We start from the raw sequence: 72,089 nt of genomic DNA, 5'->3' as shown, positions 1-72,089 counted from the left end.
CATCTAAATTACAATAGATCTACCAACAAATACTTCCTAAAAATAATGCAGGTGAACGCGCAACGTTCACGTTGCGTTGCAGATGAACTAAGAGCTTCATGTTTGCAGGATAAAGTAGACATTTTGGCTATTCAGGAGCCCTACTCGATGTATAGACAAACGGATAAATTATATCACGTTGTTGGATACCCGTTAGTAGCTAGAGTCGTTGCATATGAATCCAAGCAGCCAAAAACTGCCATTGTTGTATTTAATGGAGCTCTAACTGTAACAGTCATATCTCGTTTTTGTACATCCTTTTCTACCTGCATCCATATTTCTACCCAGTTTTTAGACTTCTACATGGTCTCTTTATATTGCGCTCCAAATGATAATATCGAGGTACCAATGCATCTTTTGGAAGAAATTTTAAGCACTTTTCCTAGTGCAAATATATTGGTTTCAACTGACTCCAATGCAAAATCTCAACTTTGGTTTAGCGAACGCAGCGACGCTAGAGGTTCTGTGTTTGAAGAATTTATATTGACTAACCATTGGAATGTGCATAATCTTCCAAACATGCCAACAACCTTTTGGAACGTTCACGGACGGTCTAACATAGATCTCACCCTTTCCTCTCCATGCTTGTCGCAGCATGTAAAAAACTGGATGGTCTGCCCGGATGTATGCAATAGCGATCACCGTGCTATCACTTTTGACTTAGTATTAAATGGCACGGATGGAGGTTCTTCAGGTCACCTTCAGGATTTAAACCGCTTCTCTATGAGAACCACGAACTGGACCAAATTTAAGCAAGTCTTGCAACAAGAATTTTCAGATGATAAAATTGCACAATTGAACAGTTTATCTGCAGTAGAATATGCTTACTTTGTGCAAAACACTCTTTACAGAGCTTTGACTGAATCCACTAAAAGGAAAGTTAGAAGACCTGGCTCCACCCCATGGTGGAATCCCCAGTTATCTGTTTTGAGAAGACGGGTTATAGATGCAAGGAAAAATTTCCAGAGGCACAGATACTTAACAGAAACAGACGTTAGGCGACTAAAAGAAGTCTATTGTCAATTACGTAAGGAATATTTCGAAGCTATTGCGGAAGCCAAAAGATCCTCATGGCAGAAACTAGTGTCCCAGACAGGAAATTCTGACCCATGGGGATTAATATACAAAATTTGTCGTGACAAACTTGCAACTCCTGAGATATATAGTTCTGTTTACTCTAACGGAAGTCTGACTACTGATTGGCTCTCCACGGTTGAAGCTATTATAGAGAGACTTTTCCCTGATGATCACCCAGAGCAAGACACAACCGAACAAGCTCACATAAGGTTCGTTAACGGATCTTACAAGGGATCAAATGACACAGAACTATTTAGTCTAGATGAACTTGCACTTGCAATTTCTAAAATCAAGCAGTCAAAATGTCCTGGAATGGACTTAGTTGAAAATGTGGCAATCAAAAGATTTCACCAATATTTCCCACATATATTGTTGAATGTTTTCAACAAATGTCTATTAGAGGGGACTTTTCCAAATTTTTGGAAGATTGCATTAGTAAAGATGCTCAGAAAGCCCGGAAAATTGGCAACGGATCCCAAGGCATATCGCCCAATATCCCTTCTAGGAAATCTTGGAAAGCTTTATGAGAGATTATTAGCGCCTAGGATGCAGAAGGTTTTGGCTGCAAGTAATATGAGTTCTAATTCACAATTCGGCTTTAAAAAAGGCTCCTCCACTGAAGATGCCATCAGAAATTTGGTGAATCTATGCAAAACTACGGATAAAAAATACATGATGGTTGTTTTTATCGACTTTGAGGGCGCTTTCGATACACTCTGGTGGGAGAGCGCCCTCAGGTCACTTCGAGAGGCAGAATGTGATGATTTACTATATCAGGTTATGAGATCTTATTTTTCAAATAGGCAGATAAAAGTCATATCACAACACTTGGTATTTTCAAAATTCATTTCCAGAGGATGCCCACAAGGCTCGGTCCTCGGGCCTCTCCTCTGGAATTCTGTCTTAGACCAGTGGTTACTAAAAGAAAGTCAAATTTGCAATAAAATAGCATTTGCCGACGATTTAGCGCTGTGCATACCAGGCAGGTCAAGACTTATGCTAGAAACACATGGGAAAGAAATCCTGGATGATTTGCTGGAATGATCTAGAATAAACAAATTAAAAATTTCTCAGACGAAAACTAAAATGATGATCTTCAACAATAAACTGGATTATAACAGACCTCCTAAACTCCATATTAACAATGTCCAAATTCCTTATGTTTCTCAAAATAAATATCTTGGTCTCATAATTGATGATAAATTTTCTTTTATCCCCCACGTAAAGAACTTAGCTGAAAAGATTAACAAGTTTACTGCCAATGTGATTAGGCTCTCAAGAGCAGAATGGGGTATAAAGCACAAAACTTTGCCATTATATTATAAGGCTATATTTCTGCCAATTGTAGTATATGCGGCTGCCATATGGTTTCCTAGGGTTACTCACGTCACAGTGAAGGCCAAACTCTCATCATTGCAGAGAAAGATGATATTGGCAACACACAGATGCTGCAGAACGACATCAGCCAATGCTTTACAAGTGATCTCAGGTTGTATTCCGATCGACCTTTATGTGGCATACCGAGGCATGATTTCTAACTTAAAGAAAGGATTGGCAACTGAAATCCTCGACATTGCAAGTAATCCGGCCACGGACATTCGGCAGGAGAAAATTAATCTTTGGACAAAATTCACTGAGAAGTGGAAATACAGATGGCAATCCAGTGAAACAGGACTCACTACCAGGGAGTTCATTGAAGATGCAACATTTGCTGTAAATAAGAAAGTTATGGGATGGTTTTATCCTTCTATGACAACGTCATATTTAATTACTGGACATGGTTCACTACGGGATAAATTGTGTAAATTTGGACTTGAACCTGACCCTTTGTGTTTTTGTGGGGGCTGTAGAAGATTGGAGGCATGTTCTGCTTTACTGCCCGGCTTATGACGACTTCAGACAAGAACTAGTTAACAGCACTCAACCTATTAGGACTGACAACCTCGATATTTTGATTCAAGATGCCAAGAACTTTGCAGCATTCCAATCCTTTTCTGACAAGGTGTTTAAAAGAAGACGCACCTTGTTTACAAATTCTAGAAGTGGACAATAGAGTGATGTGCTCATGAACTTAATATTTCTACCTTACTAGGTCAAACAGCTGTTAACTTAGAAACTAACTGTTGTGTTCTTAAATTAGTAACAACATTCAATGTATATAATGGTATTAACTATACATATTTATATTTTATTTTAACTTTTTTTTTTTTTTTATTATTACTATTATTTATTTATTTATTTATTTATTTATTTATTATTATTTTTTTTTTATTTATTATTATTTTTTATTGTTTTATTTTTTTTTTCCCTCGGGTTGGGCAGCCTGAGAGCTCCTGTCCTTTGGTATTGCACTCCTTCCACTGGACGACAAATTGGTGCAGCAGCACTAGATAATAGAAGCAGGCACAACTACTCATGCTTAGAAATGGGCAGTGGTTGACAGGGTGTTGATCGCTGTAGAGTGTAGACAGTTTCTCTCTCTCTCAACACAGATTTTGCAAGGTGGAGTTCGACTAAACGTCTAGGTGCCACCCAAAACAAGTACATCCGCATACATACACACATAGTATATCTTTTATTGCTTGCAAGTGAAGCTGTATAATTAAAATTGTTTTGTTTTTTTACACAGAAAGCGACGATTGTAAATAGAAAGTGTTTGTATCTGTGTATATATATGTAATAAAAATGTATGTATGTAAATAAATAAAAAAAAAAAAAAAGTATCAGAGATGTTATAAAGCCAAAACACATCAAATAGTCGCTGACATAGCTGGACGAAGTACTAAAATATCCTAATTTAAATCCTTACAAAACCAGCATGTTCAAAACAGAACAGCTTTAGTTATAACGCTACTGCCCAGTGTAAAATGACTACAGAATAAATTGTTTTCATCCAAGGTTGAGTTACTGTCATAATTTTTTGTATCGTTCCAGGACTCGTGGAAGGAGTGGAATATTTTCTTCCCAAGTCTTTGTAAATTGTAGGGTGTTTTAGTCTGGAAATGAGAGAATAGATTCGAAGAATTTAAAGGGACTTTCTGTCAGTAATTATGTAGATTTACAATAAAAAGTTTTTTTAAGAATCTAAATGTACCGAGTCTAAATGGCAAAAAAGAGTAAAAAATACACATGTACACGCATGGAAAAACTTAACGACAATTTTATCTTTAATGATTAAGAAAAAGACTTGTTCTCTTGTCTTAGACAGTTCAAAGGCACGATAATTACTCGTAGGGAGGATATGACAACCACATAAAACGTACAATAATCACTGAAAGAACAATTATTCTGTTCTGCACACATGTAGGAATTTTAACACACATTTTGACCATTAATTTAGTCAATTTATTTAGTTTTATTTTAGTTTTTAATTTAGTTTTTTTTAAAACTAAACATTAATTTAGTTTTATAATTGCAGTGTGTCCGTTCATTTAAAAAAAAATCACACCAACGCAGAATTGTATTTCCTTAGCTTTTTGTAAAATAACTCCAATCTGTGGGAACTTGATTAATTCCATTAAACACGATTACATCACAATATTTTTTACATTTTTTTTATTCTTTAACAGCACGGTATTTCTCACTTATCGCTAGATCATTGATTGCATTCACTTACGCAGTGCATATTAATATCAGAACGTATAGAACCAAATCGACAATAACTCAACAAAGCATTAAGGTGGGTTGTTGTCATTGTCTGGGGACACTTCTGTCCCTCCATTCTGTTAACAGTGACGGCTTTCCAGATGAACTGGAAGAATACTCATCGCCAACATGATCAAACTTGGGTGGAACCCAACCAAGAAAATTTAGAAAAAAACTCAAAATCGGAAAGCACAGACATACCTGTAGCAGTACCTCTGCCTAAGAAAACATAAACTAAAAAACAAAAGCGTCATCAAGCGGAGGGAAAACCTAGCAGCACACAGAAGTAGAAATGGGAACTACCCTAAAAATTAGCACAACCGAGGAGCCTAAAAACACAAGTAAAATAAAAAATAAAGTAAACATAAGAGGATGTTCATGGATAAATTGTATGAAATCAATAACTTCAAAGTAATCTTAAATCCTTCATACACTGATAGGCGCTAGAGTAGGAGTCGCCGTTAACCAAGGCAACAAAATCACGTGCAAACACTGTGCTGAATGTTATACATCATCCTCTTCCATTGGCCCGTACTACAAAGTCTGTTTAGCTCAATTCTCTAAGATAGTCACCTCTTATCTGGCAATCGTCGCTGATGACTTTAATATCGAACAAATTTCCTCACCATCTAACATAAATTGAAGCATAATCAGTATTGTAACGCCAAACAGATCTCAATCTTTTTGAGATCTGTTTGGCGTTACAATACTGATCAATTAAGATAGTAATAAGACATAATATCGCTCTTTCAACCAGACCGCATTTGCATTGCATTAGACGTGCCAAACAGGTCCACAGTCTCTGTAAAGTGAAAATTCAGGGAAGTAAACCAGCCTCATCAATCTTACGCTCAGTGCTCCTGACCCAAGTTCCTTGACAGATGCCGATGGCATAGAACTCTTTACTGACAACCTAATCCAAATAATATAAAGATTACACGTGCTACATTGACTCTATCCCAGTCTTTACTGACAACTCATAACAGGGAATTGCAATCTTTCTAGAACGTAAAAATATCCAAACTCTGAACACTTACAACAGCTGAAAGCTAAAGATAAGTTGATCATAATACATACATCTTAAAGCAAAGCACGAGTCAGTCATCCATCTCAGAACCTGAAGCACTTGATAGCACTTTTCGAAGGCATAGTACATCAACCCAATTTCATGTGGCCTCGTCAAGTGAGACTACATGAATTTTGGTCGGGATACATGAATTTAAATCTATCAAAGATGGAATTCTCAACCAGCTCCGACTTATGGAAATAACATTTAATTTGCGTTTTATTTGAACAGGCTGAACGATGATCATTTACTCAGGCCCAGATCTAATTTCGGTAATATTTTGAAATAAGATCAAAAATAATTTAGCCCACTACCTAATAAAATTCTTTCATCTATTACTTCGTCCCGAATCGCTTGAAATAAATTAATTAAATGTCCATCTTCAAAAAATAAGAAACAAATTAATTATTAAAAAAAAACCGAAGACCCATCGACACCTATTAGTATACATGAGATCTTCCATCAGCCCACAGTAGCCTGGCTTCCTAGAGGATATGTTAGTAAGCACTGACCTAGTTCAATATTGGCAAATTGTTTTGTAAATCCTGAACAACTGGTTAGCATACTGAAATAAATCATGTGACTACCCACAAAACGTAAGAAATTAAACTTTATTAGAGTAGACCAAAAATTTATTCTATAAGTTTTTATACATTATAAGCTATCATATAGATAAGAAGAAAAGCAATAAGTATATATACACACACACATTGGTCAAAAAATGCGAACCTTTATTCAATATCGAATCGGGCTGCCTTTGCTTCGAATAACATTGAATGTGCGGCGAGAGGCATGGATTCTATAAGTTTTTTGTGCGTTTTTGTCTAATTGTAACCATTCTTCCAGCCAAATATCGCGTAGCTATGACAAAGTTGAAGGAGGCAAAGCCTTCGTTGCCGAAAGCAAAGTGAATGAGGGGGACAGGGAAGATAGTGTAAATCTGTGTCATGTTCTCCGAACCATTCTTGTACGATTCTGGCACGATGCGCTGTTGCATTGTCATCCATAAAGTGGCCATTACCTTCCGGATAAAAGTGTAACATTGCAGGGTACAATAGATCTAATACAAAATTCAGGTACTCCCTGGACAGTGGAACAATTCTTCCATTGTTCCACTGTCCAATCACAACGTTCTCAGCACGACTGCAAGCAGCGTTTTGTGTTTTTCTTTGAAACAAGTGGCTTCCGAATAAGCAGGCGACTACCAATACTGAATTTCTTCAATTCCTTGCACATAGTACGGGGTTGAAATAGGGTAGTTCTGGGCTTGGTTGAATTCAGATGTTATTTGTTGCTCACTGCATGTCCTATTTTTCTACAATCCTCCTGAGAGTAGGATGGCTTCCTCTTGAAGTGTTGTTTTTTCTGACACATTTACGCCTTTGAAATGTAAAAGAACCGTATGCTTTCCAATCATTAAAAACCTTCGCGATGCTTCTGAGAAACCAGTCGTCCTTCATTTCTTGAATTGTTGCTCCTGCTAAACGTGCACCCACGATAAGCCCTTTTTCAAAGTCAGATACATCACGTGTTTTGCCAATTCTGGCTTTAGATTATTGCAGTCGAACAGACTCTGCACTATTTATACTCAAGAAGCAACACGCCATCATCAACTCACAGTTTTCAATGCATCTATTTGCATTCATTCACATTTATTTCCATTTCTTCTGTCTGTCTGTGATCGTCTGGTTCGTATTTTTTTTGCCGATGTTCTACAAGTGAATAATAAAAGTACTAAAAGTGATAAAAACAAATATAGACAAAAAAACTTTCGGAGCGATGCGCTCCTTTATCAACTGTAAAGAAAAGTAAAATGTTACATTGGGGCCACCCCAAAAACTAATTCATTTGCCCTTGTGTTTTGTATACGTAAACTGCGTGTGTTCTCTGGTCAATTTACCTGTTATTGTGGACAAAAAATTCGAGTTTCCTTGGGAAGTGGGGGGAACCTTGCTTTTCAAGCTGCAGACCAACTAATTCAACCATAGAGTAAAATGAAGCCCGTAAAAGTTCTTGGTGTCATTGACGAGATTCAAACGGGCCTGTTCCAACCGGTGTAGATAGGACGCTGATTATTAACCACTGTTCTACCGCACGGACATCAACTTGAGAAAAATGTGTCATCATTATATCATAGAAGACCGGAAAAGTAATAGGGTGTATGCGTGTCCCTCATTTAACCACATCTATATGGAGCGCCTCTAACCAGGAGCGATGACAAGAATAATGTGCGCTATCTAAAATTTTGACATTGGAACATAGGTTGCAGTTAGTATACAGTTGACACCAATAATGCTCAGCGACAGCGAATCTTGCGCAATTGGCTTGGCAAATAGCCATCAACGTTCCGAGATCGTATCCTATTATGAAGGCGGTCGTTTAACAACACCACGAGTGATGGCGAATTTATAACGTGGCTAATGTACATCGTTGTACTTCCGCAGAGTTTGACGATTGATGTTTTCTTTTTCTTCCCATTGCTATCTTTCTTAGTCACCGTACACGATCCGCCTTGGTCTATTAATAACGAACATGTCGCATGTTTTCCACTCTTCTGCGATATAATGATAGTATGCCATACCACATTTCTCTGAAGTTGATAAAACAGCACATCCCTCCGAAAGCTTCTTTGTGTATATGTTGTTTTTATCGCTTTTGTTATTCATCTGTACATTCTTATCACTTTTATTTCTATCCATATTATAGCTTTTATTCGATAAAAATTTTCGTTATACTTTTATTCTTCAGTGTTCTTTCATAAAGTTTGCAAGATTTATTTCAGTATATTTATTCCCGACACATAAGTCCTTTTTACTAATAATCAGATGTTTCGGCAATATAAACAGATATTTAAAGCACCTTTGACAAATTGTCCCCATGATCTTTTTACTGGAAAGCTAAATATTTATGCAATTCATGACTCCTCCTAACCTTGCTGGAAAATTACCTCAGGAACCAAGAGTACTCCAAACGTTTTTCCCCTTCGAATGATATTCCACAAGGATCCTCAATGCAGCCATTACTTTTTTTGACATCTTTATGAATTACCGTCCACGTTTCACAGCAACGACGCCTTTAGTCCACGTGGTACTAGATTTCGCCGATCAGCACAGGTTCATTCTCTAAGCATCACTGGGCAATTTCAAATGGCTTACCTATTAACTAACCCAAAAACCAATTCATTTTTTACTCTTCTTCCAAATCAAATACAAAGTTAAACCATCAGTGATGTGTCAATTCGCTCAGAATTCAAAAAATGTGACCACCTTAAGGGCCTCATTTTGTAAAGTAACACCTTGGTAATAACAAAGTAAAAAACTGCTTATTCTTTCATAAACTGCAGAATACTTTCTGCAACTCAGATAATGCCTGTCCAAAATCTGTATGGAGCAGAGAACACATAACAATTAAAATGGCGAATTTAAGAGAAAGTTATCTCGATATCATCGACCTATGTCTGTGAATTTGTCCTGCAACACAAATATTTTTCTCCTGAATAGATTCCGGTAGAAGAATCAACTACTTGTTGTGTCAAACTTAGCTTACTTAATACGATTGCCAAGAATCACATGTATTACTACCTACTGGAGAACGAAGAACGAAAATTACAAAGGTAGATTAATAAGTTGAATTTTCAGCTATTTCGAAATGTTTATTCTAGCAACATGGAGATACTGTTTAACAATGTATGTAATTACCCCTTGTGTCTACACATTTCTGCATCATCCCTGAACTCTCAAAATGCATGACTAAGCGGTCAAACATGCGAAAATTAGAATTTAGATCAGAACTGTATGGCCGAAGTGGTTGGATTTCAAATTTAAATTCCCGGGTGTACTGTACTGTTGGGTCTAGCAGGAGGAAAAGCCCTGGTGATGATGTTGTCAGGAGATAATGCATTTCCGATTGAACTAGGCTAACGTTCAATTTTTCACACACTTCATTCAACCTGATGCATCGGTCCTAAATAAGTTCATCAGCTTGTTGAACAGCATTAGGTATTACTGTTCCGACCGGTCAGTACCGATATTCATCTGCTACACTTGAGAAACTATTTCTGAAGCTTCACTCCACTTGTATTCATTTTTTTATTACTTCAACACCCAACAAGCTTCCTCCGCATCTAGCATAACCAGAAACTTTATAATCTAGACTTAAGTTTAATAATAGACCTTCATATTATACACTCCTGGGCAGTAAATTTTACTTCGTCTACCCTCAGATTAAAAATAGAATGATTTTCAAAGTCTGACGGAATTAAACAGAGATACAATTTGATTTTGCCAACTTTGAACTACACGTTAAAAATGAAAATAAGGCGTGGCATTAAGTATATAAAGGATACCTGTGTTCATAAAAAACTCAAAAAATGTACCTTGTTCACCGGCTTGCCAGTGCAATATATTTCAACAAAAACACGACACTGAACTCTAGTATGTCGTCATACAAGATGTGATGTGTGGTTGGGAGGAAGGACAGAAACGTATCTATTTAGCGCACTCAAATAAGCTTCAAATACATGATTTACTCATTTGCAAAACGGAAATTATTCAATCTAAACAAGAAATCCAGTGGGCACGTGATTTTCTATAATCAGTTGTATATTAATATCGAAACACATTGCTGTAATCCGAGCGTGGATGTCATTGTATCATGTTCTGTACGCAGTCAAATCATTTGAACATCATTCATGCGTCCCAACCATCTGTGACGTCAATAGACTTATGATCTAACCTTTTCATTAGCAAACTATACCAATACTCGTATACACAAGGTGTGCAATTATCAGAACAAGAAGTCACCAAAGCAGTATCGTTCATGGAATCCACAGTAATTACCGATCATTTACCGCTCTTACTGTAATAATTACACAACTATTCAACTGAGTACAGTATAGAGTACAACAACTGTTTCATTTTGAATGATCTTTGATTGGATCCATTTAAAGTTTTATACTTTTCTTTTAGTTTCATTTGACTGTTGCTGAGATACACGAAATAATTTAAGCATAATGTGCAGCAATCTATGGAGTTTTTTTAATTACACAAATTATTAAATTGCTTGTGGTTATTTTGTTTATTTGTTTCGAAACTCATTCTCAAGTACTGTATGCAGTCAAAATGTATGAGAAAAAATAAAAAGTTTCGTAAACTGTCTATAATTGCCTTCCTAACATGATTTAGAAATTGCCTTCTTGACACGATGTCAAGAGCTTTCCAAAAAAACTCCTCAAACTTTGGTACCAAATGAATTATACAATACCATGAAGGAATATTTCTCTCTTTAACTTGTCTCGCTAATCTCTTCACATCTTGAATTTCTCACTTTGTATGACGTCATTTTGACAAAATACGATACTAACGTAAAGTCCCAACATATTAAAAACGATCCTACCAATCAATATACTGGTTATGCTTTTTCTCCATTCCGTCCTATATGGAGAACACCCTATATCTCATTACTCGTCTGTCTGTAGAATTGATAGCCTCTTTCTCTCTCTCTCCTGTTTATTAATTCCCAGAACACTTGACCTATTCATATCACTAATGGTACCTTTTCAGATCTCTCTTCCATCATCATATATATTGTTGTGATCGGAAAGCACTTACCAAGAAATCCATATTCCATTTAGTCCACATTGTGAATGCCATTATTTTTTTTATTTACAAATGGATAGTCTTTGCTTATAAATATTAAAGCGTTATTTTCCCGTCCCCGTTCATGAATATCTAAAATTTAAAATATTGCAGCCATATTCAAAGAAAACTTAAACGATTAAATTCCTTTAGACTTATATTCACAAGCAATATAATCTCATTAGTAAGATGGATAGAGCCAAATGAATGTTGTAGAAGACAGAGAGATATTGAAGCTAGCAGGTTATATTGCAAAATCGACTCTAGGGAGGAACTAGTGCTCTGACAATTACTGCTCCATTAGGTCAATAACTACGATCATTTCGGTGTCCCATTACACTAATTGCAATGGATATATTTTGGAAGTAGCGGCAGTGAATGGATATAAAGGAAGGCAAAGATGAGAGAGCGTATTCTAAGGAGATCACTTCCTTATTGAAGCGCCGTTAATTGTGAAATGCGCTTTGCTTAAGATAAATCTGAAGAAAGTCTCCATTGTGCAAAAAACAAATGAGGAAAATCTCCATTGTTCAAAAAAAACCAATGAAGAAAATCTCCATTGTGCGGAATTTGAATATTCGGCTTTAATAAACACAGATTAAAAATCCATATTTAAAGAATAAACCTTGACATTTGTACAGGACATATGCTAGTTTCCAAAAATAAAGAAATAAATATATTTTTCGGCTATATCCTATATGCATTCTACTTTGCAACTTAAAAATAATATTAATGGTAACGAATTTCTTTCCATAAATACAAATTTAACAAAGGTAACAAAAGTCTATTTAATAAAATAGACTTTTTTTAACTATCAAGGATTTTATAATTCACTAAATGATGAAAAGTTGATATCAGATGTGCAGCAATAAAGTTCTCGGACTGGTGCAATAAAAAGAACACAAAGGGATGAAAAATTATTTTATTTTTATTCAAAGTAATCACCACCTGAGCGAATGTACTTATTACACATTTCTAAAAGTTTCTGAAAAGAGTCAGCGAATGTGTCCAAAAAGATGATTTCCAGTTCGGCGGTTACATTTTTCTTTATGTCCTCAACTCCTGAAATCTCTATCCTTCGAGGGCAGTTTTCACCTTGAGAAAGAGGAAGAGGAAGAAGTCTCCTGGTGCTAAATCGAGAGAGAGAGAGAGAGAGAGTCGAGTGGATGGTTGATCTGTAGAGCGCCTCGTTTTCTCAAAAATGCCTTCACAACAAGTGCGTAATGAGCCGGGGCATTCCTGGGTGAGGCCGCAAAGCCTCACCCAGGAAATGTGCTTCAGTAGTATTTAAAGCACCTAAATAAAACTTCAGTAATATTTAAAGCACCTAAATGCACGTAAAACGCAGCATTAACTCCATTCCTTATTCATATCCAACACATCAACCATTATTCAAACGATGATCTCTTGCCACAATTTCCAACTTTTGCAACTCTGTCCTCATTTCGAGAGGTTGACAGACGCAGACTTCTTGGGTCATCACTAACATCCTCGTGTCCGTCTTTGAACCGCTAATACCATTCAAACACACTGGTATGACTTAAAGTTTCATCACCATAAATAGTTTCTAACATTTCTTACGCTTCTGTTGCCGACTTTTCCACTTTAAATAAAAATTTGTTATTTGTTGGTTGCTCCACTGAAGAATCGTAACAGGCAACGCTACCAACGAAACTGATTACTACTTGAAACCTGTCAGCCTACTGGACAATTTCTGTACCACCATATGTTGAAAGAAGTTTGAACTACAACACATCACTTTCATTTATTTTCACACTCATCGAACATGACTAGAACAGCAACTAGAAGCTTTATTGCCATGCCTCGTAAAAGTTGACAAAAGACGAGCAGGGGAAAACGGAAAACTCATCAGCAACTTTCGCATAACTTCCGTACGATAGATCAATATCTTGACAATCTCAGTATCGACATTCGTTTCACCGGTTTCTGCTGATGGTGACTGAGAGCTTTTACCATTCAAGTCCATTACTGATGACTACCACAAATCAAGCTTTACGTTACACATTTCCAAGATTTTTGTTAAATCCATGTTGGGTAACCTAACCTAAAGTTATAAGTTTAGGTATTTAATAGATTGTAATTATTGAAATTATTTATCTTTTTTTAAAGTTTAATAATACTATAATTTTAATTAATTAATTTTAATATAACTTAATAGAAAATGGAAAGACGGAAGCAAGGTTAAAATAAAGTTGTATAAATTTAATTTAAAATACTCGTAGGTTTTTAAATATACACATTATATGAGAGAAAAATAACAGGAATAAGAAAGTGTAGATATGGAATACAAAACAGGTGTTAACTTTAGAGCACATGTTTTATGGGGAAGCAGCAAAATACCATGAGCACCTGGAATGTCTTGGCATCAAGATAGTTGCTAATGGAGGCATGTTGAATGAAATGTGATTGGTATTGCATGAAGAAATTTTTCAAGATCATTGCTGTAAGATATCATGAGAAATTAATATGCTAATAAGAGAATTTTTTTCTTTATATGAAGATGCAACAGATATATCATAATGTAACAGTGGGAGTAATGGATGGGTAGCAGATATGGCCAATAACTTTGGCAAGAAACCAGAAGATTCGATTACCTTTTGAATAAAAGAAAAATTTTCTTCTTATAGTTTTGATTTATGACTAGGAGTCAAATTAAGGCAGGATTTCCATTGACTAATTTAAATTACGCACCGCAATGGTTGCAAATTTTAAAGATTAGCAATAATGCCCAACACATTGTTCCGTATCCATAAGCTTGCTCTTCCAGATCTCTAAAAATATAGTCTTGATTCTCTGTTTAAATAATTTATCACCCATTTTTTGACAAAAAACAAAACACTGGAAGTTATACCATAGTCCTGCATCAAGTCAGGCATCCGCGAAAATCCGCTAGTTACCAGCAATGCGGATTGAATTCTCAGTTAAATTTATAGATTCGGGGATGGATGCAGCTTCAGTTTCTGATGTATTCAATAAGACCAAAATTAATATATTAACTCAAAGTAACTGTTTTTTTACCCAAAGATTGAAACAATGTGATATAAAACACCATTAAAAATGGCAATAATTTTCCTCTTTCGTTTTGTCGATATCAGAGTAAATGGTCAAACAAAGCATAAACTCCAGTTTTCCAACGAAATATTTCAATCCAGAGAAAATTAAAGACCTTTTCAATGAAGACTGTAGTTATCCGATAAATAGGTGAAGTGGATGGCGTTTTTGCCTCTTGAGTTATTTCGGGTTCCTTGGCCCTCACAAAATGTAAATCGACCCCTGAACTAATATAATACAGGTACCGAATTTGTACACATATAATAGACAACAAAAGCGCCAGAAGTAGAGTACGGTATGAATTGCTGCACTATAGATTAAGTAATCGAGGTGCCAAAATTCCCAAGAACAGCCCTTTTCGCAATGTGTCCACTGTCGGGGGCAGCGTTTACACAGAAAGGAATGCATCCCAGCTCCAGTCTTCAGAGGCAATAAAGTATATGGTAAAAGGAGTAATCATTTTCTTGTATGTTATGCCTTATTGTAGGGAGACCTGTTTTGTGACCTCTCCAATCTAAAGCCTTAGATTTTTACTTCTGGGAACATCTAAAATAAGTGGCAACTGGAGTGGGATGGTATCGACTTGGCACAAGTTACTGTAACACATCCAGCATAGTAGTAGTAGTAGTAGTGGCATGTGATGCAAGAAAGCAAGTGTAGGAGCCTATGCAGCATCAGCCAACAAAAAAAAAAAAAAAATCACACCATTCCCTCCAAATGCCTGTCCAGTTCCTCCTTAAATTTATTTAACCTATTAACTTCCACAACGACAGATGGAAGTTTGTTCCAGCAATTAACCACCCGCTGGCTAAAGGCAAATTTCCGCACATCTATTCTACATCTGTCTTTTCTTAATTTGAATTTATGCACCCTTAGGTTCGTAATCTGAACAAGTAGAAGGATCCCATCAGAATTCAGCGTGCTCAATCCATTCAAGGCCTTATACACCTCAATCAGATCGCTGCGCAGGTATCTAGTCTCCAGCCACTGCAATTTGCAGAACTTCAGCCTCTCTGGTCAGAGGATCCCTTCATTCCCCTCACCAATCTTGTTGCCCTTCTCTGTACACGCTCAAGCAAATCTAGATCCTTCCTAAAAGGAGGCCTCCAGACCTGTACGCAGTACTCAAGACGTGGCCTGACCATTGCCTTATACAGAGGGACAATCACCTCCCTTTCCCTGCTAGCAAAATTCCTATATATCATTGACAAAACCCCATGACCTGCCCTGGCAGCCTGTCTGCATTGCTCAGAAAACGTCATATCTGACTGCACAATTACTCCCAGGTCTTTTTCATTTTCTACCACCTTAAGTGTAGTACCACACAGTTGGTACGTTTCTCTGGGGTTACTTCTACCCATATGCAGTACTTTGCATTTGTCAAGGTTAAACTTCAGTTGCCACTTCTTAGCCCATCTACCCAAATTATCTAGATCCTATTGCTGTAGCACACTGCCATTACTGTCATTAACAACCCTGCTAACCTTTGTATCATCTGCAAACTTCGACACTAAGCCTGATATACCTTCATCAATATCATTGATAAATATACAAAACAACAGAGGACCCAACACCGAACCCTGTGGGACTCCACTAATAACATTAGTCCAAGAAGAGCAGCACCCATTGATTACCACCCTCTGTCTTCTCCCAATCAACCATCCTTTTATCCATTGTAGCAACTTACCCTTAATACCATTCTGCTCCAATTTGTACAGTAGTCTTCCATGCGCAACAGTGTCAAAAGCTTTCCTGAAATCCAAATATATGATATCAAAATTATTTTTTGCATCTAGTTCCTTTGTAACCACATCATAATATCCTATCAAATTTGTCAGATAAGACTTTCCCTTAACAAGCCCATGTTGTGTCTGAATTATTGCAGCAGTCTTGTCTAGATGATCCTGCAATGCATCTTTAACCAGTGACTCCATTATTTTACCCGGAACAGAAGTTAAACTAACTGGTCTGTAATTACTCGTGTCATCCTTCGATCCCCCTTTGTGAATTGGAGATACATTTGCACATCTCCAGTCAGTGGGGACCTCCCCTGAGTCCAAGGATGCTCTCATAATTATGGCTAAGGGTTTGCTTAGTTGCTTTTCCGCCTCCTTTAATATAACTGGATAGATCCCATCCACCCCAGGTGCCTTTCTTATGTTTAACTTCAACAATTTCTCCTAATCTTGTACCCACCTCAACCTGTTTGCTCATGAGGATTATTTCCTCCCCCTCCCCTCAAATTTCTGTTTCGAACGTGTATTATTATTATTATTACCGCGTGTTCAGTTATGTAGCTGCTTCTAAAGCTGCAGCAGTACGAATTAGACGAATTCTTGTCTTAGACTCCATGTAAGGGAACCGATATTTCATGGCGTTTCCGATAGGAAACGTGTATGAAATCCATGGAAGAGCAAAGTCAGCCACTAAGTAGTCCTATTACAGGCTCTACTACCAGCCAACTATCATACTAGGCTGAATGCAGCTCCTGGGCTGAGTGCTACCACCTCCACAACACAGGGAGATCAAAAGAGGACGCATCAAATTGTCACCCGTCCTAAATAATGTTTTTAAATTACCAATGAGACCAACATTTAAAACTTTCTTCTATAAAGTACACCACGCCTGCCTACCGACAAAAATGTGGGCAGTTGTTAAAGGCATGCCAATGGCAATATCAGCCAAATGCCACTTCTGCAACGAACCGGAGACACTGTACCACCTCATGCTTTACTGCAAGGTGGCATCTGAAATTTGGGAAAGTACAAAACCACTATTCACAGAAAGCCGCACTATTGACGAAAGTATCTTATTCTGGCTCAATAACGGCAATCTGGGAAAAATATAAATGATCATTGTCATTCACGTGATGCACGCCATCTGGACCTACAGATGCGACAGCACATATGGAAGAGAGGATGCCCCAGACATCGTGACAAAACTGAACACATATCTGAAAGAAACAATCACAGATTCGGTATACCTAAACAGATTAAAGCACAGCAATGGGGAGAAGCGGGACTGGGAAAAATAGAAGCCGGCAGACTCCACGTTATACCAATCCTAAAGAAAACTGCTACACCTGTGACGAGCTGAAAGACCCGATATAGAAATGAAGACATAAAGAGTAGTAAAAAAGCAGAGAACCTCCTTATATGAAAACATGAATTCGACAAGAGATCATTACTCAATCAAGAAAGAGTACCAGATGAAGAGAACTGTGTCAGCTTACATCAGAACTATAATTACGAACTTGTGAAGAACTGCAACCAGAAAAGTACACTCTTAAGTGTTAAAAGAAAATGTCATAAATTATATTAAAATTGAAAGTGTTAGAATATATATATATTGTTTAAAAAAAAAATTATGTTAACGCAGACAAGATATCAGGAAAAGTATATTTATTAATCAATGTAAATAGTGTACATATTACTCAATGTATATATAATGCAACAATTCTTTCTGTAATGTATGATATTATGTGTAAATAAAATAGTACTAGGCTGAATACCGGTTCTTGTCCGGTCACCGAAGTTAGGCCCGGTTAGTACTTGCGAGGGTGACCACCTGGGTATAGTTGGCTTTTTGCCCTTTTTTTGACTTAGTTAATCCAGAAACTTAGAAACAAATTTTAGGGACACTGCTCATATTTTGCCTCAAGATCATAGCATCGATTTTCAAAAACATCAATTGATTCGGGCCGGTCTCAGTGTAACTACACTGAGGCCGGACCGAATTTAATTTGCTGGAATTAAGCTTAATTTACAGGGATGCACAGCTCTGTCGCACCATAGGGCGTCCAGAGCTCTCTTCTTTTGCTCTCTTCGTTTACAACGAAGCATATGAAGAGACAAGCTGCATCCAGCTGTACATCAGCAGGAATAACTTGTTCGCTGGTGTGAGGGACACATTCTGTCTGAAAGCGGATATTTCTTCTATTTTACTCGTTTATAAAGATAAATTAACAAAGAAATATATTAAAGTTCAAACACTTCCAATCAGCAAAAATTCTTTTTATCATTAATGTTCCAACACGATCCCTATGTTTGACAAATTACTACTTGAATTAAAATTTAATTATTGGCAAACAACTTCGAAAGAAGTTGAAATAAATAAAGAAAATAAAACTGCCTTTCTCTGTATTACTCACAACCTAAGAATGATGTTATTATAAAGTAAACCATTATGACGTCATATGGTACTTATCGGGAAAAATAATTATTCCCTGTGATAGAACACAAAATTAGATTCTGTAATTAGCCAATTAACTGGTAGAAATCGTGATACTAGACAATGCTTCGTGTGATGTAAATCAACTAAACCAAAAAATGAACTCCAGTTTGATAAATACGCTTTTACCCAGCTCTCTCCCCATTCTAACAGCATTATCTCGTGACAGCTGTACATTAACACTGACTGGTACCTAATTAAGTGTCGACATCCGAGTTCTTTCTGGGATACATTTAGGAAACACGACTACTCGGAGGAAATGAACCATACAAACGTGTTTATGCTATCTAAAATTAATAAATGTGTTTCAAGATTCTTCGCTGAAAGGATAGTAAAATGCCATGCATTTAACCATTGTCTACTTCATTTATTAGAGTTTGAGTTTCCGAGTTTTTCTAATTCTGAAATTTCATTAAACGAAATTGTGCAACTGGAGACAGTGATGGAAATATTCGTGGATGTAGTCATCTTGATGAAATTTTTGAAGCGTAAAAAACATTAAAATTTTCCATTTGTCTCCAGCGCTTTGCTTCGATTGTTTGCAAATAATATAAAAGAATTCAGTCAGCATTTTAAACAACAGCTGGTAGCATAATAAAAATACGTTTCTTTATTTTTCAGCTTTTATTTACAAATCATTGCCTGCAATTCAAATCATTTTACCTCATCATCTATTACATCTGATTTCTCTCTCCCCGTTAGTTCTACACTACACCAACCAAAGTATTACACAATTGACATCCCTATATACGAATGGCTCTGCTCAACGTTAACCCATAGAAATAGAGATGGAGTACAGTAGTCTGTCTAATTAATGGAAATCAGCTTACCAAAGATTTACGTTGCTCAGCCCATAATGGCTAAACTGGCCAGAGCTTTGACAGTATTAGCATTACTAGTATTAGTATTAGCTACATAGTGCAAGGAAGCCATAGACTTTTGCTGAACCGGCCATAAAAAAAGCAAATAACAAAATACGGATTATGCGCTTCTCTCCCCACGTAGGTAACTATCCAGTTGACCTTTGAATTTATTCAAGCTGTCAGCATCGACTACCTGCGAAGCCAACTTGTTTCAGCAAGTTGCCTTCTGGAACTCGCTAGCTATAAGAATACTTCCTACAATCTAGTCTAAATCTCTTCCGCTCTAATTTCAATTAATGGCTCATAGTTCTGAAATTCTTTATAACAGTGAAAATCTGAGTCTGTCTTCATAAGGTCTCCCTTTTGCCGATCTCACCATGCGAGTTGCCCGTCTCTGGACCCTTTCAAGAAGCTCAATGTGTTTTTTTCAGATGAGATTCCCATACTTGGGCAGAGTATTCCAAATGTGGTCTTACAATTGCCTTATAGAGTGAGACTATAACCACCCTATCTTCACAAGGTATTGTTCGATAAATCATTGCTAGGACACCGTGGGCTTTCCTGGCTTCCTATTTACACTGCTCAGAAAACCACATATCTGCCAGTAACATAGCTCCTAGTTCCCTTTCTTCCTCTACTATTTTTAATTCAACCTCACCAAGTATATAAGTTATTTTGGGGTTACTATTCCCTAAGTGTAAGACCTTGCGTTTTTCTGCATTAAAACATAAATGCCTTTTTTCAGAAATTGATTCCAGAAGCCAGTTCAAGTCATCGTGAAGGAACGCTGCTTGGCACTGATCATTAACGACTCTCAATCTTTACGTTCATCTGCAAATTTTGACATCACCCCCTTTATCCCTTCGTCGATGTCGTTTATGAAAATCAGAATCAACAGTGGTCCAAGGACTGATTCTTGGAGGACCTCACTTCTGACTTTGCACCAAACTGAAAAATATCCATTAATCATGACTGAAAAATATTCATTAATCATGACCCTCTGCCGTCTGCCTTGCAGCCACCCTGCAAATCCATTTTAGAATTTTTCCAGCAATCCCAACGTTTCAGGCTATACAGTTACCTCTCATGATGGACTGAGTCAAATACCTTTCTAAAATCCGAATAAACAATGTCAAAATCGTTCCTTTCATCTAACTCAAGAATAAATGCGTTAAAAAAATAAATAAAATTCAAAAAAGCAGAGAAAAACGATAAAAGAATAGCATTTTGAGTAAAAAAAAACAATCCAAAACGATTCTAAGGCTCATTTCGTATAATTAGAAGTGCTGTATGCAATTTTAGAAATCGTAGGAAGAGTCCATGAATCAGTGGAGGTGTCTGTTTCACATAGAGATTGCAGTCAGTGGCTGCATAAAATTCTTCAATAGAAGAACGAGTACGAAATCACTCAGAAGTTCAAAGAACTATTGGACCAGTATCCGGTTATTTTTAGGATTGTCATCAATGAATCATCCATCTAGACACTGCACTGTGCTCAGCATTTGGATTGGAAGGAACCCCATTCTTGTGTAGTAATATCTGGTGGAAGACAATAGATTGGAGGCTTGGTTACAGGGCAAGTCCTTAGATGGGCGCATCACGTACAATGCACCAAAGCACAGGACAAGACTCCAAATCCAACAGCCCACCCCCAATCCAGTCAAGGAGAACTCTTGTTTTTCCCCCAGAAACTGGGTTTTTTTTTCGTCCAAGTAATTCTTCATTCCAGCAAAACAGGCAAATCGACCAGAGAACACACGCAATTTACAGACCTAATATATAGTCGAGAATATGTAAGATATTAAGGGTGGCCCTACTATTATAATTCGAATTTTGTCCTCCCCCCCCAATGTTAATTGTCGCATCCGGGTACATTAAACGCTATGAACCACACTATTGTCTATATACAGTATCTTGATTTTGAAACAACCATGAGCGTGAGCATTGGAAGCGTTTAACTTACTGATGAACTCCAAAGCTGATATTTATTTAAATAAATGAACTTATATATTTTTTCTCCTTTAAATATTATATATCATATGCAAATTGATAGTTTACTTTATTTATTAAAATAAATAAACTGCTATTTTCTTCGAGCTTCTTTTCTGGAGGATGCGTTAAAGCACGTGTTGCTATAGCGCATCCCGAATGCACTCCGCAATATTTTTAAACAGATAAGTGCTGCCATCTCTCTTTCTAATACCGAACGAAGATTTTATTGCTCTTCAAAAATCATGATTTCGATTAATTTAAGTGATCTTAAATTCAAATTTATTCAAATTGGAATTTATATTTTTTAATCCCTAATTATGAAAAGAGAAAGATTTTTAAAGTACTATTTTCTAAAATACATATTTTAAAAAGTAGTGTTTGTTATCACTACAGAAAAGCAAAAATAATTCTCCAATAATAATTATACCTGTAACTCTTTCGCGAATTTATGCCAAAGTGGTTTCTTCTATTATATACTTTTGTTCCCAAAAGTTAACCTATTTTAAACTTTTCATTATAGCAATATTTCTAAAATTTTATTTTCTGGTACGATCACCACTCGTTAATGGTGTCCATTATTTATTTCATCAAAGGAAAAATACCGCTCAGTGCATTTCCCATTTCAATTCAATGTCAATCTAAAAAAAATACTTGAGCAGCACGAAAAATTATTTTCGTGGAACAAAATTACCCACAGTTATTGAAGTGCTTTGGTGCATTACTGAAACCCTCTCTTCTGATATTTTCATACACTAATTTTTTCATCAAAGTAGCAATATTAGAAGTAGTAATAATAATAGTACAATAGTACAATAATAATAGTACAATAGTACAATAATAATAGTACAATAGTACAATAATAATAGTACAATAGTACAATAATAATAGTACAATAGTACAATAATAATAGTACAATAGTACAATAATAATAGTAGTAATAATAATAGTAATAAAATGATGGAGGAAAGACTGGTCCAGTAAATTAGAATTTTTTAAAATGGGGGATTTATGGGTTGGTCACTGGCACACTAGCAAGACTTTTGTAGATTTCTTGGTTGACTGTTTTCTACAGCAGCATGTTAGAATAAGAGGAATCAATACTCTTTATTTGGTTATCAGCAGTGATTCTACCTGCATTAAGAATCTGCACGTAAAGGACCCACGTGTGGCAGCGATCACAGTGTACTAATGTGGAATTTAATTAACGAGATAACTACTGTCAAGGGTAAAGAGAAAGGCTTTTGCCTTCGTAAGGGTGACTGCAATGGTCTCAGACAGTTTTTAAGTTCTGTGCAGTGGTACCAAAGGAGGACGTTACCAACAACAAATTCCAAATGGAAGCATTCAGAGAAGTAATCAAAAAAAGCTACTAGGCTTTTCATACCAAAGAAGAAATATAGTTCACGGCTGAGACCTAATGGATATCAAATGAACTAGTGAGACACGCAACAGAGAAGAAATGTGCAGGATACACAGCCCTTGTGGGCAGCACAGTTAGAAAGAACGCCGTCCTCCCCACATCAGGTGGAAAAGAAAGAAGTTCGAATCCCATAGATGACGGAAGAAATTTTTATGGGTCTTTTTCACAACATCGCTGAGTAAGTTGGTCTAAGCCGAGGGTAGCGCGGTTTTTGCTCCCGGAAACCCGAGTTTTTCTTCCAGTAAACAGAAAATCGACCTTCGAACAAACCCAATTTACAGACAAAATGTAAGGAGTAACATGGCCTTAGCTGCCGATGCTCCTAAAAACCCAACCAACAACAGCAAGGTATGCATATAATTTATCAGGTGACACAGAAGCCTATGGTAGATATAAATTACTCTGTAATCAAGTCACAAAGGAAGTTAGGCAAGCTAAGGCACATTATGAGAAGTCTCTCTGGCATAGAATGCCAAAAAAAGCAGCAAAGACGTCTATGGTTATACTAAGAGTAGAAGGAAGGGGGTTGAATCACATGGGGACACTTGAACTCAATGGATTAACGGTTGATGAACCTGCTGACGTTGCTGAAAAATTGAATAGATATTTTTCATATACATTCCCACAAAATGATTTCTTTACGGGAGGGGATGTCAGAAGTTTAACAAAGGCCAACAGGCAGCTAAAAGGCTTTATGATAACTGAAAGGAAAGTGGAAGAGAAATTGTTGAAGCTCAACATAAAAAAACATGGATGGGGTCTATCCAATCTTATTAAGGGAGTCGGCAAAGAGGTTTAGCAAACCCTTAGCCATAATTGTGAGAGCATTCTAGGATTCAGGGGAGAATTAGAATTAGCATTAGTAGAGGCATACGATGCAAGAAAGCAAGCAAGCAAGAGGTCCCTATAAACTGGAAATATGCGAATGTATCCCCAATTCATACAGGGGGGGGGGGGATCAAAAGGTGAGATGAGCAATTCCAGACCTGTTAGTTTAACTTCTGCTCCAAGAAAAACACATGGAGTCACTGGTGGTAAAAGAAGTAATGCAGGATCATAACGACAAGTGCTCAATTTTATACTTCAGACACAGCTTGGGTTTGTTATGAGGAAATCTTGTTTGATCAATTTGATTGAATATTACGATGTGGGAACAAAGCATTTTCTTTAACATTAGTAGGGGCATACGATGCAAGAAAGCAAGCTTATAAAGCATCAGCAAAAAAAACGAAGGTGAAAAAAATTTCCCATCTCACCCATCAATTCCCTCCAAAAGTTTGTGCAGTTCTTCTTTGAATTTATTTAAGCTATCAACTTGCACAACAACAGGTGGAAATTTCTTCAAGCAATCAACCACTCGCGGTCTAATGGCAAACTACTGCATATTATTTTTTCTGCAACTGTCTTTCCTAAGTGTAAATTTATGCCCTCCTCAAGTGCATAATCTGAGCAAAAGAAAGAATCTCAACAGCATTCAGCTTGCTCAAACCATTAAAAGCCTTATACACCTCAATCAGATAACCTCGCAGGTGGCTCGTCTCCAAACGCTGCAATTTGCAGGAGTTAAGGCTTTCTTGGTTTGAGCAACCTGTTTCATTCCCTCGCCAATCTCGTTGCCTTTCTCTGTTCCCATTCCAGCAGCTCTACATCCTTGTTAAAAAGAGGCCTCCAGACCTGTATGTATTACTCAAGGTGTGCTTGAACATTATATTATATAAGGGGATAATCACATCTTTATCCCTGCTAGCAAAGAAAGTGGATGCAAAAAATAATTTTGAAATCATATACCTGGATTTCAGGAAGGCTTTCGATACAGTTGCACATAACAGACTGCTTTATAAACTGGAGCAATGTAGCATTAAGGGCAAGTTACTGCTATGGACAAATGGACCGTTAAGTGGAAGAAGACAGAGAGCAGTTATCAATGGGCACTGCTCTTTGCAGAAGAATCTTATCAGTGCAGTTCCCCAGGGTTCAGCGATGAGCCCATTGTTGTTTTCAATATTTATTATTGATATTGATGAAGGTATTTCAGGCTTAACGTCAAAGTTTGCAGATGCCACAACGGTTGATAGAGTGATTAACGATAGTAATGACGGGATGCTACAGCAACAAAATTTAGAAAAATTAGGTTAATGGGCTGAAAAAAAAAAACAATTGAAGTTTAACATTCACAAATGCAAGGTTCTGCATATGGGTAGCAGATTACTGCTACCCATATGCAGGGTAGTAGAAAATGAAAAAGATCTGCATGGTAATTGTGCAGTCAGATATGAAATTCTGTGCACCGTTCAGGGGTACTGCCAGGACAGCCCGTTTCGTCAATGATATACAGAAACTTTGCTAGCATGGTTAAGGAGTTGAATTATCCCTTTGTAGACGTCCATGGTTAAGGGGAATCTAAATTATTTCATACTTGTGGAGGCCTCGCTTTAGGAAGGATGTAGAGCTGCTGGAAGGAGCGCAAAGAAGAGCAACCAGATTGCTGAAGGGAGCAAAACTGGTGCTCCTACCTAGAAAGGCTTTAGTTCGGCAAATTGTAGCGTCTAGAGACACTGCAATTGTGGAATGAAGCATCTGTGGGATAATTTGATTGAATTTTTTAAGGCCTTGAGCCTTCAGCCAGCAGGTGATTGATTGTTGGACAGGTTTCCATCTGTTGTTGTGGAAGTTGGATGAAGGATTACGCAAGGTGGATGTTCGTGGTGAGAATACGGTGAGCGCGTTGTATGGGCTCAATGGAAGGTAACTGTGCGACAGTTTACATCGTAATACAATATGAAGAAAGCAAGAACAATATCCTAAATTACGATGTGCCGCATAGTGAGACGAATGGGATTGTTTGTTATTGTTCTTGTAGTAGGGTTTTAGGAACATCAGAGACTTAAACCATAATGCTCCGTGTATATGATCTCTAAATCGCATGTGTTCTGATCGATTTTCTGTTTGGCTGAAGAAAAACCCGAGTTTCCAGGAGTAAACATATGGGGTTCCATAGCAGATGAAGAAAGGGATACCCTCTCCTCACGGCTCATCAACGTCCATGGAGAACGCTGTGGACATCTGTTTGCTGGCGCCTGTTCATTCCATGTTAAATTGTCCCTCTTTACACATTTATTTCTCCTTTTTTTCACTTTCTTCTGTCCTTGTGTGTATGTGATTCTGTGTGAGACTGAGATTACATATCTGCATGTCTACATGTCTGTGTGAGACTGCGAGTGTGCATAAATGTATTGCCACACCTGTGGCAGTATATTTATGCTCAGAGATGCCAGTGTCTGAGGTGGGACCCTAGCATCTCTGGGTTAGATCTTCTTCATTCTTCACAGTGATGTGGAATCTGTTGGCACCCATAACACTTACACTTAATGCCAATGGACACGAGTTGTGTTTTTTTTTCAATGTGGACAGTACGCGTATAGTTGTTGCCCACCTCCTCGTGTCTGAACGGGTAAAAAAAATGATATTAGGGTCCCCTGTAAATGATTACACCTACCCATATTTATTTTGTCTGTAAATTGCGTGTGTTGTCGGGTCAATTTGCCTGTTTGCTGGACGAAAAAAACCCCAGTTTCTAGGGGGGGGGGAACCTTGCTATCTACGCCTAAGACCAACTAACTCAGCCACGGAGTGAAAAAAGCCCATTAAAGTTCCTCGCATTAACCGGTGTGGAGAGGACGGTGACGATACCACTGTATTACACACAGACTCTAAACGGATACTGGGGAGCAGCCTTCCGGGTGATCGCTGCTCCATGATAGCAAACTGGCCAGAAACAACTAAACAGCACAACCACAACAACAAACACAAAAATTTTTGTTGCTGTGATTCGAGGAACCACACAAAAATAGCACTACACTGATTTCTGCCATTTTATAGAGTTCTGTATCATCACAAATACCATGGCATAGTGGAACTAACGTTTAGAAGCCATCCTACATAAGATACACCACATGCCCATAAAGGCGAATACTGCGGTGTGTCAACAACATGGTGGTTGTAAACTGGAGAACTGGAAACGAGTATGCTAGTCGAATGAGTCCAAATACCTGGTGCAGTTGTGGGAAACCACTGGTGGCGTCTTACTCTAACACTATGCAACACGCCGAAGGACGCCTTCTTGTGATGTAAGAAACATGAGTGAGTCCATTGACCCATTGTGCATGGTGCCAACTATCCAAGCAGGCAGCAGCTGTTGCTTAATATGGGGTTCCATAGCATTAAACAATACCCAACTGGGACCCCTGTTGGTATTGTTTATTGTTTCACTGGCGGGGCCTACCGGCAGCTCTTTGGAGACCATGTACACCCTGCCATGTTGCATTTTTTCACGGACAGGAACGGTATCTTCCGAGATGATAATGAGCCTTGTCATCGGGCCCACACTGTGCATGAGTGATTGGAGGAACACAGCGAAGATATAGTCCATCTTAATTGGCCTTCAAATTTTCCTGACTTAAATACAGTTAAACACCTGTGGGATATTTTGAAACAGGTAGTGAGGCATATGGACAAGCACCGGTCATCTATTCCGACACTGTGGAAACCTTGCAGACAAAATGGGTGCAGATCCCTAAAATCTTCAGATATCTAGTGGAGTCAAATCCTCGGTGAATAGCGGCTGTTATCCGTGCGAACGGTGGCCTAACAAGATATAAATATTTGGTCATAATTCAGTGATCACTAAGTTTATAGTGATCAGCTGATCTCGACTTTAAAAATTTAAAGTCACCATAACTCATCCTGTATTTCCCTGTAGTACTGAGCGAAACTTTTATGAGCACTCCGTAAAAATTATATATTATTCAGCAATCATATATTACAACCCATTTACGACAGCCTCAGCTAACTTGAACAAAAGACACTTGCAATTTAGAGAAACAATATATTAACGCCTCATGGCCTTAGTTGCCTACATAAAATTCAAAATAAATTCTTATCTGGAAATACAAAAACTTTCTGCATTTTTTGAATATACACTGACCTATGTACACTAAAACTACAGTATTTAATACATGTATACTATTGGGGACACGTTTTGCCCTGCGTCGGTGCGGACGCAAATTCTATATGCCCCGTGTGTACGTTTAATAGTGAATGATATTCCCTATGGCTATGAGGTGTAGTATCAACATGATCCTAAAGATACCAGGTACATGGTGACATTCATCTTTGACCTGTGCGTTAATCAGGTAATTATTTATTAATATTTTTATTAATAGTAATTGAGCTATGGACGTGGGCCATAATACCGCCTGACCTTGTTTCAAGGTGATTGTTAATCTCCATGAAGAGAGCTATTTGACTGGATAGCCTCAGGAGTCGAAAACGGCCGCGGCCCCACCTCTTGGAACTCTAATCTCTTGATTCAGCAAAAACACAAAGCCGCTTGCTAACGGCAATAATGACTCTGACTAAGAACACAGTACTCGTAGTAACTGCTGGGACATGCGACCTTTGCCACACCTTGGCAGACGAAACTTCAATCTGTAGCAAATCGAAACACAGAATATGCCTGTTATGCTCGGGGTATTCAAGTCTCTCTCGCTTGTCACTGAGCAAAAGGAAAGGGTTCTTGGGGAAATGTTGTCTAAAGAGTAGACAAATAGGTACCAAGGCAACGGCCATTACGAAAGGTGATACCCTCCCCCCACTCTGCGGAAAGAAGAAAATGCATCGGTAGAAGTACTTCATGATTTGGAAGAGGACAATTCCGTAATCCCTCACCGCTGCACATATAGGCAAAACAATGACTTGGACAACAAAGAAAGCAATTTTGATAAAGCAGTTAGACATTATTTGGAATATGAATGAGACCGGACAAATGACCCACTAAACGATGTTAAGGGAAACGCTAAGAGTTCACAAACGCAGCCAGATACAATCACTGAAAACAAATCATGTTGTTGTATCTCTCCTGACAACTGCCAAAATGCCATCCTTTCAGCTCCGTGAGTGAACAGCCATACGCACCACATCTCAGCAACCTCACTAATAGCCTTAACAACGTAATAGCGGAAGCATTTACACAATTTGCTCTACTCAGTATAAACCAAGAACTTTGTGCACAGAATGGGGAAATTAGAAAGGAAAGGAGCTTGTTGAAAAAACAGATGATAGACCTGAAGAGCAATATTATACTATCGGAGAGATCTGCATATCAGTCGCCTCTGCGGGACCTCAGACCTCAAAACCAGCTTGCAGAAATCTGGACACCGTATCTTCTTAATTTGAAAAAGGTTGTGTTGACCGTGCATCCTTCTCGACGACTAGCTCTCGCGTTAAAGTTGATAACCGAACAAAAGATGCAGTCATGAACCGCCGACCATTAATATCTATAAACGTAATAGAGAAACAGAAGATTTCATTGAACTGAGAGAAATAAATCATATCTAAACGCGCTCAAGCTAAACCTGTCCAAGGAAACAAACGGTAGTCATGTGTCACCCGACGAAGTTAGCTACGATCAGTACATAAATAAAAATGCCACATCAAATGCCCTTGAACTGCACCCAAGATGTCACTCGTCAGTTAGCCCTAAACAAGACCGAACTACTGCCAGGCTTGCGACCAACTTGGTGTTCGCTGCCGAACCGGGAAATAATCAGACTACTAAGTGCAAGACGGCCAGTATAAACAGTTTGAACAGGAAAAACACCATTTAAACGGGCACCGCACTAGTCTCGAAGCTTCGGCCTTTCAAACGGGATGGTTCATCACCCAGACTCCCCCCCCACCAGTTTGTTTGTCTCACGTTTTGTCCCAGACATGTCAGCACAACTCATCAGAGATGTACTGGTTGAGGAACTTCAGTTAGACTTAAAGATTCAGAGATCGAACACTCGAAGAACAGCATATGCTTCTTTTCGCATCTATTGTGATAGAAGTCAGTTTGAAATTATTGGAACGTGCACCACATGGCCCCTCGGACCATCATCAGGCCATTCTATGAAGCACGAAGTAGAAAAGAAGTGATCAACATATCGAAGACTAGCGACGCATCACAGACGGATCACACTGCGTACATCCCTCGCCATGGTAAAGAGAACAGCTCCAATTCCAACTCCTATTCCAAAGTGTGCGATCCATGAGGAATAAACTGAATGAAGTTGAAGAGTCTTGCTGTCCAGTTCAATGGACGTGATTTGCTTCGCAGAAACCTGGCTTGACCCCCAATGAAGAAACACTTTCCTCCACTTGGCCTGGAAGGTATCAAATGGTGTGCACGTCTAGAGAAAACCGGAGGAGAGGAAGAGTTGCAATTTTTTTAAATGAGCAGGTATTTTCTATCCTCCACTCAGTATCGAGCCAATCTGACTCTTTCGAGGCAGTTCTAGTTACACTAAAACCTAAAAACAATAACAGCCAGAACAATCCTCTCGACATTTTCGCAGTGTATATCCCACGGGTTTCAGACGCACAAGTAGTTAATGAACTCCTCAATTGGCTACTTAACCATCTCCATTCATCACTGAAACACGTCGGGTGTTGGGATGTCAATCTCCCGAATACTCAGGGAAACCTCAAGAGAAGACTGAGTCAGCGTCTAGGTATATTAGGTCTCAAACTGATTAGCACACCACCCACGAGGGGCGAAAGCACATTAGAACTTGCGTTCGTGTCAGCAAATTGTGTGGCTAATCAAAACCCTGTAAACAGCATACAGGCCGATCATAACCCCATCATTCTCTCTCTCTCTCTCTCTGTGCAAATAGAAATGCCCATTACGCACAAGTAGTTTTTTTTTTTCTTTTTGGCTGATGCATATGCTCATATACTACACTTGCTTTCTTGAATCACATGCCACTACTACTACTACTACTACTACTACTACTACTACTACTTCTGGAAGAAGGAAAGTCACAAGCAAAACAATTACAGCGCCCAAATACAATCCATGGGATGTCCTTGAAGAATGCGACCCCGAACTCGGGATTGACCTGGTGACAAGATGGATAGCCACTGTTTCACTCTATTCTGCAATGAAGAAACTAACCATCACAAAGCATTTAAATGCCTGGTGGAATCCAAAAGTCTCTGAAAGCTTCCACGTTAAACAGAATATGCACAGAAAGTGGAAAAACTCCTCCGGCTCACCCTCGGACTGAACTGCCTATTCCCGAGCTAGGGCACTTTTTATTCGGAACAAGAGGGAGGCAATAAAACTTCACCTAGAGGCTACCATAAATAAGGGGAAGTCCTTCCATTGAATCCAATCAGAGGACGTCATTGATTCACTCAATATTGGCAGTTGGCTCGACCATATAACTACGTTCGCTGCTCAGTCAGAATTCACTACACCAATGGAATTCCCAATCAATCCGATTTCGACAGACCCCTTAAATTGAGTTCTACTCACCAAATACCTGCTGATCGACGCAATGAATAGCTTAGCACCTACGGCCGCATTCGGTGCCGACGGAATTCCTCAGTTTATGCTGAAATGCCTCAGTACATTTGTTGTTGATCCTATCCTGTCGTTATTTAACAAGATCCTTAATCAAAAAATTTTCCCTCTTATGTGGCATGTCTATCTAGTAAGACCACTGCCAAAAATACGCTCTTCTTCTCACGTCCGTCCAATTTCCTCGGCATCATGCCTATTAAAGCTCTTTGAGAAATCTCTTCTGAGAACATTAACCATCCAAATTATGCCACAATAGCTACCACAGATCCACCATGCCAAGCAGTAAAGATCCACCGCTACAAATCTAGTCACCACCACTACCAAGATCCTCGAGGCATTTGAGCACCGTTCGGAAATCACCGTTATGTATATCGACGTCCAGACAGCATTCGATTGCATATCCGTTTACGCGTTGGAAAGGCTACTACGTGAGTATTAGCTCATTGGTGGAGACGTGCTCTGGTTTATTCAGACAATGCTTGAGAACAGGACCATTATTGTTCGAGATGGCAATCTGCGCTACACCAGGACAATTACAGCTGGAGTCCCACAAAGTGGGGTCGTGTCTGGAATCTTGTTCTCAGCTGTTCTCGTGCCATTTATTATGGGCCGAACTGATATCATCACCTCTGCCGATGTCACAAAACTGTTTACTCCCATCAGTTCTGGAGACACTGCTGAATACATTAATGCCTTAATCCTTCAGAAAATCCCGAACCGTGAGGCCTTCCTCTCCGGTTTCGGGCTTCCCATCAATCCTGAGAAGTCAAAACAGTTGACTTTCTCTCTCAAATGGAGCCCAACAATAGTGTAACCCATTTTAATAGGATCCGCGATTTCTGTCGTCCAACAACATGCAGATCTGGGCGTTATTTTTGATCAAAAGCTCTCCTTTCTACCGCACTTAGACCACTTGCAAATAAAGTTCTGTCGACTCCGGTGGATGATTAAACAACAACTTATGCATGTCCATGACCAGGCTGTTGGTTACAGATACATTAAGACGTGTTTATCTGGTCATACTTCCATGGCGCCGAAATCTGGACTTAAACTGTTACGACCCAACTTAGATGGATTTTCGCGGGTGGATTCTGGCTACTGAAGTGGACCATATGGAAATTTCGGCTTCCACCTGCACCCAGATGGCGGCAGCCCTCATCATCAGACGTCTTTCTGCCATCATTCACGAAAGAAGACTCGTCTTTGCCATCAAAATGATGGTCGTCATTATTTCATTACCAGATTTCTGAACTAAGTGTGGATGGAGGATCCCGGTCCAAAGCCTTAGGGATAATCCAATCCTACATGTCATTCAAAACCGGTTAAAGCTATCTGATCGGTTCCTACCCGTGCAAATGCTGCAAGACATATAGTCCTTGGATGGCTATCTCTACAAATTCGCAGTCGATAAGAAATATAGGCAGAAAGTACTCGGTCGACTTCCTTCCCAGGACACGTCATAGGACATTACAACCTGCTCCTGAGGACTTATCCATCACTGCCATGGATCCATCACTCCAGTGTTCAAACCGTTCTGGAGTCAGAATGCTTTTTTTTTTTCATCTTTATTATGTTGTGTAATTTATTTTATGTAAACCCCTGGCTTTTAGCCGTGAAGGGAGTTGTATTCAGCAATGTGCCTTCTGTAAATAATAAAGAGTTCTTCTTTTTCTTTTAAGTGCTTCTGATGGCGCTGCAGTGTTCAAGGGAAACACATTTTCGTGTAATGTCATATTTGGTGTTCCGTCGGCACGTGTTTGTGTTGTTTTGGTTTAGGTTGGTCATTGAGCAGTAGTCAGAAATAAAGAAATTATATTAAGAAACTTTCACTAGTTCATTTGTTTAATGTTCCATAATATTAATAATAACGTCAATTAAATGGCTATGAATTATCTACCCGGAACTGCAAGCTTACTTGACGAACTAGACAGTGAGTTTTACTATTTATGTGTGGCAACTTCGCTTTATAAAATAAGTATTGAATTCTTTCGTTATAAGAAGGAAAGAGTAAAGCAAAACATTATGTATTCTCAACTTTAGTGCATTGACTTCTCACAGTTGACGTTTTTAAAGTCGGCAGAATAGTCTGTTACAGATGGATTCTTTAAAATGAGCTCACTTGTTTAATAGTACAAGGGTGACTCCAAAAGTTTTTGCAATCATGTAATTTTATTAAAGTTACATACTTCAAAATTTTAGTTTCTTCAAAGTATTCACCCCTAGCAGCTATACCAAATTTTCAACCTTCTAAAGGAGTAGGAGTGTGTTGTAGGCCTAATGACTGTTGAGTGCAATGAACAGCTGTACAGAGAAATAGTGGACCAATAAATCAGAATGTCGTATAATGGGGGATTTTAACTTTGCAGATATTCACTCGTTGTTGTTGTTTTGGTTTTTAGGAGCATTAGCAACTAAGGCCATATTGCTCCGGGATATGCGGTGGTCATTCCCTGACCTTTCCGCATCCTCCGTATTTGGTGGTGACGGGCTCGAACCCCGGTCTAATCAAGAAGCGTGTGCTACGCACTGCTGTTCCTTCCCACCTGGCTACAGAGGCGCCTCAGATATTCACTCGAAATCATGAGTTGGTCAATCACAGACTAGCAAGACTGGATTCGTTGGATGACTGTTTTCCACAGCAGCATGTTAGGGACACAACAATGTGAAATAATACTCTCTAACTGATTATCAGCAATGATTATTCATGCATTAAGAATCTGCAAATAAAAGCACCACTAGATCTAGTGGCAGTGATCACAGTATTGATTTTGGATTTACTTAAAGATGTAACTACTATCAAGGGTAAAGAGAGGGGTTTTTGCTTTAGTGCATCCAAAGTCCTGAGCTGGATATCATCATTCTTCTCTTTCTTGGTGATTCTCTCTCTCTCTCAGGGTAATTCAGAAATTTTTTTTTGGCTTGTGCAGCAAAAGCTTCAGGCTTTCTTGCACCATATGACTAATAATAATAAGTTGGTCTCAAACACTTTTTAAATTCTATACAGTGGGACTAACTGATTATGTTACCATAGCTAATTCTAACTTGGAAGCATTCAAGGAAATAATCATAGAAGCTACTAGGCTTTTCATACCAACTAAGAAATACTCTTCAAGGCCTAAATGGAGCTGATGAAAGTCATGGCAGATAAGAAAAATGCATCGGATGCATATAAATTATCTCACGACACAGGCCTATGGTAAATATAAAGTAGTCTGTAATCAAGTCACAAAGGAGGTCAGGAAGGGTGAAGGCAGATTACGACAATTCTCTGGCAAAGAATACAAAGAAAACCAAAGGCTTCTATAATTATGTTAACACTAGAATTAAGAATCAAATTGGCCCATTTGATATCAGTTGTTTGACTGTTGATGATTATTATTATTATTATTAGGAATATGGTGCAAAGAAGCCTGAGGCTTATGCTGCACCAGACAAAAAAAAAAAAAAATTCCCGAGTACCCTGAGAGAGAGAGAGAGAGAGAAAGAAAGAAAGAAAGGAAGAAAGAAAGAAAGGAATCACCAAGAAAGAGAAGAATGATGATATCCAGTTCAGGACTCTGGGTGTGCCAAGCCCATACTCACCAGATATGAGCACAGGTTACTGACAAACTGAATGAGTATTTTGCATCTGTATTCATTCATGAGGAATTCTTTAGGCAACTTGATGCCAGTAGGTATAAAACTAACAGGAAGCCAAATGATTTTGTAATAACTGAAAGTGGAAGAGAAATTATTGAGCTTAAACATAAGTAAGACACCTGGGGTGGATGGGATCTATCCAATTATATTAAGGAAAGATAGCAAAGGAAGTAAGCAAGCCCTTAGCCAAAATTATGAGAGCATCCTTGAATTCAGAGTAGGTCCCTGCAGAATGGGGATGTGCATTTGTATCCCCAATTCACAAAGGGGGAGACAAAGAGCACCACAAGTCACAGACATGTTAGTTTAACTTCTGTTCCAGGGAAAATAATGGAGTCGCTGGTAAAAGAAGTAATGCAGATTCATTGGGACAAGGCTGCAATTATATACTTCAGACACAGCATGAGTTTGTTAAGGGGAAATCTTGTTTGACCAGTTTGATTGGATACTATGATGTGGTCACAAAGGAACTGGATGCAAGAAATAATTTTGATATTATATACTTCAATTTCAGGAATGTTTTTCATACTGTTACACATAAAAGAATACTGTACAAATTGCAGCAGTGTGGCATTAAGGGCAAGTTGCTGCTATGGATAAAGGGATGGTTGAGTGGGAGAAGATAGAGAATGGTAAACAATGGACATTGCTCTTTGTGGACTATTATTATCAGTGCAGTTCCCCAGGATTTACTGTTGGGCCCATTATTGCTTTCTATGTATCAGTGATATTGATGAAGGCATATCAGGCTTATTGACAAAGTTTGCAGATGATACAATGGTTGGCAGGATAGTTAATTACAGTATGCTACTGCAACAGGGTCTAGAAAAGTTAGGTATATGGTCTGAGAAATGACAATTGAAGTTTAACATTGATAAATGCTAAGTACCATATGTGGGTAGCAGTAACCCCACAGTAATGTACCAATTGTGTGGTACTGCATTCGGAACAGCGAAAAATGAAAATGACCTGGGGTAATCCAGTCAGATATGAAGTTCTCTGAGCAGTGCAAACAGGTTACCATGACAGCCCATGAGGTTTTGTCAATGATTACAGGAGTTTTGCTAGCAGGGATAAAGAGGTGATTATCCTATTGGGTAAAGCAGGGGTCAGCAATCTGAAGCTCACGAGCCGCATGCGGCTCTTTGAGCATGTAACTGCAACTCTTTAACTTTTAGCCCACATGAAGCACAATTTGAAATGGAGTTAGAGGACTTAAAAATCAAGGGCATGTGGAGTGCAAGACTAAAATGCCTTAAAACTGAAATTGAGGATTTGGAGAGGGAAAAGGCCGCACTTGCAATTCTACACAAAGAGATGGTGATAGATGAGTTGAAAAAGCAAGACCAAATTGTGTTCGATGCATTACCGGACACACATATAAATTTGAAAATATAGTGTTTGGACTTCTCTCAGTTTTTGGTTCGACAAATTTCTGCAGGCAAATATTTTCGAACATGAACTATATTAAAAATAAATCAAGAAACCGTCTGAGCAGTGTGAGTCTCTCATCGTGTTTAAAGATGAAAATTACAGCATACTCTCCTGATTTTGAGAGACTTACTCAAGAAGTTCAGCAGCAAAAGTCACATTAATTTGAACCTAATTGAATGTTTGTTACATTTTTTCAGTAGGCACACTATAGCACAGGAACTTGTGCGCCATTAAACACCCATACCACACACATTTTTCAGCATTAATAAATAATATTTCAAAATATATATTTTAATAAAGCACCTTCCTACTCAATTCCATTTCTTAAAAAACTTCCCCACCCCTTCCCCTCCTCCCAGCTTGAGCTGAGATGCGGCTCTTTGGATTCTCACTATTTTTAATTAGATTAAAAAAGGCTCTTCACTCAAAAAAGGTTGCCAACCCCTGGTATAAGGCAATGGTCAGGCCACACCTTGAGCACTGCATACAGGTCTGGAGGCCACATTTTAATAAGTATGTGGGGTTGCTGGAATGAGTACAGGGAAGGACAATGGGATTGATGGGAACAAAGGGGTGCTCTTACCAAGAAAGGCTGTAGTTCTGCAAATTGCTGCATCTGGAGACTAGGCACAAGGTGATCTGATTGTATGTTTAATGCTTTTAATGGATTGAGCAAGCTCAATGCTGATGGGATTTTTCCTCTTGCCCAGACAACACAATAAGATGGATTGACTAATTGAGCACCAGAAGTGGCACCTCCGTAGCCAGGTGGGAAGGAGCAGCAGTGCATAGCACACGCTTCTTGATTAGACCGGGGTTCGAGCCCGTCACCACCAAATACGGAGGATGCGGAAAGGTCAGGGAATGACCACCGCATATCATGGAGCAATATGGCCTTAGTTGCTAATGCTCCTAAAAACCAAACAACAACAACAGCACCAGAAGTGGCTAAAAAGTTTAATGTTGGAGCTGAAGTGTGAGCCCTTGCATTGTCACGATGAAGCAGGAACCTTTTAAGTTGTTTTTCGGGTCTGCTTTGATCGATTTTTTCAAATACTTTAGGAAAACATTTAGTAACATGCCACGCACTTTTGGCAATCTTTTGATCTTTACTACTTTACAGCTTCTAAAAATACACTTTTTCTGAAGAAACAAGCAACTATTTGGTTTTCAGTATTCTGGTTTGCAAACTTTCTTGGGTGGAGGGTTGTTTGAGAGCACCTTGATTGTTGCTTTGTTTTTGGATCAAAATTGTATATCCAAGTTTCATTCACCTGTAACAATGTTATAAACCTTGTATTTGCCTTCATCAAACTTTTTAAGTGTGAAATGGTACCATTCAACATGAGCAACCTTTTGATCATCATTCAAGCTGTGAGGGACCCATGTGCTAACAAACTTCCTGTACTTTAAATGAATACCATCATTAATTGCTGCTAATCCAATTCCCACATCTTTCTCAAACTGCTGATATGTAATTCTTTGATTTTCTCTCTGGAAACATCTTACCAGCTCAATTTTTTTAGCCATGATGGCTGGTTTTTTTTTATGTAAACCCCAAACACGAGAGGTATTAGAACCTGTAGTACTTAGTACCATGCTTGGGTTGGAGGTTAAGAAGACGAAAGAAGATATTTGTTGACATTGGACTTGAACTTCTGTAGACTGTAATTTTCAGGAAATACATATGAAGGAAGGTTGTTCCAGAAAACGGCAGTTGAATGAATAAACGAGGAAATGAAAAGTTGGTTCTGTGAATTTGAAGTTGGACAGTAAATAGATGTTAGCTGGTGGCTGCACATGTTCGGACTGTTTTGAAAGAGAGGATGGGAATTATAGAAGCCAATTCAGAAGAACAGTGCCTATGGAAGTATCTGTAGAAGAGGCATGCAGCAGAAACAGTACATCTATGAGACAGTGAGTGGAGAGACTGTTAAAAATGAATCATTAATTAACCTAACTGCCCTCTTCTGAATGGAATCAAGAAGCCTGAGAGAAGTTTTCTGGGCACCACCCCAGATGTGGGAATAATATTCCATGGTAGGGCGGATTTGCGATTTATACAGAGTGAGCAGCTGTTTGGAAGAAGTAATGCCGAGAGCGAAAGAGAAAACCAAGATTTTTAGATGCAGAGGAAGCAATATTTGTAATGTGCTTGTGCCAAGAGAGATTAGAAGTCAGGGTAATCCCCAAAAGAGATATATCATTTTGCCTAGAAATCGTAGTGTCACAAAAGATAAGCATAGGAGCAGAAGAATCCTTTTTGCGAGATATAAGACAAGACTGAATTTTAGAAGGGTTGAAACCAACTAAGTTGTCTTTGTCCCACTGGAGAATTACCTGAAGGTCGGCATTTAAGGAATTGGTAGTGGATATTCGAGAAGTTGAAGCTGATTGAGCAGGGCAAGGTTTCTCAAAATGGAAAGTGGAATACAATGTGCTACCATCGGCAAAACTATGGATAGGATTTCCAGTCGATGGAAGAAGGTCATTAATATACAAGAGGAAAAGAGTGGGGGAAAGAACTGAACCTTGGGGGACACTAGTGGAGAAGTTAGAAGACAGAGAGCCATCTACCATCACCCTCAGTGAGCGATCAGAGAGAAAACTGGATAACCAATTACAAAAACAGTTGCCAAACCATTAGGTGGAAGCTTGTTTAGAAGACCTTTATGCCAAACACAATCGAAAGCCTTTGAGATGTCAAGAGCAACTACTTGTGTTTCACCGAACCTTTCCATTAAATTAGTCCATAAATAGGTAATATAAGCCAGAAACCAGATAAACCAGTGTATCGATACTGACGGAATGCATACTGGCAATCGTTGATCAGACGGAAGGTTTCTAGGTAGTTGAAGAGTTGGCAGTTAATTGATTTTTCCATTACTTTAGAAAGAGTAGAAGTAATTGCAATGGGAGAATAATTGGATGTGAGGGATTTGTCACGTTTTTTAGGAACTGGCTGGATATGAGCAAATTTCCAAGCAGTAGGGAAAACACCTTTGGAATAAGAAAGTGAAAAAAGGCTGCAAAGAATAGGAGTAAGTTCAGGAGCACAGGTTTTGAGAACAAATGGAGAAATACCTTCAGGACCTGTAACTTTCTTAGCATCAAGATTCGTTAAAAATCCTTCTGACATCCTTTTGACGGAAGACCACAGGAGGCATTGAATGGGGTGTGTTGGGAATGGTGGGAGGTGTTTTACCAAGATCATTAATACATGAGTTGGAAGAAAAATGGGATGCTAGCAGGTTAGCTTTATCCTTGTCTGAAGTGACAACAGAATCATCTGGTATGGACAGGGGTGGGAGCACAGATGGGCAAAAGTTGCAGCCAATAGCTTTAGCAAGAGACCAGATGCTCGACTACCATTATGGTAAGAAGTAAGTTTTCTACTCTTAGCCTGTTCAAACTCTAGTTTGGACTGATTAATAACTGCTTTACAATTGTTGCGAGCTTTGGTGTAGGCAGAACAAGCCAATTATGATATGCCACATTCTTCCCTTAAACAGCCTTAGCACATTTATTGTAAATCCAAGGTTTAGATAAAGGACGAGATTTTAAAGTGGAGTGTGGGATAAAGGATTCCATTCCTGCAAGAATAATTTCACTGACACGATCTGAGCAAACATTGACATCAGAAGTTTTGATACAGTAATCCGACCAAGGAAAAGAAGAAAATAAATCTGCAGATCATCCCATTTTGCATTCTTGTAATGCCAAAAAACACAAGGTTGTGAATAACCATGAGATAAAGGCTCCATTGAAGAAGAGACAATCACCAAGTTGTGATCTGAAGTGCCTAAAGGACCTCTCACTTCGACCACGTACTTAGAAGAGTTGTTTGTGAGAAAAATATCAAGTGTGTTGGCTGTATGATTAGGATTGTCTGGTATTCTTGTAGGTAAATGAGCAGTGTGTGCAAGGTCATTAGTAATTGCAAAAGCCCCAGCTTCTTGAACAGCTGGGTTGGTGTGACTAGAAAACAGAAGCCAGCTGGAGTTGTGAACATTAAAATCACCAAGGAAAATTATCTCACTGTTAGGAAAGTTGGACTGGAGAAAGTCAAGTTGCAAAGAGAAGAAGTCAAAGAGCCCCAAGTGATTAGTGGAGTTGGGAGAATGGTAAAGACAACATATGAATTTGACACAATGAGGTAGAGAGATTTTAAGCCAGAGAAGATCAAAGAGAGGAGATTCCAAATTGCCAAGTCTCTGACAGGGAATATCAGAACGGACATATGCACAAGTACCACCTTTGAGAGTAAAGGAATCATACAGTGAATAATTTGGGCATCTGAGATGAGCAGTAGTTGAATCAACCGATAACTGAGATTCTGTCAGAAAAAGTACATGGGGTTTGGCAGACTACAAGTGGAAATGGACATCGTTGAGAATAGAATTGAGACCACATATATTTGAATACGTGGTCTCAGTGAATTAGGAAATGTTGATGGCCTCTCTGAGTGTTCATCTTCAAAATTTATTTTTCTAATTTTAAATTCATTGAACCAATTATAATCTGCTCTAATTGATGGTGCGTGATCCCCAAAAGCAATTACTAACCTTTCATGGGATTCTTTAGCAGTTAGACTCTATTTAAAATCATAGGAAATCATGGCATATAACCTTTGACAATTAATATCCATTTTGACTTACACATTCTTTAAAAAAACAAGTACCTTCCCAAAAAAATCGCACCCAACAATAACTATTTGAAGGATTTTAATAAAACTTGACATTTATGGTAAATAAAGAATGAAGATTTTAATGGTACTAATTACTGTTATTATTTAACATTGCTTGCAAAAAATTTTAGCATGACCCTTGTATATAATATAGATGAAATCCATAAGTTTGCAACTCTAATAGTAGTTATTTTGTAATAAGTGTAAAGTGTGTTTGGTGTCAAGTGGCACCAGGGGTTTCTCCCATCTCCGCGTTGCTTGCATTGTGATGGGTGTGCCAGTTTACTGGAAATGCCAGAGATTCAAAAGCGTATGGATATTGTACATGTGTAGCGTCATGTACCATTGTTCATCTGGTCATTTAGCCTCTGGACCCCTACTGAGGCCCAACGTTGCCCCACTTTCGCCCCATGGAGGCAAACCAAGAAACACCATTATTTTACATTACATTATTAGTCAACTATTACATTATTTTGTAATAAAGTGTAAAGTGTGTTTAGTGTCAAGCAGCACCAGGGGTTCCCCCATCTCCGTGTTGCTTGCATTGTGATCAGGGTGTGCCAGTTTACTGGAAATGCCAGAGATTCAAAAGTGTATGGATGTTGTACATGTGTAGTGTCGTGTACCATTGTTCTTCTGGTCATTTAGCCGCTGGACCCCTACTGAGGCCCAACGTTGCCCCGTGGAGGCAGACCAGGAAACACCAGTAGACTAAGATTTACTCTGGCAGGTCCTGCCACTTAATTTCCTGAGATTTCAGTGGCTAGGACCGTAAAAAAAAAAATATATATATATATATATATATATATATATATATACACACACATATATACATATAAAAATATATATATATATACATACCCTTTATGCGCTCGCGTGGAAGGGAAGCGCTAGGAATGAGAGGCCGAAAGTAGTGGGTGAAAGTGATTTTAGATAGTTTAATTTATGTGGGCATTCACTTGCGTGCAGGTAGAGTGGGGGAGTAGAATGAAGACTGGGAGGAAAGGCAGAGACATGGAGCCAATAGAGAAGACAGCTCCAGTTTACAGTGGGGCATGCCCATGCCCCACCAGAGAGTAAGAATGGGGGTGGCGCATGGGGGGGATGGTGGAACCGTCACACTCCCCCACCCACCAGGGAGGGGTGGAAAAGGTGAGCCACACAAGAGAGCTGGCTCAGGTTGCCAATACGGTGCTGCATGCAGAGACTGCGATTTGTAAATTATTTTGTAATAAAGTGTAAAGTGTAAATTATTTTGTAAGAGTTGACTTTTAGAGTTAAGTTTTAGTTTTGTGAATTTTAAACATGCCAACTACTTCGGTTATAATTTCCCTCTCCATAATGTAAGCCATTTCATACAATTTATTATATAGGGGAGTAGGTTAGATGAAACTGAGAATTAATTTTTACCAGTAATTCTCTGTTTTTCAAAAAAAAATAAATCTCTGCTTCAGTTTAGCAATATTTTTTTTGTGCAACAGATTTTTTGTATTGTTCTGATGAAAGCCATTTGGTTGCTGTTGGCATCATTGTTTGACAGCAGCCTTCATTTTTCCAATTGATATCCAGCTAGATCATTTTTCACTCTTCAAAAAAGTAACATTTGTAAGCCAACAATTCCAGACATGTGGGGAGATGAGGAGCATTTGGTTTTTTTTTTGTAATTTTTGGATTATTCACTTTATTAACCAAAATAATTAAAATTAGACAAGTACAATAATATTTACATAGGCTTAATCCAGTACAAGGCACATTACAAATACCCTTAAACAGATAAAACAATGCTACCAACTACGTGGTTGCTGTAGTGCAATGAGCCATGTATTGTCATGTAACAAAATGATACCATCATTCAAACATCTTGTCTTTGATGACTCTGATGGCTCTGATCACTTTTGAGTATTTGTGCATAATTTGTTAATTTACTGTTTCACTACTACACATGAAATAGCATAACAGCAGCAGTCCTTTGAGTTTAAGAACAGCATAGTCGTAACTTTTTCATTGCTTTCGAAAGCCTTAAATTCCTCAGGTATTGTGAGGACTGATATTTCCACTGCTGTGCTGCTTACTTTCTGGTTTATAATGTTGTTATTGTGTCTTATCCACAGTCACTGTGCAATACAAGTAATAATTTCCTTCCTCTTCATATCACTTTAGGAATCTTAAACACTATCCCATTCGTATGTTTCTGTTCATTGTCGAAACATGCTTGGGGGAGCCAAATGCCCTCTTGTCACATAGCAAAATGTCTTTATTACATTTGTGGCCATTAGTACTAGTCCTACATTTACTCCATAGTAGGCATAATTTAGCTAATCAAAATCTCATTTTTATATGAGATTTTGTCTGTATTTTCATTATGTTTGTTTGTGTGTTCATTATTCACAAGTGTGTATCACATATGGGATAAAAAATTTGGACTAATTCACTGGGAAACCCCCTACACCAGTGATAAAGTAATTACAGATTTGACTGAAGAGGTTTTTAGGAATCCTTGCACTCTAACCTGATTCAAATTCAGACCTCTCCAGATGAGTTAACAAGGGTGTGAACTTGCTATGCTGTCAAGAGGGATCTAAAATTAATGTTAAGAATTAAAAATTATGATTAGAACAAAATTAAGATTTCACTAAGATTGCTAGATGTCTCAAGATGCAAAGGTGTATTTGATAGTGGGCAGATTGAAATAAAGTTCCTAGATTTCTACTCTACGTGCAGTTTGAGATAGGTGCTGAACAGGTGAGGAAGGTAGGTGCAGCTATAAAATCAAGATAGTCTTGATGTGACCAGAGGTGATAAGACGTGATATTGCCATCCCTTGGCCCCCCCCATCCTACCCCACAAAATAAAAGCAAAAAGCATAACTCCAAAAGCATAACTGGCTTTAGATACTCTCCATAACAGTATACAGGAACTCCCCGACTTACATAATACTCGACTTACGGAAATTCGACTTTACATAAGCTTTTGCCGGCCAGCACAAACTTTAGAAAATCATGGAAACGTATTTTGCATCCCATAGGAATAAATGGAGGTATCGTGAAAATATCATAATATGAGCCCAATAACACATTGCTTTTTTTTTTGTTTTTTTTTTTTTTGTAATTCGTTCTAAGTCCTTGGAAGTTGAAAATTTCGCTGTACAGTATTACTAAGCTATTTATCTCTCTAAAAGGTCATATTTATAATGGAAATTGCACTACCCTTTCATCATTAAGAATCAATTTTGGAATCAATTTTTAAGAATCAATAATGGAAATTGCACTACCCTTTCATCATTAAGAATCAATTTTGAACGCCTTTGTGATATATTTCTAAAACACATTTCTGAAGGTCACGACCATAAAACAATTTGCACTTTCCAGTTTATTGGACTTTTCTCTTAGTGCATCTAATTATAAATGGGTAGTAAACTCGATCTTATTGCATTTGTGATAATACCAATAACTGCAATTGTGTGCATTTTTACGCTATTATGGTGAAATGTGTTCCCCTTTGCTGAAATCTTCAATCATATAAAAAAAATTTTCAGAAACTTCTCTTCATTTCTATTCATGTATTACAATGATGAAGAGAAAGCAATCAATGAAAAGTGCAAGTGGTGGTAGTGCCAGGAAACAAAACAAAATTGATTTAGAAATGAAGATGAAAATGATTAAGAAGTACAAAGCAGGACAAACTTTGTCATCTGTTGCAAGGGAATTAGATCTCGCTGCTTCAACAGTGAATACTATTTTAAAGGACAGGGTGCATATAAAAAAACAAGTCAAAGGATCAACGCACTTAAGATCAACAGTGATCACAAAACAGCATTCAGGTGCTATTCGAAGATGGGACAGCTGTTAATAATACAGAGATAGAAAATCAGATTCAGAAGTGAGTGCCACCAAGTTTAATGACCATTCAAGCAAAAACAAGTATTTATAAAGATATTAAGGATAAGTACAGCGAAACCCAACCCAAGTTCGTGGCAAGCAATGGGTGGTTTAATAGGTTCAAGCACACACTGGTTTCCACAACGTTAAAGTTGCTAGTGCCGATTCTGAGAAATTTTGTGATGTGTTGGAAAAAATTATTGATGAAGGCAGCTATTCGGCACAGCAAATTTTTAATGTTGACAAGACTGCTCTGTATTGGAAAAAAATGCCGGATCGAATATACATTGCCAAAGTGGAAAATACAATGCCAGGTGTCAAGGCTTCAAAAGATAGGGCCATGCTCTTGCTTGGGGCTAATAAAGTGGGAGATTACAGATTAAAACCACTGCTTGTGTACCATTCTGGAAATTCTTGTGCATTTCCAATTGAACCAGAGAGCATGGATAACAATATCTCTCTTTGAGGATTGGTTTAAATGTTGCTTCATTCCCGAGGTTGAAAAATATTGTAAAGACAATGACGTTCCTTTCAAGCTCCTGGACATCCTACACATCTAGATTATTCCAATTCGAACATGAGTCATATTTCTTCCGCCAAACACAACTTCACTCATCCAACCTATGGATCAGGGTGTTATTTTGAATTTAAAAGCATAATTTACACACAACATTTGCTCAAGCATTGTCTGCAGTAGATGATGAGAAAAATTTTATGTTAAGAGACTTTTGGAATCTTACAGTATTTACCACGCCATCTTAAGCATTAATAAGGCCTTGGCGAAAATTACTAAAAATTGTTTTAATGGTGCATGGAAGAAATATGCTGACGGCACATAAAAGGCTCCGAAGGGTTTGAAAAAGACGAATCATATGAAGAGGTTACAGATAAGATTGTAAAGGTTGCATAGCTACTTCACTTGGGGGTTGATGCCAAAGACGTGGAGGAGTTAATAGAGGAAGAAGAGAAGGAATTATCTAACGAAGAAGTTATTGACTTGCAGACAGCGATAGTGAAAGAATAAAATGCTGATGAAGCTCAAGATGAACCAAATGAGGAGCCGAGATGCTTCGCCACCAGACAGATGGCAATGGCATTTTGTGAAATTGCATCAGCAATGGTGAGGTTTGAGAAGATGGATCCTGACAGCAAACAGTTCTTAAAAGTTAACAGAAGGGATGATATGCATGCTTGCTACAAAGAAATCTACGATGAAAAGAAAAAAAAATGTCACTGTCCAGTCATCCTTTAATATGTTCTTACGTAAGGTTGAGCAGCCGACCCCTTCTAAATCTCCACAGCCCTCAATCTCTGTAGCGGCATACTTATCAGCTGAAGATGTTGATTCTGGCAACAAACAATGTGCAAGAGGTAAAACTTACTGATGTTATGCCTGTCTCCTCTCTTTTTTTTTGTAATTTTATAATTTTGAAATTTCTTAAATTGCACGCTTTTGTCATTTTTCCTGTGCATGAGATAAAAAATTGAATAAATACAATAAATAATTCTATTCACATGTTCATCAAACAATCCTTTTTTGATTCAATCAATTCAGCGAGCACTGCAGCTGTGAGTACTGCACAAGCTTGGGGGAAATTCCGACTTAACGTAGCATTCCATTGGAACACAATCCTTACGTTTTTTTTTTTTTTTTTTTTTTTTCTTGTTAGTTGTTGGTGCATCAGCTTCTATGGCCATAATGCACCTCCCAAAGTTTTTGCATTTTTACTGTGATCCAAGCCCGAGGCGGGAATCAAACCTGCAACCTTTGGATTGCCAGGTAGGCACTTTACCTACCTGGCTAGCCCGGTCGGCCAGCCCTTACGTAAGTCAGGGAGTTCCTGTAGTGAGTGTTTCACTTGTCAATGATTTGGAGAGGTTTGGATTCAAATCCTGTCAAAGACAAGAGAAATTCTTAAAAAGGCTCTTCAATTGAGTTAGTTGACCTTAGGAAGGAGTAGTTTTTCAGTGTACAAAACATACAGATTAGCTTGTGGACACATGTTGTACAGATATATTACATGATAATGACTACATGAACTAGCATGTCATATGAACTGTCACACTTTGATATACTGACTAAAGAAGCCAGTGTATCAAAAAAGAAATCTGGCCTTGAGTATGACATAAGAAATCCAGCTGTCCAGGAGCTGTACTAGACAAAAATGCCATTCTTACACAAATAACTCATTTTTACTGCCTAAACAAAATTTTCCATTTTTCTGATTTAGAAATCTAATGAGCCAGTGATAAGATACCAATATACAGGGTATCTGAAAACTCTGGACTAATGACAAAATACTTTGTATACCAGTTTTCAGATGGAAAAACATGCTTTGGATTCTTATTAGCATATCCACATTGATGACTTAATCGGTTGAGTGCTGGAGATAAGTAGTATTTTCAGTTTTCACGGTATAAATCTATGACTTGACATAGCCCAGAAAAATCTGCTGGGAGTGCATAGTGTGACAGTGCACAATTCAGGTTTGCCTCCAAGTCCATCACTCTGTCGCATTAACTTATGTAGAAAATAGACTATATGCTGCCTGGATGCTACCTGACTATGTGCTACAGGCAGCACATAGTCTATTTTGTTTTTCTTTGACACACATCAGGCTTCCTGCACATATGCATGTGTGTGTAATTAAAGAAACTGGTAATTATTAGTTAATTATTAGAAAATTAAATTTGGAATAATCGGTTAATGATGTCTCAAATTAAACACTTTTAACCACATACAAAAATTGCCCACTGTGACATTATCATAATTATGTCTGTAAACAACTCCAATGTTTGTTTTTTTTAATTAATGTCGACATATGTTAATATATCAGCATTAGAATCAACGACTTGCTTTACTTAATTATATATCAGAATAAGCAAAATTAATATAAATACACTTTAAATCATCCTAATCACAAATGGATTTAACAGGCCTAATAACTATACTCTAAAGTGGCAGAAAACCTTTTCTGAACTCAAGAATAACTAACAACACGCATTCCTTCTTTCCAATTAGTAGATTGGTACCTTCATTCTTATCAAAGTATCCTATGTTAAAACAAGGATCTAAAGTCTACTGCATTCTTAATAATTGTGACTTGCTACAACCATTAAGTTACAACTTAAGTTAAATGTCCTCAGACTAGTTCAGCTCAACATGTTTAGACTTAATGCTAAGTTGGAATTAATTTTTGTACAGGGGTAAGCTTCCAATAATTTGAAATAAAATTTAAATTTTATTCCTTCAATACAAATATGGTTCAATACATAATACACACAGTAAGACTCAAAAGAAATATCCTTGTGCACCTTGCAGAAGTGGCAAATATAAATTTAATTATTCATCTACTCACAATGAACACTTTTGTTGCTGTTTTTCTTTAACACACATCAGGCTTCCTGCACATATGGCATGTGTATATGTGTGTAATTAAAGAAACTGGTGATTATTAGTTAATTATATTTAACCCCGGGGGCTCACATCTGGTGAGTATGGGCTTGGCACACCCAGGGTCCTGAGCTGGATATCATCATTCTTCTTTTTCTTGGTAATTCCCTTTTGACTCTCTCTCTCTCTCTCTTTTGGGGTAATTCGGTAATTTTTTTTTTTGGCTGGTGCTGCATAAGATTCAGGCTTCCTTGCACCATATAGCTAATAATAATAATAATAATAATAATATATGATTATTAATATGATCCTGTTGTGCGGTACAGGTAGAAATATTCATTTTTAGTATTTTCAGACTAAATTATTCCTTACTTGTACTTCTAAATCTGTTTATTAATAGTGTTTGTACTCTTTAACTGATATTTAAATATTCTTAAATTTTTCATTTTCCACTTCAGAAAAACTGATGGTTCTGCTTAGGGATGGAAGAACATTAATTGGCTATCTGAGAAGTATAGATCAATTTGGTAATTATGCTTATTTCTAGACATAAAATAGTTGTAAAAATTAAAATGCAACCTGACATTTTCTTCCATACTATTTGTCTATCTTCCCCCCACCCAAAACTAGCAGTTTTCCAACCAACCTAATGCTGCCTCAATAGCATTAGAAAATGTTCTTGCACTCTTTATTTAAATGCACTCTTGCACTCTTTTTATCCCCATCCCTGCAAAAGTACTCTCTCTCTCTCTCTCCTGTTAATAAACACAGTTCATGCCAAAAAATAAAATCCAGACCATGAATCTTGCACAGTTTCTAGGGCAGAATTGATTTACAAGTCTCTTATCGTGTACTCTGTCCTGTCTGGTGTGGGAAAAATTCCAGTCACTATCAAATTTAATACTAATGTTCAGCTTTTTCTCAACATTACCTTATACCTATTAAGGAAATCCTCAGATCTTCTGCTCTTAATATCATTAGTATTAACATGTACAAAGATATGAAGGGAACAAAAGAGTGGTCTTATCAAAAAACGCTTCAGTTCTGCAGATTGCAACGTCTGGAGACTAGGCACCTGCAAGGTGATCTAATAGGTGTTCAAGGTTTTAAATGGATTGAGCAAGTTCAGATGGAATTTTTTGTCTTTCTCAGAATATACACACAAGGGGGCATAAATTCAAATGATCAAAGTGATGGTTGAAGAACACGTGTAGAAATTTGCCTTCGGCAAGTGGATGGTTGTGTGTTGGAATAAACTTCCATTATTGTTGTGGAAATGGGTAATTTGAATAAATTCAAAGAACTAGACAGACTGTTGGAGGGGATGGACGGATGATGTGGGAGTTTTTTTTTTTTTTTTTTTTGGCTGATGCTTTATAAGCTTGCTGCATCATTTGCCACTACTAATACTAGTATCATCTTTTGTGCCCTTAAAAGGTAAATGGTCTATCCCCTTGCAGACACATCCCTGTTCTGCCTATTCTTTTTCCGGTGACATTCCTAGAATATGTGGTGCCTGGGTGCCAATTGAAATTTGGTGCCCACCCCTTAAAAATTTTCTTCATATGTGTATGTAAGTTTTAGGTTTTCAGGCACCCCTTGAACGTTGGTGCCCAGGTGCAGTGCAACCCTTGCACCTTCGGGACAGCCCGCCCCTGTTCTTTTTGCACAATATATTTTCCATTTTGCTGACAAGAGTCACACACAACATCTACTTCCTGTGGAACCAGGGCATTCTGTCATTATTGTCAATTCCACTGTTGTCTGATACATTATTGTGTTCTCATGAGTTGAGCTTGACAGCAGAGTACTTTATTCCTTAAGAATGGGTGCTTATACCTTTAAGAACAATTTTGTGAAAGTGATTTGTTTTCCCAAATAAAATTTAGATAGTTATGGAATGCAGCCTCCTGTGATACTTTAAAAAAAAAAAAATACTTGTTTATATTTAGCTATTTCTGATATGTGTTTTGTGCAACTGAATCAAATAGTATTGTTGGTTTTCCTTTATTGCAAATATTTTGGCAGCAGTTGAGTTTTTACACCACTTATGTAATACATATAAATGTATTATATGTTTAAAATACCACTTCTGTAATACATTTATATGTATTATATCAGCGGTAAAACCAATACTCATATATTAGCATTAGTAGAAGCATACGATGCAAGAAAGCAAGCTCTGTTATATACAGCCAAAAAAAAAAAAAAACCTTCCCATTTCACCCAGCCATTCTCTCCAAACGTTTGTCTAGTTCTGCCTTGAATTTATTTAATCTGTCAACTTCCACAACAGTCACTCAATGTAAGAACCACCACACTCAATGCATTTTCTTCAACATTCTTTCCAGGCAGTGAATGCGCTTTGTTAAAAATCAGGAAGCTGATGTTTATACTAATGTTTTATGTCAGAAATATACAGACACCAGACAAAAAATTAGTCACTTGCAGTGTTTAGAGCATATAAGAGTATTTGTTTACAACACTGAAATTAGAGTATAAGGTTAGTCCATTTTCTCTGTTTACAGGTTTACCAGCTGTAACTAAAGATGTAAGGGTTTCCACCACAAAAGATTGGGCACAGAAAAGATGTTAATGAGCAACGAAAATGGGTGATAGTGTTAGGTCTGAAGGATAACCTGTTAAAGTAGTAGCTGAATTTGTTAGTGTTTTGGAAATTACAGTTATAAGAATTTTTAAGGAATAGTATGAGTTGAAATCAACCCAAATCATCGGTAGAATTGTTGTCAAAAGTCTGTGAAAAGTGATCATGATCAGCAACAAATATGGTGTCTGGTAACAGAAAAAAATTACAAATTACTCTGTTGGAATGAAATGATTAACTGCTTCATTCTTCAGTCAACAGTGTAATAGTTAACCAAGGACTTTATCAGATGAATTCTGAGAAAACACTGAAGAGGATTGCATAATATGGATATCTGAAGTAGGGTACTAAAGTAGAGTAGGGTATATCTGGAATACCTGAAAAGGACTAATGTTAACATCATCTTATAAAAAGCCCATCTAATGTGGCCTAAAAAACATGAAAATTGTAACCACTGTAACAACAGCATCCACAAAACATGAATGAATTATGGGCGGCTTCATTGTTTTCAGAATGGACTGATATTAATATAAACTCTTTGAGGGATCTTGTTGGATCCCTACCAATGCGAATTCATCAAGGGATTTGTGCTAAGTGGGGGGGAGAGTTTACATATTATTAAATGAATATTTACCCAAGTTCTTACTCGTCTTCCAGACCAAATTTCTGTCTGTTTACTCCCAATTAAAAATTGAAACCACTTTAATGATCTTGGTATCCTGTTTTCCAGCAAAAAGGAGCTTTGACTGACAGGCTTTGATCAGTCTTAATTTAATCAGTCTTACTAGTGAAGCTGATAGACTCTATTCCTTTTGCATTTATTCATAAAATTTTTTTTTTTTCTGATATTTATTGCAAAGCTTATCTGAACCTATTCATTATTATTATCTATAACTGTTTTACTGGAACACTTAAAGATTTTTAAAAGATTACAGGTGGGTAGTTCTGTTATTTAAAGCAAGAACATTCTGATCAGTTTGATTGGATCAATAGTATAGATTCCTGTTAAAAAAAGGCTGCATCGACAGGATAGAAACAATTTACTTCATTTTATAAGATACATTGCCTCCAGAAATCCACCATACTACCCACACAATCTTCTGTGAATCACTCTCTGCCTTCCTGCAGCTCAAATTGTTCTGTATAAAAACTCAGGCAAATCTTAAAATTTCTGGCAGAAATACCGTCAGGTAGACCATAAATCTACTGAAATACTTCCAAATGTCCATTTTCACATACCTCTAGGAAACAACCTTTAGGTATGGACATTGGAAAATACAGCCCACTGAATGGACTCGCTAAAGCTGCAAACAGGGTTAGAATAAACTGTTTTGACTCTCCTTCCTCCTCCTTCTCCTCCTCCTCCATATAAATATTATTTCGGATAATATTTAATTTATGAAAATGTTAATTTAATCAGTCTTACTAATGAAGCTGATAGACTATTCCTTTTGCATTTATTTGTAAAAATTTATTTTTTTATTATTTTTTTTTTTTTCTGATATTTACTGCAAAGCTTATCTGAACCTATTCATTATTATTATCTATAACTGTTTTACTGTTATTTTGCATCTATTTCAAATGGTTTATTATTGAACATGATTTGTTTAATAATAATAGTAAAATAGAGAACCTATGAACACTCATAACAGTGAGTAAATATTTATTAATTTTTACTAACTTTCATGGCTTACATGTGAAATAGTTTCATTCTCCTATTAAAAATTATCATAATGGTATATTGGCAAAAGAAATCACTACTTGTAGGAAACCAATTCAAACTTGAATTGTGATTATGAGAAATTATTAATTGTGAACTACTACACAAGTTCAACCTCTTTTCCTGCATTCATAAACTTGAATAAAATATGCACCTCTGTGATCAAATCTGTAAGAAAAAAAAAAAATCTAATATGGAATAAAAGTAATAACATTTTTGAACTGTCCTGAATTTTATCTGTATTTATTTTGAGTGCCTAACTTACTTAAGATTAACACAGTACACACTGTCATTGGATACTCTTGTATATAATGAAGTGGATACAATCTGTATGTCATGTTAAGAATTTATATTAGATTTTAACTATCTGGTTAACAGGTCTGGTCTCTCCAACTTCTTATTTACTAGAGTAATGAACAAATATAACACCTGTTACACATGACAGCATACTATCAGATAGCTTAGTTTATGTACCATGATTAGATGTTAACAGTTCAGTTATTATTATACTTATTCTCGTTGATGCTTTTACTGAGATGTATGCATTGCTATTATAACCAAAATACAATGTTTTAACATTAGTTTAATCATTTTTTTCAGTTATATTTAGCAAATGCCATATTGAATAATTCCTCCAACTTTTCTATTATTATATATATTCTAAAACAAGTTATTTTCAGCTAATCTTGTCCTTCATCGAACTATTGAAAGAATCCACGTGGGAACAAAATATGGTGACATCCCTCGAGGTATATTTGTTATTAGAGGAGATAATGTTGTTCTTCTTGGAGAAATAGTAGGTAACTTATTAGAATTAATCTCTTAAATTCATGTTAGATTCTGTTTTATTGTAATAATTGCATGTATTTTTTAAATTAAAGAGTTAGAAAGACTACAAAAAATTGTTTATTTATTCTATATTTAATTCAATTTTTAATATCAGAAAATTGAAAAAATCAATAAAAAGTGTAGAGGTTTGAAAAATTTGCTACTTGGTTATTTTAGAGCTTGCCTCAGTTTTAAAGTGTTTTTTATATTGACTGAATATTTAGTTAATATGAAAAAATACTCAACCCAATTAATTTTTGTTTGTCTTATCACAGTGGTAAGGAACTTTATATATCAAGTTTTTTTCGTTTTAAAACAAAAACAAAAAAAAACTAGTACATTATAGGTAAATCTTAGAAAATCCAGTTGATGTTGCAGATGAATTGAACAGGTACCTTACATTAATATTTAGAGATGACTTTTCTCTTCATGGTGAACAGAAAATGTGTGAAAGTGAAGGGAAGTATAAAATTAGTGATATTGAAATTACAGAAGATAGTGTATTAGAAAACCTTTTGCAGAAAAACTTTAAATCTTCAGTTGTTGATGGCATATACTCAGTAATTTTGAGGAAGGTGGCAAGAGAATCCATTAACATTAATTAGGAGTGCATCATTGGACCCATGAGGAATTCTTTTGGACTGGCGAAGCATAAACATATTGCCAGTACATAAAGGCAGTTCTAAGAGTGAAATGATACTAGTGACTGGTCAGTCTTACTTCCGTGGTAGGTAAAATTATAAAGACGATGATTCTGGTTGCACTATATTGTTTGAAGACGACACATCACGGTTTTATAAAGGCAAATCATGTTTAACAAACCTGCTTAGCTGTTTTGACTGAATCACTCACGATTTGGATGTAAGAAGTAATTTTGACATTTTAGCAAAGCATTGGACTCGGTCCTACAGAAGATGTTACTGTATAAGCTTAAAAACATTGAGCCATAGGTATGATGATTTAATTGTTATTTATTATTATTATTGTTGCTCTGCTCTTATATTATTTCTCCCTAATTGGGGAATTCCACTCCGTGACAGGTACTGCTACCAAGTACACAGGGTGGTTGTAATGTCTGGTGTTTTTATTATTATTATTAGCCATATGGTGCAAGGAAGCCTGAGGCTTATGCTGCACTAGCCAAAAAAAAAAATTCCTGAGTTACCCTGAGAGAGAGAGAGACAGAACAAGTATCAGAAGTAGAAGGGAATCACCAAGAAAGAGAAGGATGATGACTCTTAGTCAAGGAAATCTCTGACTAACCTACAGATGTTCAGGATTGCGACTTTCTGGAGTTCCTTGTAGGTGTTCTCTGGGAGACCTATTGCTGCTAGGTTGCTATGTAGTCTTTGGCACCATACCGGTGGTTGATACGATGATTGGGATGGTTGATACTTCTTGCATATGCCACATCTCCTTGACCTCATGTCTCAGGTTCGTGTACTTCCTAATTTTTTCCTCCTGGGTTTTCTGGACATTGCTAGTGTTGGGCACCACTATGTCAATCAGGTAGGTAGCCTTTCCCATCTTGTCCACAAGGGTTATGTCCGGTCTGTTGTGAGGGATGGTCTTCTCCTTTATTATGGTGGGGTCCCAGTACAGCTTGTGGGTTCGGGTCTCTAGTACTGCCTGAGGTTCATACTTGTAGTATGGTACACTTTCTTTGGTCAACTGGTATTTCCTCGCTACCTTCTGATGTATTGTCCTGGCTACCTGGTTGTCTCTATGAGTGTACTCAATCTGGGTGATCACCTTGCATCCCTCAGTGATGTGTTGGATTGTTTCTGAGACCAGGTGGCATCGTCGACATGTGTCATCTGATATTCCAGGCTCCTTTGCGATGTATTTTCTATAGTTTCTGATGTTGATTACCTGGTCTTAGATGGCCAGCATGAATCCTTCAGTCTCGGGGAAGAGCATCGATTGTGAGCCATGCATTGGAAGCAATATTATCGATGTGATCTTAATGGAGGTCATTGTAGTGTCTGCCATGGAGTGTCTTCTTTGCCCATCTTTCTAACTTCGTTTCTTGTACCATCTGGGCAAGGCGTCTCCGTAGCCAGGTGGGCGGGAGCAGCAGTGCGTAGCACATGCTTCTTGATTAGACCGGGGTTCGAGCCCGTGAGCCACCAAATACGAAGGATACGGAAAGGTCAGGGAATGACCACTGCATATACCCGGACCAATATGGCCTTAGTTGCTAATGCTCCTAAAAACCAAAGGTTTTTAAGAGCATTAGGTTGAGTGGGGTATACCGCTTATCTATCTTCCTTATGGCCTGGTGGAGTGGTGCTGTGTTGTTCTCAAAGTAATCCTTCAGGTTAACTATTGCTGTTTTCTGTTGCTCTATCAGGTCCCTTCCTCCCTCTTTCCGAGCTATTGTTAGTTTCTCCACTGCCGATTTCAGGTGGTGTCGGCGGCTCTTGGTCATCATTGTCCTTGTCTTTTGCATGACATCTTCTAGCTCGGTATTAGTCCAATCTATGATCCCGAAGTTAGTACTGGAGCTGCATAGGTGTTTATGGCTTTAACTGTGTTCCCTCTGTTCAATTTTGCTTTCAGCAGGCTTTTGAGTCTCTGATGATATTTTTCGGTCAGGCACTTCTTGATTTCCTTGTGCTCTAACTGGGGCTTGCAAACCGGTTTTATAAAACTGGATTTGAATATTTTCTTGGTTAGCCCTCGAATATAGTTTTTCGTTACGCACATTTTCTTTTGTTTGTTTGTTTGTCTGGATCGTTCAACTGCTTTATGTTTTAAACAGGTTTTTATTTTATTTTATGTTTAGGTACGAATCTCATGGGCAAGTGGTCCAAATCTAGGAGGGGTACCTTTTATCTTCCCACCTGTATCATGGCACGATGCAGGTGTACTCATTTACGACTGAGTGAGTCGGAGCGATAGCGTAAAAGAAAATGCTCAACATTTCTCCGTTCCACCTATCTTGTTCGCCAGGCAAGTTATGGAATGCGCCTTATTGATTATCTGTTTCTAGTGGGTAACCTTATTGGTTACCCACTAGAAACAGATACGCTGAATATTACATCAAATTTCAATTGTAGAAAGTTTTTTGCTTCTTTATTCCTATTAAATTTGCAATCAAATGTTCTCCAAAAAGCAACTTCACCAAATTTAGCTTTTATGTAATTTTGAAAATACAATAGATTTAATTGGGGAAAAAAAATTGCAAGTAAATAAATAAAAAATTTCTTTCGTGAAAATTTTGAAACTACTTGCCTCGTTTAGACTCTTCGTTCAGTGCTTGCGGGAGTGACGCATAGTATTGTGCCTTTGTTATCTTCAATATTTTTATTTAAAATTGTCGGTGATATAAATTCCTACTAATTAATATTTATTACTCTTAATATGTCTAAGATGAAATCAAATGTATGGAATTATTTTGCTCGAAAAAGCCAAGATGAAGCACAATGTTCGAAATGTCAGAAGATAATGAAGTCATCTGGAGGATCTACATCATCTTTGATGTTGCATTTAAAGAAAATGCATCAGATTGACATTAAACAAGATAACAGTGAACCTCCCGTAAAAATGGTAAGAACATTAGAAAACTTTATCGTTAAAAAATCTATGGAAGAAGAGATTTCAAAATTAGCTGCTTTAGATGGATTTTCTTTTAATTCAATTGCGAAGAGTGAGTTTATACAATCAAACCTTCACCTTCAGAGAAATAAATATGATAAATTACCACCAGCCTCAGTGAATGGAATTAAAAATATGGTTCTAAATTATTATAAAACTAAGAAAGAAGAACTCATTCAGCATTTCAAAAATTCATTGGTTTTGAGTGCATGGTATTCATTGACTCTAGACGAATATATGTCTATACAAAATAAAAAGTATATGAATATAAATGTGCATTCAAAAGACAATCATTGGTCATTAGGTCTTATTGAGATTAATGGTTCACTTGATAGCAGAAGAACTGAGCAAATTGTGAATGGACACTTGAAGGAATTTGGTTTGAACTTGGATGAGGATATTGTTGCCTGTACCACCGATGGAACACAATGATGATTATGTTTGGCAAGCAAATTACGCCTAATCATCAACAATGTATAGCCCATTGTATACATCTGTCAGTTATAGATGTACTTTATGAAAAAGCAATCAATTATGGTGCCACAGTATCTGAGTCTCCCAAAGACAATGAAGAAAATGAAAATAATGAAGAAAGTAGTAATGATGAAAAAGTTGAAGAAAGACAGCAAGGCATGCTTTATCAAACCGACTTTACCAATGAGCTCATTTATTTCTTCAATCCAATGGCCAATATTGCACAAACTATTAACAAAGTCAGAAAAATTTGCAAGCTTTTTCGAAAATCGCCTACCAAAAATGACATATTACAAAATTTTGTTAAAACAAAATTTAATGGTAAAGAATATAAACTTATATTAGATTGCAAGACTAGATGGGATAGCACATTCTGTATGATTGAGAGATTTTTGAAATTGAATAATTGCATTCCAAATGCTCTATGTGCAGTACTGTCAACTGAAGCTGTGTCTGACGATGACTGGAAAACACTTGAATTGCTATGTGAAACTTTGCGACCAGTTGAAATGATTCTGAAGGCTATAACCTAAGAAGATACAGACTTACTTAAACAGAGTCTTCAATAGAATTTCTGCTTGCTAAGCTTGATACAGCAGAAAACCCATTTGCTTTAAAGTTTCACCAAAGCCTTTTGCAGCGTTACAATGCAAGACAAAATTGCCAAACTGTGGCTTTGCTGAACTATCTACACAACCCCAAAAAGTTTAGGAAAGAAGATTCAGGTTCAAGAACTTTTGATTTTCCAAATTGCCAAACTGTGGCTTTGCTGAGCTATCTACACAACCCCAAAAAGTTTAGGAAAGAAGATTCAGGTTCAAGAACTTTTTATTTTCCAAGTAAGCAAGTTTTGAAAAGCATGCTGTAGAGATTTATCAGAGATTATTTGCAAAACATTCCGAAGGAGTCTTAGCGTTGAATGAAGAAACTGAAAATAAACGAACTGTTCTTTTAGAAGAAAACAAAGACTCATCTAGTTCCGATGTTGGAGATACACTCATGCGAGAGTATGATAGTGTAATAAAGAGATTAACTGAAGAGCCTTCAAAATATCCGAGTGAATTGGAAATCAGCAAAGAATTTAAAATTTTGGAGGCAACTAGCAGTAGAAGTGAAAAGCTGGAGAAAGTTTATAGAGCACTGCTGACCATTAAACCAACAAGTGTCCAATCTGAGAGAGTGTTTTCGACCACTGGTCTCTTTAACACAAAAATAAGGTCAAGTCTATCAGAAAAAATGCTTAATATACTGTGTTTTTTAAAGGTTCATTTTCAGAAAAAAAACTGAGCAATAAATAGTAAAGTAATTTCCCCAAGCTGTTTTTTTTTTCACATTATTTTTATTTATTTATTATTATTATTATTATTATAAGGCTTATTATTTTTTTGTTTACTATACGAGAAGATAGTTTTTATTCAAAGGATTTGAATACAATTTGTAATTTTGTATAATCTCAAGCTGGTTACTTTTTTGGAGCATTTTATTTATTTATTTTTTTTTTACTATAAGAGGTGATAGATTTTGTTTAAAAGATTTGATTACGATTTGTACAATCTACCCAAGATAAAATAAATACCTGTGTTATAAGCTTTTAATTATTTTCCCTAAGTCTGAGAAAATCGGTTTTAAAACCAGTTTTAAAAGTAAACTTTGGTTAAACTCGGTTTTCAAATTTCTCGGTTTTATGCAAGCCCTAGCTCTAACTGCTGAGCCTGCATCATCCCTAGGTATTTGTAAGTCTCTCCTTCTGTCATAGCTTTGATATCTTTACCACTAAGCAGCTGGTAGTTTTGGCCAACTAATTTTCCCTGGTGCAGTGTGTGTGTCTTGCATTTGTCTAGACGAAATTCCATCCTGATGTCCTTGCTGAATTCTTCAGTGATCGAGTAATTGCTGGAGTTGCTTCTCGTTTGCCGCGAAGAGCTTGATGTCATCCATGTACATCAGGTGGGTGAGGGTGTACAGGTTCTTCCTTCCTTCCTTCTTTGAGGTTATTATTGTTGTTGTTATTATTAACCTTTCAGGAATACATCCAAAGAGCTAGGATTTTTTTTTTTTTTTTTTTTGGGAGCTTTGGAGGTATGTATATCTGTGATTTGAAGTTTGCTTGAAACAGTTGCTCATTGTACTTTTGTATGAATTTTCTTGAAATTTTTCCAGTACATGCCACCATCTCTTATCTATGTTTCCAACAAATTGTAGACCCAGTTTATAAAAGGTAAAGGCACAAGAATAACTCCGAAAATCGAGAGGAGGATGAGTTGTACCTATTGATCTCAGTTATCCAATTTGGACTTATAAAAGCGAAAATTAGGGAACATCTCTGGAATTCAGATCCGGCTGACAAAAGTGAATCAAGTGATACATTAATAGATGTAGAAGATATTTCATTAAAAAAAAAAAATTATTTATTTATTTTTTTTTTATCATCCAGATTTGATTTTTGATAAAATTTTACTCTGGTGTTTGGCAGTAAAATCAAAATATGCACAAATTTATAGTTTAACGTACAGGCAACCCCCATATAACACAATTAGAGAATTGTGACAAAACTTGCATAACATGATATTTTTGAGCTTTTGTGTGGGGAAATCAGCCGACCAGGCTAGCCAGGTAGGTAAAGTGCCTGCCTGGCAACCCAAAGGTCACGGGTTCGATTCCCGCCTTGGATCACAGTAAAATGCAAAAAAACTTTGGGAGGTGCATTATGGCCATAGAAGCCGATGTGCCAACAACTAACAAGGGGAAAAAAAAAAAAAAAAAAGCGGGGAAACCCTGCTATTATGTTGGATGTAATTATTCAACATTTCCATTCTGTTTTTTGTGAATCCTCACTGTTGACTCGCTAGCCGTTATGCAAGAAGAAATTATTGGAAAATCCCCATATTTTATTTTGTTGAGAAATCCCTGTGCTATTGAACTTGTGGGAAAATCTAGATTTCAAAGTTTTATTACTAATGCATAACATGCCAGGCCATCCAAAGGATTTAAGTCATCCAAACATTGAAGTAATGTTCCTGCCACCTTATACAACTTCTTTAATTCAGCCATTAGGTCAAGGCATTATATCTATCTTTAAAACTCATTACAATCAGAAAATTGTTGCAATGGATTTTGGAAAAAGCTGATTCTGAATTTATTGATGCAGTGGAGGCATGGAAACATTTTTCAGTTGTGGACTGTAAAAAGTTGCTACAATGGATAAAAGGATGATTGAGTGGGAGAAGGCACAGTGGTAATCAGTGGACACTGCTCTTCATGGACTAATGTTATTAGTGGTTAGTGAGTTCCCCAGGGATTCGTGTTGGGCCCATTGTTGTTTTCTGTATTTATTAATGATACTGATGAAAGTATATCGGGCTTAATGTCCAAGCTTTCAGACAATATGAAGGGTGGTAGAGTTGTTAGTGACAGTAAGAACGGTACACTACTTGAATGGTTTGAGCAAGCTCAATGCTGATGGGATTCTTCCTCTTGCTCAGATTCTGCACCTGAGGGGGCATAAATTGAAATTAAGGAAAGACAGTTGTAGAATATATGTGCAGAAATTCCCTTTAACTTGTTAAACTCTACAGTGGGTGATTGTAGAAGTTGACAGCTTAAATAAATTCAAGGCTGAACTGGACAAACTTTTGGAGTGAATGGATGGGATGGGTGAAACAGGAAAGGAGTTTTTTTTTTTTTGGGTGATGCTATATAAGCTTGCTTTTTTGCATCATATACCTTTACTAATACAAATGCTAATTGCCTTATGCTGATAGACCAAGTTCAAACTTCTGAGAGAAACTGGCAACAAATATAGGTATCAGAATTATAGCTTTATTACTCAAGAAGTAAAACCGCCGACATTAAATGCGTGTTGGAAAAATGTATGGCCAGAGTCAGTTCAGTTCATTCAGGAAATATGGTCGAACTGGCAGAAAACAGAATCAGTGGGATAATAGAATTTGCTAAGTCGGTAGGAGGGGAAGATTTTGATGATATGACTCCCGAAAATGTTCAAGAATTACTGGTAGAAAAAGAGGCTGCCGAAGCAGATTTGGTAGAAGTAGCAATGGAAGTGGAAATTTGGTGGTAATTGATTTGGTAAACCAAATCAATTCAGAGGATGATAGTGCAGATGAAATTTCTGAATCTCCAAATTTTACACTAAAAAACATACTGGGAGGCATAAACGAAGCCTAGCAATTAGAATCTTATTTTTCCAATGCAGATACTTCAACTGAAAGGAGCACAAAGTTCAAAAGGATCTTCAAAAATGCTTAGCTCCATACCATGAAATTTACAAAGATCTATGAAGCAAAAGTAAACAAACCCGGATTACTGATTTTTTAAAGAGAGTAGAAGATACATAAAATCTAGATGCTGCAGAAGCAAATTCAGAAAGTGAAGATATTCTGCAACAGAGAAAACGTTTTCGTTTGATTGTGCTTAGCAGCAATGAAGAGGAAGAAAATTAGATGAATGTACGTTATCTGACATATATGTATCGCAGTTTGTAAGACATTTGTTCATTTATTACTATTTTTAATATAAATTAAGTTTGCAATAGTTATAAAAAAATTTTTGTTAGCTTTTTGAACGTAATCCCCTTTTTGTGCTGGTTCTTAGTCCCGTATAACACAGTTTCGCACACTCTACACGAGATTTTATAGCAACCTAACTACTGTGTTATATGAGGGTTACCTATATTTATGTACTAAGTTTACATTTCTATAAAATTTAAAAATTCTACAAAAAACCACAGAACCTGTTTCTATTGAAAATTTACTACTGGAGTCTACATATGGCAAACTCACTTGTTGTGAAGGAGGTAGTGTAATATTTTTTTCAAGTAATGTGTCAACAATTCTGATGGATTGTAGACACTCCGTGAGATGTAATGCAAAAATCATATCATGTATTGCGGATATCTCATTACTGGATTGCTCAGACTTTCACAATGCCTGCTTACAAATTTAAAAGCCCCCAAAAAGAGTTCAAACGAAGTATAGGTAATGGTATGCACTGTCTTGATTTCTGCACTGCACTATAATTCTTGCACTGCTTCTAATGGAAAAATGCAGCAGCCTGGAATGCAAGATGTCAGGGATTTCAGACCCTGCTTTGGAAAAGTAAATACATGGGCTGTGTAGGGGTAACTAAGAGTAAGAACATATGTATATGTACTTGCATGTACACTAATACTAGGAAAATTGTAAATAAATTTGAAGTACTAATTACTTCATGAAATGCAGACATTGTAGGGATAGCAGAGATGTAGTGTCACCCAGACATAAGCAATGTGGAATTTGAATATAGGCATTACAATGTATACAGTAAGAACAGACAGGGCAGGAGGGGTGGAGGGGTTATCTTAGTTAAGCAAATTTAATCTAAAGTAGTGCATCCAGTCAGCATGAGTGACCAGTGAAACGTTGCGTCAGTTTGGTGTGATATAAGTACTGGGAAACAAAATGGAGAGTAAGAGTGTGTTATATGCCTAATGATTGTGATGAGTATGCCAAACAACTATACAGAGAAATAGAGTAAATCAGAATGTCTTATAATGGGGAATTTTAACTTTCCAGATGTTGTCTGGAATTTGTGGGTTGGTCACTCACACACTAGCAAGACTTTTGTAGATTTCTTGGATAACTGTTTCTACAGTAGCATGTAAGAGAGGCAACAAGAGAAAGCAAAACTCTTGATCTGGTTATCAGCAGTGATTCTACATGCATTAAGAATGTGCAGGTAAATGATCCATTGGGTTGCAGTTATCACAATGTACTAATGTAGAATTTGATTACACATAATTACTGTCAAGGGTAAAGGGAAAGGGAGAGGCCTTTGCTTTTGTAAGGGTGACTACAGTGGTCTCAGACAGTTTTGATGATGTTACCAACAGAAAATTCTAAATGGGAAGCATTCATGGAAGTAATCATCAAAGCTACTAGGCTTTTCATACCAACAAAGAAATACTGTTCAGGGTTTAGACCTAAATGGATGTCAGGTGAACTATTGAGTCACATGACAGAGAAGAAAAGTGCATGGGATGCATATAAATTATCAAGTGATGCAGAAGGCTATGGTGTATATATATATAAATTATTTTATAATCAACTCACAAAGGAGATTAGGCAAGCTAAAGCAGATTATGAGAAGTCTCTGGCAAAGAATGCAAAGAAAAGCAGCAAAGACTTATATGCTTCTTTAACAGTAGAAGGAAGGAGTTGAATCAAATTGGGCCACTTGAATCAGTAGGTTAACTGTTGACGACCCTACTCAGGTTACTGACAAATTAAATAAGTATTTTTCATCTACATTCACACATGAGGAATTCTTTAGAGGAGGGGATGCCAGAAATTTATCAAACTCTAACAGGGAACTAAATGACTGTGTGATAACTGAAAGAAAAATTGTTGAAGCTCAACATAAAAAAGGCACGTTGCAGATGGGATCCATCCAATCATATTAAGCGAGGCGGCAAAGGTGGTCAGCAAACTCTCACTCATAATTATGAGAGCACCTTTTGATTCAAAGGAGGTCCGTATGGACTGCAGTTGTGTGAACGTATCCCCAATTCATAAAGGGAGATCAAAAGATGACATGAGTAATTACAGACCTGTTAGGTTAACAGGTCTATAATTTCATCTGTTCCAGGGAAAATAATGGAGTTACTGGTTAGATAGGTAATGCAGAACCACCTGGACAGGAATGCACTAATACTACAGTCACAGCATGGATTTGTTAAGGGGCAGTCTAATATATAAGGAATGCAGAATTGAAATTCAGAGAGTACAGTGTGTACAGAAAGGATAGGAAGGGAGGATGGTTTATACTGTTAGTTAATAAACACAAAATCTAAGGAAGTGCATCCAGCTGATATGGGTGGTGCAATGTTGAGTCATTTTTGTATAACAAAAGCACTGGGGAAGCAAAATTGAGAGTAGGAGTGTGTTGTAGGCCTAATGACTCTGAGTACAATGAACAATTGTACAGAGAAATAGAGTAGGCCAAAAATCAGTTTGTCTTATATTGGGGACTTTTAACTTCCTAGATATTGACTGGAACTTGTGAGTTGGTCACTTGCATGCTATCAAGGCTTTTGTGGATTTATTGGATCATTGTTTTCTACAGCAGCATGTTCTAGAGGCAACTAGAGGGAGTAATAGTCTTGATCTGATTATCGGCAGTGATTCTTGATGCCTTATGAATCTTCAGATAAAGGAACCACTAGGTGGCAGTGAAGAGAAGGGTTTTTGCATTTGCAAATATGACTATGGCAGTCTTAGATAGTTTTTAAATTCTCTATGATTGGACCAACTGATGATGTTACCAACAGCAATTTCTAAATGGGAAGCATTCAAGGAAGTAATCTTAGAAGCTACTTGACTTTTCATACCAATTAAGAAATACTGTACAAGGTTTAGGCCTAAATGGATAGCAGATGAACTAATGAGACTCAAGGCAGAGAATAAAAATGCAAGGGATGCATATAAATTATCAGGTGACACAGAAGACTGTGGTAGATATAAGCTAGTCTGTAATCAAGTCACAAAGGAGGTTAGGCAAGCAAAGGCAGATTATGGGAAGTCTTTGGCAAAGGATGCAAAGAAAAACAGCAAAGAATTCTTTACTTACATAAACACTAGAAGATGGGGATGAATCAGATTGGTCCACTTGACATCGACGATTCAGTTGTTGATGAACCTGCTTAGGTAGCTGACAAACTGAATGAGTATTTTGCATCTACAGAGTGAATGAGAAATCACTCCCTATTTTAAAAATATTATATTTCCTAAAATATACAACATAGCACTGCACATTTTTTTTCTTATTTGTAGTTTATTGTTTGCCATTAGTTCTCTGAAAGTTACAAGTTGATGATACCCCCAGCATTTTCCACACATTTTTTTTAAATGGGCAGGTACATTTTCTGCGGCCTTCCTTAAAAATTGGACAGGAACACTGGATATGACCTGACGGACCTTGTTTTCAAGTTCATCAATATTCTTAGGTTTACTCTTATATACTTCTTCCTTGGCCCATCCCCATAAAAAGTAATCACATGGAGTTAGGTCTGGACTTTGTGTAGGCCATTCTGTGGATCTCCAGCGTCCTGGGAAATGCTCATTGAGCTACTCCCTAACAGTCAAAGCCAAATGCGGGGGAGCACTGTCTTGCATAAACATCAACTCCTGAGCATTTCCCCATGCAGAAATTGTAGGCCACACAAAATTTTGCAACATTTCTAAGTATCGTTCACTGTTCACGGTGTCTCGTATCAGATATGGTCCAATGATACGAGAAGAAGTTGTACCGCACCACACCGTCACTTTCGGCTTGTTCTGCATTCTTTCAACCATCTCCTGGGGATCTTTATGTGCCCAATAATGACTATTATGTCAATTAACAAATCCCCCTACATGAAACACAGCCTCATCTGTCCAAAGAATGTTTTTGAACAGGTCTGAAAAATATTCCTCCCATATGAACATCATTTCACAAAAATCAACGCTCCTGTCCCAATCTTTCGGGTACAATTGCTGCACATAATGTGGCTTCCATGGTCAATATTGTAAGTCTTTATGGAAAACAACACGCACAGCATGACATGTTAAACCGCTCTCTGTTGAGGTCTGCCGAGCCGACTGGGCTAGCCGGGTGGGTAAAGTGCCTACCTAGCAACCCAAAGGTCGCGGGTTCGATTCCCGCTTCGGGCTTGGATCAAAGTACTGCAAAAACCTTGGGAGGTGTATTATGGCCAAAGAAGCCTATGCGCCAACAACTACCAAAAAAAACGAAAAAACGAAACGAGGTCTGCCGTGTGGATTTCAAAGGGGTTCGATCGAAAATCTCTTTCAGTTGATTCACACTTTCCTCATACCTTGACGTCGAAGGCCTACCAGATCTCTTGCTGTCCGCCACACCTACCAGTCATCAATAACTTTTTGTGACAGTTTTTGATTGTTTTTTGATCGAAAACAGCATGCCTGCCATGTTGACTCCTCCATCACCATTGCACTTGGACAACTGACTGCCATACCTGGCGTCAATTTTAACTCTTTCCTCAATGGATAGTACACTGGCCATTTCTATGGGATTTCACAGGGATCTGAAACTATGAAATTTCATAGAAAATTCATACACAAGGAACTCTGTAGGGAAAAGGAGGCCAGAAACTTATTGAACTCCAGCAGGGAGCTAAATGATTTTGTAATAACTGAGAGCAGAAGGGAAGAGAAATTGTTGAAGTTAAACATAACAAAGGCACCTGGGGTGGATGGCTTCTATCCAGTTATATTCAAGGAGTCAGCAAAGGAAGGAAGTAAATCCTTAGCCATAATTATGAAAGCTTCCTTGGACTCAGTGGAGGTCCCCATAAATTGGAGATGTGCAAATGTGACCCTAATTTACAAAAGGAGATCAAAGGATGACACAAGTAATTGCAGACCTGTTTGTTTAACTTCTGTTCCAGGGGAAAATAATGTAGTCATTGGTTAAAGAAGCAATGCAGCATCATCTAGACAGGACTGCAGTTATAGTTCAGACACAGCATGGGCTTGTTTAGGGGATGTCTTGCCTGACAAATTTGACTGGATTCTATGATGTGGTCACAGAGGAACTGGATGCAAAAAAAATAATTCTATCATATACTTTGATTTTAGAAATGCTTTTGATACTGTTCCATATGGAAGACTACTGTACAAATTGGAGCAGAATGGCATTAAGGGCAAGTTGCTAAAATGGATAAAAGAATGGGTGAGTGGGAGAAGACAGAGAGTGGTATTCAGTGGACACTGCTCTTCATGGACTAATGTTATTAGTGGAGTCCCCCAGGGTTCAGTGTTGGGCCCATTGTTGTTTTCTGTATTTATCAGTGATATTGATGATGGTTAATGTCAAAGTTTGCAGACAATAAGAAGGTTGGCAGGGTTGTTAATGACAGTAATGACAGTACTCTACTGCTGCTGCTGTTGTTGATGTTATTTGGTTTTTAGGAGCATTAGCAACTAAGGCCATATTGCTCCGGGTATATGCGGTGGTCATTCCCTGACCTTTCCGCATCCTCCGTATTTGGTGGTCATGGGCTCGAACCCCGGTCTAATCGAGAAGCGTGTGCTCACCTGGCTACGGAGGCGGCTTACACTACTGCAACAGGATCTAGAAAAGTTGAACAGATGGGCTGAGAGGTGGCAACTGAAGTTTAACATTGACAAACATAAAGTACTGCATATGGTCAGTGCTGATGGGATTCTTCTTCCTCTTGCTCAGATTACTCACCTAATGAGACATAAATTCAAATTGAAGAAAGACAGTTATAGAATAGATGCATGGAAGATTGCCTTTAACCAGTGGGTGGTTGATAGTTGTAACAAACTTCCATCTGTTGCAGTGGAGGTCAACAAGTGTGACTTCTGAATATGGTGCTGTTTCTTGTATTCTGTGTATATTGTAAACTCCTCTGACCGTTTGGTCGTCCCGGAGTATAAACAGAAAATTTATTTTATTTTATTTAAATTCAAGGCAGAACTAGACAAAACATGTGGAGTGAATGGATGGGTGAAATGGAAAAAGTATTGTTTTTTTTTTTTTTTTTGGCTGATGCTATATAAGCTTGCTTTCTTGCATCATATGCTTCTACTAATGCTAATGCAAGGTACTGCATATAGGTAGCACTAATCCCAGAGTAACTTATCAACTGTGTGGTATTACACAGTTGATAAGTTCTACTAGGGGTAGTGGAAAATCAAAAAGACTTACTGGTAATTGTCAGATATGAACTTCTCTGAGAGGTGCAGACATGCTGCCAGGACAGCTCATGGGTTTTTGTCAATGATATACAGAAACTTTGCTAGTGGGGATAAGGTGATTATCCCTTTGTAAAAGGCTATGGTCAGGCCACACTTTGAGGACTGTGTACAGTTCTGGAGGCCTCACTTTAGGAAGGATGTAGATATGCTGGAATGGGTGCATAGAAGCAACCAGATTGGTGAAGGGAACAAAAGGGTGCTCACCTAGAAAGGCTTCAGTGCTGCAAATTGCAAAGTCTGAAGACTAGACACCTGCAGGGTGATCTGATTGAGGTGTTTAAGGCCTTAAATGAATTTCATGTGCTTAATGTGAATAGCATTATTCCTCTTGCTGTGGCTACACACGTGAGGGGCCTAAATTTAAATTGAAGAAAGATGGTTGCAGGATAGGAATGAGGAAGTTTGCCTTCAGCCAGAGGATAGTTGATTGTTGAAACAGGCATCCACCCATTGTGTTGTAATTGGATGGTTTGAATAAATTCAAGAAAGAACTAGACAAATTCTTGGAGAGTATGGATGCTTGAAGTGTGTAGTTTTTTTTTTTTTTTTTTTGGCTGATGCTATATAAGCTTTTTTTCTTTTGCATCATTTGCCACTACTACTACCACTTTTAGTAGTAGTAGCAGCATGTGATGCAAGAAAGCAAGTGTATGAGCTTATGCAGCATCAGCCAAAAAAAAAAAAAAAAATTTACAAAACAATTCCCTCTAAATGTTTGTCCAGTTCCTCCTTAAATTTATTTAACCTATCAACTTCCTCAACAACAGATGGAAGTTTGTTCCAGCAATTAACCACCCACTGGCTAAAGGCAAATCTCTGCACATCTATTCTACATCTGTCTTTCCTCAATTTGAATTTATGCCCCCTTAGGTTCGTAATCTGAACAAGTAGAAGAATCTCATCAGAATTCAGTGTGCTCAACCCATTCAAGGCCTTATACACCTCAATCAGATCACCTCGCAGGTGCCTAGTCTCCAGCCGCTGCTATTTGCAGAACTTAAGCCTCTCTTGGTAAGAGGATCCCTTCATTCCCCTCACCAATCTTGTTGCCCTTCTCTGTACATGCTCAAGAAAATCTACATCCTTCCTAAAATGAGGCCTCCAGACCTGTACGCAGTACTCAAGGCGTGGCCTGACCATTGCCTTATAGAGAGGGACAATCACCTCCTTTTCCCTGCTAGCAAAATTCCTGTATATCATTGACAAAACCCCATGACCTGCCCTGGCAGCATGTCTGCATTGCTCAGAAAACTTCATATCTGCCTGCACAATTACTCCCAGGTCTTTTTCATTTTCTACCACCTTAAGTGTAGTACCACACAGTTGGCATGTTTCTCTGGGGTTACTTCTACCCATATGCAGTACTTTGCATTTGTCAATGTTAAACTTCAGTTGCCACTTTTCAGCCCATCTGCCAAATTTTCTAGATCCTGTTGCAGTAGCACACTGCCATTACTGTCATTAACAACCCTGCTAACCTTTGTATCATCTGCAAATTTCGACACTAAGCCTGATATACCTTCATCAGTATCGTTGATAAATATACAAAACAACAGTGGGCCCAAGACCAAACTCTGTTGTACTCCATTAATAACATTAGTCCACAAAGAGCAGCACCCAATGGGAAAGTAAATAGCATTATACTTTACCATTGGGAGTAAAGTCTTTTTTTTTTTAGTAGTTCAATACTGAGGTAACTTGTGGCTGATGTACCTCTACAATATGAGATCATTGAAAAAAATTGATGTAACCTAATTTTTCCCATTACTATGTACAAAATGAGACTATACCTTACTAATATAATAATGTTTTATAATTCTATGGCATAAAGCTTTCTCCCTAAGTTCACTTGTTTTTTATTTTAAATTGATATCATGTCATGTATTTTGGATATCTTAAAAGTAACCAGGCAGAATTTTTGGACTAACTGCAGCAGGTCAGGCGAGGTGGTTCAAATGAGTAGGGATCACATGATCAAGATACTGGCAGCCAAATTTACTTTCATAATAAACTTTTGACAGTAAAAAGGGCTCATTTTGAAATGTGTACTTGTGCATGTAAATTTAAAAAGTGATCCTATGAACAGTTCACAGATCAAAAAGGGATATCTCCTGGTTTTTTTGGTTTTTTTTGGAGGCAAAAGCATAGAACAGTTGCTAAATGTAACAAGTACAAAGAAAAATATATGGCATAAAATATTTTTGATAATACCCTGCATTACCTTTCCATTTCCATCATTTATATGTTGCTGAGTTCTTGTTTTAGTTTAATCTTTTATGAGATTGTATCACAGAGGTACCTTCATCTGTATTCTCATTGTGGAGATTTGTAACTTTGCCCTTCCACTATTCTGAATTGTTCCCTTTCCCTTTATACTCTGAAATATTCTAGAATTGCTACTTTTTCTCTGTAGGAAAATTTTGAACAATGTTTTTCTTGCTCACTACTGCCTTATCTGATGTTTCTATCAAAAATCAGTATAAGAAATTGAGTGTTTCATTTTTTTCTCTTTAGGACTTGGAAAAAGAACAGAATACATCACTACAGCAAGTCTCAGTGGAAGAAATTTTAGAAGCACAAAGGGTAGAACAAGAAATTCAGCAGGAGAAAGAAAAACTAAGAGGAAAAGCACTTAAAGAACGTGGCTTGTTTTATCATTTTGATCCTACGCAAGAAGATTTTTAAAAATATTGCTTGTTTTGTACATAGCTGTGTATGGAAAATTTTTCTATTTTTGTTTGTCACTGAATAAAGTGTAAAACATCACCAGTATTTCCCACTTACAGTATATTGCAGCTAATTTTTTTTTTTTTTTTTTTTTTTTTACATTTTATTCATTATCTCAAAACGATACTTAAATTATTATTATTTTTTAGCCCATTATGTTTTGGGACATCTTAAAAGTAAACGTTTTTATTTAATATCACATCTGATACAAAGCAGTATGAATCCCTTCTTCCTTAGATGCACATAATTATTGACTTGATTTCAGAACAAAAGTTAGTTTTTTCTATAAACTATGATTATATAGAAAAATGTATAAAGTTCTACAAGACTACTCATCCACAGTGGAAGTTCATTATTACAAGGCTCATCAAAGAAACAAAACAAAATAAAACTAATGCCTCGGTGCAATTTTTATTATCTATAGTTAGAAGGGCTTAATCTAATAAGAGGGAAAAATTTAGAATATTAACAATATACTGGCTTGTCATGATATAACCTAGTGTAAAATATATTTTTTTTATATTGATCAGTGTTATAAGTGAAATTGTATGTATATTATTAAAAACACTTTGTCAAAGGCAAACATCATATATTGTGATTTGCATATAAGAAACAAGAGGTAGTGGCAGTGAAATTCATAGTTATCAGAGTTATGTTCTCTTTGGAACAAGCCATTTCTCCTCCCCACTGTAATGCAGTGGCTGTCCTCAAAGCCAAGAGAAGAGAGAGTGACAAAAATAAAGGCTCTTTCTCAATTCTTGAATCCTTAAAGCCAAAAGAAGAGAAAAGAGAATGAAGAAGTGTAATGACCTTTGCTCGGTTCAATCCTTGAAGAAATTGAAAGAGATTTGGTGTATTAT

At 37.4% G+C, this 72,089-nt stretch overlaps 1 protein-coding gene across 2 annotated transcripts; it reads left to right on the top strand.

Annotated features, from left to right (window-relative positions):
• The first annotated feature begins 33,181 nt into the window (after positions 1 to 33,181).
• LSm1 (U6 snRNA-associated Sm-like protein LSm1) lies at positions 33,182 to 71,287 on the top strand. Of its 2 annotated transcripts, none has more exons than XM_090384820.1 (4): positions 33,182 to 33,377; positions 48,938 to 49,006; positions 53,485 to 53,600; positions 71,017 to 71,287. In XM_090384820.1, the coding sequence occupies exons 1-4, from the start codon at positions 33,326 to 33,328 to the stop codon at positions 71,185 to 71,187; spliced, it is 408 nt and encodes a 135-aa protein (XP_090240946.1). In that variant the 5' UTR covers positions 33,182 to 33,325; the 3' UTR covers positions 71,188 to 71,287. The 2 variants fall into 2 exon arrangements, with proteins under 2 accessions (XP_090240946.1, XP_090240947.1); XM_090384821.1 differs by having other exon boundaries at positions 53,485 to 53,604.
• Positions 71,288 to 72,089: the final 802 nt, after the last annotated feature.

The sequence above is a fragment of the Mastigoproctus giganteus genome, chromosome 11 (assembly GCF_048544385.1).
Source record: "Mastigoproctus giganteus isolate SK-2022 chromosome 11, ASM4854438v1, whole genome shotgun sequence".
NCBI classification, from domain to species: Eukaryota; Metazoa; Arthropoda; class Arachnida; order Uropygi; family Thelyphonidae; genus Mastigoproctus; species Mastigoproctus giganteus.
This window is presented reverse-complemented; position numbering and strand designations above follow the sequence as displayed.

Coding starts and splice junctions, on each gene's coding strand:
- LSm1 (XM_090384820.1), top strand. CDS start 33,326: ATGGCTATGAATTATCTACCCGGAACTGCAAGCTTACTTGACGAACTA. Junction 33,378..48,937: donor CTTACTTGACGAACTAGACA/GTGAGTTTTACT, acceptor TTTCCACTTCAG/AAAAACTGATGGTTCTGCTT. Junction 49,007..53,484: donor GAGAAGTATAGATCAATTTG/GTAATTATGCTT, acceptor AGTTATTTTCAG/CTAATCTTGTCCTTCATCGA.